Consider the following 67,445-nt stretch of genomic DNA (forward strand, 5'->3'; position numbering starts at 1 on the left):
GACCAAGTAGGAGCTAGTACCATAGGCGAGAACCTTGGTGAGGGAACTTAGCAAAAGCCAAGGTAGTGTTGGATGGATAGACGAGGTAAACTGGCAAATTGGAAAGGAAAAATTTGTGGCTTATACTCAACACATCCAGAAGCTAAACTTCATAATGCGAAGATAATGAAGAACATATCTGCATCAATCCAAAAGCTAGGCATAATGAAACTATACTCAATAAGTGATCACTAAACCGATCCTCCATGAATCCATCTATAACAAGATGTAACTCACTTCATAACAAGCACAAGAAAATCATCAATAATTGGTATATCCCAACTTAAATCCAACAAGGATTCAATCGTTCAATATCAATCACTAACTCTTCTTCTTGTAAGGCTAGCATAGTCCACAACTAAATCACTTTTCAAGGAAAAGCTCAAAACTCAACCCCTATTAAATAATCTCGTTTAGAACACAACTAACTCAACTTGCCACTTAGTTCATTTAAATGTTAACATAGTTGCTAACTAGCAAATGCACGAATGCCAATAACACAAAGCTACAACTAAATCATCAACACTATCTTCATCAAGACTAATGAAACTCAATATTAATCCTACGGAGAGACATCTCATTTCACTCAAATCTCAACATCAATAATATTAACGACAAGGTATCACTTCAATGCCATCAACACCATAACAAAGCTAGAAGAAAGCACGAGTGAATCACCACTCAAAACTCCCTAGCAACTAAGCTAACCAAGGTCAAAGATACTTTACTCAGTATCCGAGACTAATCCTCCAACAATACTCAGTTTCAGATAACACATCATCAAGGAGTGATTCACCATATCCAAGACTCTATGAAATCTAACACCACGGACTAAACGTAACCAAATGATATCAATAGAGGTAGAATCAACATGTCAACATGGAAAACTCATGTAAATTCAACAACACAATCCTCCGCAACACCATCCGGTAAAGCAAACTCAACATTGTTAAATCATCATCAAGCAAAGCAAGTGTCAAACAGTCTTCGACAAAGTCTTCAAGCAATCACTAGTTGCTTAGTAGCTAACAACCACTCTTTCAACTTGCCTTCACAAGACCCAAATACTAAACTCATGTCATCGAGTTATATACTTGTCCAACATGAACGTAATACCCTAGATACGAGATAAAGGTTCATAGACAAACACAAAACTAAATGACCACTCGAATCCAACTCAACCGCAATAAGCTCACTAACGCATTTAGCCAGTAGCTCCAAGTATCTCTTGAAGAGGCTAGCTATGCATGATCAACACTTAATTGGAAGCAAAGTGAAGACCATAAGATGGACTTATATTGGTACACAACCTCCTCATAGACAAAGCTATAGTACGGATACCAACATCTCAACTTTAAACAATTAAGTTGGACATCACCATCATCAACCAAGGTGCAAGGCCACCAAGACTAAGTCAAGATTAGTGAGAGCTCACTACTCTCATAGAGTTTAACAAAATGCAAGATGCAACCTGCCACCAAACACAATGCTATAAAAGAAAGGCATAAGGGTCACCCTTCTCAAAAAAGCGCAACCACTTTTTTACACCAACTCCAGACTCTATCCAACTCAATTGCCTTAGCCCCAAAAGCTAGCATCCCTTCCGGGCTACATCATACAAACTACTTACTAAAGTTTTAAGCTAACCAAAGTCAATTTTAACCCTTTTACTAGTTTGTACTAGCTTATGAAAATGGAATGGTTTTCGAGCAAAATGATTAATAAATCAGCCATTGGAAAAGTTTAAGAAAATTTGTGGAAAATTTTCCATCTTAGAGAAAGAATGACTCTCAGTTCAAGAATGCAAACTTTCAAGACTCAACCAACTTCCTCCTATCTACAACTTCATATAGGTTCACCTTAACACAAATTCTTGAGACCTATAGTATGCTTAAGCATCGAATATCTTGCCCATATTTCCGACATCCAACATCGACATCCCAAAAATGCAAAAATGAACATCCAAAGCTTGATCACAAAGACCATATATTTGGACATCCACATTGCACTAACACTCTTCTTCAACCATGTTCAAGATCCAATTGTGAGACACAAAATCCCTAGGCCCCAAAGTAGAGCCGGAAAGGGTGCCACGTGGTAGTGGCCGAAGCGAGAGCCAAACGAGCGTAACACGTTTGGACCAAAAGCTCCGACTTGAAAAGACAAGAGCGGGAGTGGAACTCCCAACGAAGTGCTCGAGGAACGAGCACGAAGCGAGCAAAAGGCGAGGCTCCAAAAAGGGACCCAAAAGGACCAACACATGACACGTGGGAGTCCGAAGTGGAGTCCGAGATGGACCCGAGATGGAGTCCAAGATGGAGTCCGAAGTGGAGTCCGAGGTGGACCCGAGATGGACCCGAGTTGGAGTCCGAAGTGGAGTCCGAGATGGACCCGAGATGGAGTCCGAGATGGAGTCCGAGATGGAGTCCGAGGTGGACCCGAGATGGACCCGAGTTGGAGTCCGAAGTGGAGTCCGAGATGGACCCGAGATGGAGTCCGAGATGGAGTCCGAGATGGAGTCCGAGATGGAGTCCGAGATGGATCCCGAGGTGGACCCGAGATGGACCCGAAATGGAGTCCGAGATGGACCCGAGATGGACCCGAGATGGAGTCCGAGATGGACCCGAGATGGACCCGAGATGGACCCAAGATGGAGTCCGAGATGGAGTCCGAGATGGACCCGAGATGGAGTCCGAGATGGAGTCTGAGATGGAGTCCGAGATGGAGTCCGAAGTCGAGACCGAGACCGGGACCGAGACCGAGACCGAGACCGAGACCGAGATCGGGACCGAGACCGAGACCGAGGCCGAGGCCGAGACCGAGCCCGAGCCCGAGTCCGAGTCCGAATCCGAGTCCGAGTCCGAGTCCGAGTCCGAGTCCGAGTCCGGAGCCTGAGAGGGTGAAAGCCCAAAGCATTCGTCTCCCAGACCCTGGGGGGTTTGGTGAGCTCCAAAAGTATAGTAGGGGGAGGACTGTAGTGGAGCCAGTTTGGCCAGGAAAGGCCAGTTTGGCCCAGGAAGGCCGGACCCAGTGTTGGGTGATGAGCTGCCCACTGGGAAGTCCAAGACTAGAGTGAACACGGACCAACAAGTGGGGTAGCTTGGTGAAGTGTTCAAGAGCCGGCTCTAGTTCCCCCGGGAGATCGACTGGCCGATGCTCCCAGTCCAAGTGTGGGTGGCACTACCTACTTGGATACCTGGTGTGGCTCAACGGAACCCGCTCTAAGCCCATGGCTAGAGCACCCAAGGGCAGAAGGCGAGGAGAGTACCCAGGTGGCTCGCGTAAGGCCACGGTGTTCCGAAATGTTGTCCCAAAGGCCCAGACTGTGGAAAGGAAGAGGAGCAGTCCTCTGGGGTAGTGACCAAGGACACAGTCGTGTGGTGAGGAAGTCCCAGAGGACCGTGGGACTTAGTGGTCGGGCCTGTGGGTCTCGATCCAGTGGCAGTGTTGGCAAACATGGCCAGGGGCAGAAAGGGACTTAGTGGGGACTGACAGAGGGATATTGGGGAAGGCTATTCCCCTTGTCGATGGGCATCCTAAGGATGCTAAGGAGTGGATCTGAGATGACCACTCACGGATGGTTTGCCTAGTCTTGGAGAGCCAAGACGGTGATGCAAGTGGTATTGGACTACCAGTGTGGCAAAGGTGATTGGGCATGGCCTTAGCGTAACGGGCTGCTATGTCGGTGGTACCTTTGAGTGTCGGTCATGGGATCGGACACGTGGAGCACTTGGACCAAGTGCAAATGTTGAGTGGCATGGATGCCATTCTCGGGGCTAGCAAGTCCCAAGTCCTGGATTGGACTTATGGAGGTTGTGAATGAGACTCCTCCAAGTGGTCAGAGGTGTGGTTAAGTGACTAAAGTAGAATGGAAAATTTAGTCGCTTACAATTTGGTATCGGAGCGGTCTCAGGTCCGACTCTGTTGGTTGGCTAAGGGAATCACACCACATGTTGATTGACATCTGACTGGTCCAGTTTGCTCCCGCTGGGCTCGACCCGAGGGGTAGGGTGTCAAGAGAGCAGGGCTCTCGGGAGAGCTATGGCTCTCAGCTTCCGTTCACGAGGGCGTGAACTTGCAGGGAAACGTGGTGGATTGTAAGCAACCAAAGGGAACGACTCGAGAGACGATCCATGGGGTTCAAATATAGAGGGAAAGGGCCCATGAATAAGAGTGCACCCCCTTTTCCAATCGGTTAAGGGTCTTGGGATATTTGGGGTTAAGCGTCCTTGGGTTTGAATAGTACTGGGCTGGGTGACCTCCCGGGAAGTCCAAACTAAGGAGCCTACATTTGGTATCAGAGCTGTTCCTTAGTCCAACTTTTATTGGTGCTCAAGTATATCACCACTAGTGTTGGCATCGGAAGGTCCGAGGAGTGGGCCTATCCTTGAGGAGTAGCAAGTCGGGAAGACATGGCTCTCCATTACAGTTCATGTATAAACTTGTAGACGAGGTGGTGGATAGAAAAGGGCCAATAATGGAACGACTTTGGGATCTTGGGAACAGTGCAAGGTTTTCCTCATTGAGTTGAGGATGTGATCCGGATGAGCATTTGTCTCAGCAAATTGGCTAAGGTTGTTGTGGTAAACAACTAAAGTTGGGATCACGGGAAAGATAGAGACTCCAAAACAATAAAGGAGTCACAAAATTATCCTCATATAGTTGAGGTTGGTGCTCATGAATGTGAGACCAGAGGTAATGACCGTGGGAGGTCAAATACGGAAGAGGACTCAAGTCCTTGAAATGGTAGCCAGGGCTACCTTTAATAAATGCTGGAACAACTCAAGGAGTTGGGGGGTGTACTTAGGGATGAGTTGGTGTTCTCATCACATGGACAAGTAGTCCTAAGGGGCAAAGGTTGCCCCCAGAGAACAAAATCAAGTGTCGGAGTAACACTTGTGAAAATAGTCCTTTTGAGTAGGACAGGAATGCAAGAAGTGTATTCCAGTGAGCTAGTGCCTCACAAGTAGGACCTTACGGGTCTGTGGATTAACTAAGTCCAAAACTGTTGGATGACTCAAGTAGAGTCAACGGATGGTCCTAAAAGGACTGATGGAAGCATTTGGACTGAGGTGTGTTGTACCCCACAAAGGATGGGAGGGGATCATAGGATCCAAGGATGAGAACAGAGGGTATCTCATCGATGGCAAAATGTGCCATGCTAAAGTTATGGGAAAGGTGTTCCCAGAAGAAAACAACTTTGACATAAAGTTGTGTGTGACCTCTATGGTGCAGTGCTAACGGATGGTTGGCATGAGAAAGAGCGGTGTTGGTCTTGGCAAAGACTTAAACACGAAGGGGAAATGTCATAGAGGTAGGCTCGTGGAGCCGATGGTGTGGAGACACCAAATGTGCCAAGGTGTGATACCTTGAGGCTATGTTGGTGGGTTCATGAGAACCCCTTGCCAAAGGAATCCCAATGGAAATGGGAATAGCATAGCCTAAGCTGCAGAGCATGCAGTTGGAGTGTGGTGACCCAGATAATGATGGAGGTGTGGAAGCACTAGCAATGAGTTGTAGGACTTGACAATTACAAGGCAACTAAGCAAGAGGTGCAAAATAACTGGTTAAACGGGTAGAAGGTAGCTACCCAAGACTTCTTAATAGCATAGGGAAGTTGGATATACCCTTACGAAGGATAACTTGCTTGTGTTGCGATATAGTAAGTCAATGTCATAAAAGGAAATACTCATTGTCAAGAAAGCCATCATTGGGACACCCGAACACTCTAGAACACCAGAAGGTGGTGTTTGATGTCGCGAGGGCAATGGATAAAGCCCAAGGGACTAAGTCCCTAGCGAATGATGGATAGAAGGTGCTATCCAAATGTCCAAAGTTGCGGAGACAAGAGAGGACTGTTTACCCGAGTTGGACAAAGCCAAAAATGGAATTTTGGCAAGGCTAGTGATGGGCATGTAAAGGCCCATAAGCAACAACGTAATCCCGGTGTGTGGGATTATAGGGTGAGCATACCTGGATTGAGGAACCACTCCCTAGGCTATTGGGTAGGTTCATCCCTAAGAATACTTGCTAAAGCATGATAGAAAGTGCAAAGCTATCCTCCTGGTCTGGAGGAGAATGACCAAAGGAAAAGTGTGAAGCCAAAAAGCAAGAAGTAAGGGGATAGAACCGAACCGTAGGAATCAAAGGGCATAACCAAGGTTGGTTATGCCAGCTGGGAGTGGAGAATCAAGTGGGGGCTCGAGGGTGTTGCCGCTAGCAACCGTGATGCCATGGAGAGTCTAAAATATGGAATTGTCCATGTTAGACTATGTGGCATTTGGAAGGCTTGCAAAAAGGGAGGCCTTAGCAAGCTGAGGGACAGAGTTCCTTCAAGGTTCCCAAAGACGATTCTAGGTAGCTTAGTACCTAGAAAGGCCAAGTGTAAATGGTTCATGGAACGCGCGAAATCAGAGTGGCGCAGCAGAAGCGTGGTCTTGAAACTTGCCATGAGGCAAGGCTATCAAGGTTAGGGAAGTAGTTCCTGAGTGTTCAAAGAGAGGGCTTTGAACGAAAGTCGATGGTCAAGGACTTTCACGCTTATGCAGGAACCATGTTACAGTGGTCGGAGGACTTGCCAAGCGAGATTGGCACGTCGGGGGAACAAATACCCTAGTTGAAGGTGATAACTTCAAAAAGGGTGGGCCATGGGGCCGAGCATGGAGGAGTCCATGCATGATCACAGACATGTCAAGTGAGAGGACTTGGCAGTGTGGAGGAACTAGGTTCCTAAGCTGTGATCTGTAGCGCGCTTTAAAAATAAGTTGGTGCACCGGCGTGGGGAGTCACGCCAGGCATCTTGTGTGATGCCGTCCGTAGATGCATATACGGAGGTTGGGTTCGAGTCCCGACCCTCTAGTGCTTGGGTTCGAGTCCCAAATCACTAGGGTGTGGTGATGGTTTGGAATATGAGGACACTCATATTTCGGTGGTCATGGACTCTCAGTGGGGAGACTGGTTTGGGCACACCGCCAAGCGAGGGATGCCTCGGAGTCGTGATGCACGGTTAGATTGCTTAGTGTGAAAGCTCGGCATATCTAACTTGAACGCTTTGGTGCGAGTGGCACCAAGGACGTGGTGAGTGAGATGGGGACACCTAATCTCAGTTGCTATGGACCCTTGGCCGGAAGGGCTGGCTTGGGCGCACCGCCAAGTGTGGGGGATGCCCCCGGGGTCGTAGTTAACAAATTAAAGGTCTGGAAGACCTAGTACCTATTGGCCGAGGTGAGATCACTAGGTGATCTTGTGGCTAAATAAGGACAAGGTCCTTGTTTGGGTTAAGGAATAAGGTTCCTAGTTCAAAGTGTTGATTTGAACTATTGATGATGGTGTGGCTTGGTCAAGGTGACCAAGTGGGAAAAGCACCCTAGGGAAATGAGCTATGTCATTGCGATGGCATAGTGTGTCCAAGGAAAGTAGTCTCTAAAGAGACCCATGGGAGGGTCACAAAGTTGGGCCGTGGATAGAGCCCACAGCAGAAGATGCTAAAGAGACTTACTAGGGGCGAACACCCTAGTCTTGGCAAAGCAGAGCCTTTGCTAAGGAATCACAAGAATACCTCAAGGAGGGAGGTAGAGATTCGATGTTGCTTGGTGCAACAATCAACGGATAGGAGCAAAAGATGAGTGGCCAAGATAGGGCCGTGGAATCCCTTGGAAGGAATCCAAGTGACAAAGTTAGGCGAGGAACACTAATGTGTTGGACGCTAACAAATTCCGGAAAAGGAAGTGTGTTTCCAAGGATGAATTCCGAATTGCTCTGATTTGGCGAAAGTGGAAGCTCCAAGGGAGGGAGCGGTAAGGTAGCCAAATGATAGGGCCATGGACAGCCCTAGCACAAAGTATGATAAATGGAACTTAGTGCCCAAGGTGGCACGAAATAGAAGAGAGGATGATGGTGCCCTCAAGTAATGAGCTTCCTAGGATGGGGAAGTGGAGTTGCACAATCTGTGCAATGCAAGGTGTTGGAGACACCTAGGAAATTGACTTCCAAAAGTCAAAAGAGTAAAAGTTCCAAGGTGCAAACGTTCAATAGATGGAAATTGAGACTACTTGAGAAGGAGTAGCGGGATTGACTTAGAGAAGGGTCTCTAAAAGGTTTAGCGAGAACTAAACCAATAAAAGGAGAGAACCACTACATGTGGTCCAATTAGTCTCTAAGTTGGAGAGACAACCCCTTTAAAGGATAGGTAAGGCATGGTGAGCCTTTGGTGTCAAACCATTGAGGAATATGCAAAAGGCATGGTGAGCCTTCAATGGCAAACCATTGACGAATATGGAGAAGGCATGGTGAGCCTTCAATGTCAAACCATTGACAAATATTGGCTAGGTGCCAAGGATGGAAATGGTAACACATGCGGGTGTTACTTTATAAAATGGTTTACCGTTCGATGAGGACATCGAACTTCGTCTATGGGTGGTGGAGTTGTGAGACACAAAATCCCTAGGCCCCAAAGTAGAGCCGGAAAGGGCGCCACGTGGTAGTGGCCGAAGCGAGAGCCAAACGAGCGTAACACGTTTGGACCAAAAGCTCCGACTTGAAAAGACAAGAGCGGGAGTGGAACTCCCAACGAAGTGCTCGAGGAACGAGCACGAAGCGAGCAAAAGGCGAGGCTCCAAAAAGGGACCCAAAAGGACCAACACATGACACGTGGGAGTCCGAAGTGGAGTCTGAGATGGACCCGAGATGGAGTCCGAGATGGAGTCCCAAGTGGAGTCCGAGGTGGACCCGAGATGGACCCGAGTTGGAGTCCGAAGTGGAGTCCGAGATGGACCCGAGATGGAGTCCGAGATGGAGTCCAAGATGGAGTCCGAGGTGGACCCGAGATGGACCCGAGTTGGAGTCCGAAGTGGAGTCCGAGATGGACTCGAGATGGAGTCCGAGATGGAGTCCGAGATGGAGTCCGAGGTGGACCCGAGATGGACCCGAAATGGAGTCCGAGATGGAGTCCGAGATGGACCCGAGATGGAGTCCGAGATGGAGTCCGAGATGGACCCGAGATGGACCCAAGATGGAGTCCGAGATGGAGTCCGAGATGGACCCGAGATGGAGTCCGAGATGGAGTCTGAGATGGAGTCCGAGATGGAGTCCGAAGTCGAGACCGAGACCGGGACCGAGACCGAGACCGAGACCGAGACCGAGATCGGGACCGAGACCGAGACCGAGGCCAAGGCCGAGACCGAGCCCGAGCCCGAGTCCGAGTCCGAATCCGAGTCCGAGTTCGAGTCCGAGTCCGAGTCCGAGTCCGGAGCCTGAGAGGGTGAAAGCCCAAAGCGTTCGTCTCCCAGACCCTGGGGGGTTTGGTGAGCTCCAAAAGTATAGTAGGGGGAGGACTGTAGTGGAGCCAGTTTGGCCAGGAAAGGCCAGTTTGGCCCAGGAAGGCCGGACCCAGTGTTGGGTGATGAGCTGCCCACTGGGAAGTCCAAGACTAGAGTGAACACGGACCGACAAGTGGGGTAGCTTGGTGAAGTGTTCAAGAGCCGGCTCTAGTTCCCCCGGGAGATCGACTGGCCGATGCTCCCAGTCCAAGTGTGGGTGGCACTACCTACTTGGATACCTGGTGTGGCTCAACGGAACCCGCTCTAAGCCCATGGCTAGAGCACCCAAGGGCAGAAGGCGAGGAGAGTACCCAGGTGGCTCGCGTAAGGCCACGGTGTTCCGAAATGTTGTCCCAAAGGCCCAGACTGTGGAAAGGAAGAGGAGCAGTCCTCTGGGGTAGTGACCAAGGACACAGTCGTGTGGTGAGGAAGTCCCAGAGGACCGTGGGACTTAGTGGTCGGGCCTGTGGGTCTCGATCCAGTGGCAGTGTTGGCAAACACGGCCAGGGGCAGAAAGGGACTTAGTGGGGACTGACAGAGGGATATTGGGGAAGGCTATTCCCCTTGTCGATGGGCATCCTAAGGATGCTAAGGAGTGGATCTGAGATGACCACTCACGGATGGTTTGCCTAGTCTTGGAGAGCCAAGACGGTGATGCAAGTGGTATTGGACTACCAGTGTGGCAAAGGTGATTGGGCATGGCCTTAGCGTAACGGGCTGCTATGTCGGTGGTACCTTTGAGTGTCGGTCATGGGATCGGACACGTGGAGCACTTGGACCAAGTGCAAATGTTGAGTGGCATGGATGCCATTCTCGGGGCTAGCAAGTCCCAAGTCCTGGATTGGACTTATGGAGGTTGTGAATGAGACTCCTCCAAGTGGTCAGAGGTGTGGTTAAGTGACTAAAGTAGAATGGAAAATTTAGTCGCTTACAATTTGGTATCGGAGCGGTCTCAGGTCCGACTCTGTTGGTTGGCTAAGGGAACTACACCACATGTTGATTGACATCTGACTGGTCCAGTTTGCTCCCGCTGGGCTCGACCCGAGGGGTAGGGTGTCAAGAGAGCAGGGCTCTCGGGAGAGCTATGGCTCTCAGCTTCCGTTCACGAGGGCGTGAACTTGCAGGGAAACGTGGTGGATTGTAAGCAACCAAAGGGAACGACTCGAGAGACGATCCATGGGGTTCAAATATAGAGGGAAAGGAACCAACTTAAGCTTAGCATAATGGATCACCATTGAGAATCCAGTCAAAGCTACTATAATGTTATTACTTGCAAATAGACTAGCTTCACCATCAACCACTTTGGGGTTGATCATTGTTTGACCAAGCAACTTCGTAAACACATTGTTTATTATCACATGGATATGATATAGAAATCACAATGACTTGATCATCAATTGAGCAACACCATGAGCAACTCCCACATCATTACTATAAAGGTTTACGTGACTATCAAGTGCCAACTCGATTCGACAAAATACACCATAAATGCCACACCCCACCAATAGAAATTTACAACATTTAACACCACAAATTTTTGTTCACAACACAGACAAGCTCATGCCACTCTCTTTTTGACTAACCTCAAAACTAATCCAACATTAAGCTACTTAAGGAGCAATAGCAAGGTTTCCCGAAAAAAAAGTGAGTATTGCAACCCAAGTCTTCAAAAACAAGCCTCTCCTTTACGTTCAAAGATGTTAAAACTCAGACACCCTCCAGCCGTTGTGCTTGTCCATGAACCTTTATCTCATACCTGGGGTATTACGTTTATGTTGGACAAGTATATAACTTGATGGCAAGAGTATAATGTTTGAGTCTTGTGAAGGCAAGTTGAAATAGTGATTGCTAATTGCTTGGCAACTAATAATTACTTGTAGACTTTGTCAAGGACTGTTGACACTTGCTTCACTCAATGTTGATTTAGCAGTGATGCATTTGCTTTACCAGTTAGTGTTGCAAAGGATTGTGTCATAGGCTTGCTTTCCATATTGGGATATCAACTCTACCTTTGACGATATTATTTAGTTGTGTTTAATCCATAGTGTTAGATTTTATGGAGTCTTGGATGTGGTGAATCACTCTTTGATGATGTGTTATCTGTAAGTGAGTATTGTTGAAAAATTAGTCTTAAATACTGACTAAATTATCTTCAGTTTTGGTTAGCTTGGTTGCTAAAGAATTTTGAATGGTGATTCACTTTTGTTTTCTATTAGCTTTATTATGGTGTTGATAGCATTGAAGTGATGCCTTGTCGTTGACAATATTGATATTGAGATTCAAGTGAAATGAAATGTCTCTCCTTAGAATTGATATTGAATTTCATTAGTCTTGATATAGATAGTGTTAATGATTTAGTTATAGCTTTATGTTATTAACATTCATGCATTTGTTAATTAGCAACTTGACGTTGAAACGATCTGAGTGGCAAGTGGAGTTAGTTGTGTTCTAGATGAGATTGCTTAGTCAAGGTTGAGTTTTAGCTTTTCCTTGAAAAGTGATTTAGTCATGGACTATACTAACTTTACGAGAGGAAGAATTAGTGATTGATATTAAAATGTTTGAATCTTAGTTGGATTTAATTTGGGAATATATCGATTATTGATGATTCTTCTAGTACTTGTTATGAAGTGAGTTACGTTTTATTATAGATGGATTCATGAAGGATCGATTAGTTGGTCACTTGTTGAGCATCGCTTCGTTATGCTTAACTTTTGGATTAATGCAGATATGTTCTTCATTAGCTTTAACATTATGTAGTTTAACTTGTGGATGTGTTGAAGAAGATATTATGGGTTGTACCATGATTTCTTCTTTAGCATTAATGTTAGTTCTTGCGAAACACGTGATCATTTATTAATCAATATTTAACTATAGGCTTCTTTGAGCTTTTGGTTCCTTGAATTTTGTGCTCATTGTTTCATTTGTTAGAAGTTGTTAGGGAAGGCATTTTGGCTCATTAGCTTCGATGTTAAAGTTAATATTTACATTTGGCAATCATTAATGATGATTAACTATCATCTGGGATAGTTGATTAGCATTGTCAAATATTTTACTAAATCATTGTTGGTGTTGAATGATTTACCATTCTTATGGTGGTAAATTATTTCTTTGCCAATAATTATATATTTATCTATTGATAAGATAATTGATGATCTTTCATTCTAGTTAGTTGTTCTCTTTAATAACTTTTGGTATTTTGCATTACTATAAGTTCTTTGTGGTTTGCCCTATATTAGTCTCTTGGGTTTGAGACATCGGTAGGATGTTGTTGACGCTTACTTAAGCAACTCTAGTTCCTTAGTATTATTAACCAAAATTTATTCAAATTGACTAATGTGATAGTTGGTATAAACAAGTGTTTGTTAGTCTTACTGCATTCATTCTGTTCTGTTGATTGTTGTTACAGTTAATTCTGATAGATTAGATGATATTTCCTATAGGTGATATATTCGCAAGTATTTGCTTGCCAGTCGATGATACTTTGTGTTCTTTGAGTTATCTTATGTAAATTGTTTAGCATGCTATCTAAAATATTTGATAGTTAAGTTTTATCATCAAGTATTATTCATGGTATACTTGCTATTGAATTTTGTTAGATAGTGAATCTTATTTTTTCCAATCATATCGATCTTGATGGTTTCTGTACTCTAATACTAGTTTATCAGATGATAACTTACATAGGATACTTTTATGTTCTAATATATTTAATCACTGATAATTAAGTCTCTAAAGTATCATTGTCTATGACTTTAATATTTTCCATCTATTGATCTTTGAGTTTAGGCCAATATAAGCAGACTGGCTTTGACACTTCTTTTTCGATGTTCCTTATTCGATTATAAAGGGTGTGACTTAATAATCTATCTAAACCTTACTAACGAGTTTGGTTTTTTTGCTCAGGAGGGTTAGGGCCTCTAACTTCTCTCTCTATATCCCTACGAGTAGGGGCGTATCACACTTTTGTAAGTTGGGTGACACCTAGAGTAGCAAGGGTGGTTGACTCTGTTGGTCATTTCCTTATCAATGACAGCCGGAAAGTGTCTGAGTTGGTAGCACATCCATGTTAGACAAAGAGGTTACCCTAACTCATTTAAGTTTGTGCATTTATCACATAGTATGATCACTGTGAACTTTTTCTAAAGTTGTTTCCTTGCTGGTGGTCTAGACTGAAGTATGCATTGACAAGGACGTTGATCTTCCCTAAGGGGGGGGAGAGTGTTGCGAATATGACTTCGGGTATCAAAAGTTACTTGTCGGCTGTCCTTTCAGATATTCTTTCCTTACTGCCGCGATGGAAGGAGGTCGGTATTGCTGGGACCCTTTATCAATCCCTTTTGTTCAAGTGTTAGTAAACTGGACTTTGCATATATACTTGGTTGGACAAGCATAAGGACGAATTCCTAAGTGTCTATTTAGCCAAGCATACTTGGCCCGGCTTATTAGTTTTCTTTTGCTCTGTCTTACACTAGCTTAACAAGAACCCTTGCGTATTGAAACTAATCCTTTAATATCACTGGATGATAGCTTACCGTGTTTGCCAAACACCCTTGCTATCATGCCCTTTATGTTAGTCTCATTTTGGTCCCAAATGCTATTTATGGAAAGTGTCTAGATTTACTCATTTGGCATATTTGGTCCCATGTCCAAATTCGCAATCTAAAGACATTCCATATTTAGTAAGTTTTGAGCTTGTCCCAAAGACTAACTCCTGATACTAAAGGAGGTTTGGGGTCCAAAGCGTGTGTTCCTAATGGGGGGGAGGGGCAGCCATGGGGGGTTCCAAATGTATAGTAGGGCTAGTGGGTAGGTTGGGCATGACTGACCAATCTGAAACATAATCTAGCTCCTTTTTACATGTTTTATTCTGCGTTTGGCTTAGGTCTAAGCCCAAGTTCCATTCCATGCTAGCTGGTGGAGTACCCATATCCTTACAGTAAGCCGCCAATAGGCTGAAATAGTGCCAAACTCCATTTAACTCTGTTTTGTGTGTTAGTTTTGGCATTGGGATGTTAGATACTCTAAGATTGTTCCAAATTGCTTTGCACTCCTATTCCTTTGCTCCTTAGGCTATGCACTTAAGAATCATTCTATGCTCCAATGTTATTACTCCTTAGCTCCATGCTTGGGAGTTTAGTATTGTTCCTTTATTCAATGGCCCAAAGCCCTAAAACTTGGGTTCTACAGCACTGTCCTTTGGACACATGGCATATAGAGGGTTTAGGTTCCACTTCATAGTTATCCTATGGTAAATCACCATAGGATAAAAGGTAAAAACCATGTGCACTACATTTGACATGATATTCAATGGACTGATCCTCTAGAAATTATGCATATGTAGTACTTGAAATAGTTCGTACAAAAGGATCATGAATAACTAATACCACCTACAGATCCACGAATATGCTATAATTTATAACACAGCAATTAAATATTAGTACTTCACTATTCATATCAATTAATAAGTATTAAGGTTTTAATTTCTATTCTATTAATATAAATTATTATTTATTAGCTTTAGTTATATTAAATTTACTTAAAGATCCTTAAGAAAGAATAAAATATAAACATGTTTATATTTATAAATACGAGATTAATCTGAATTATTTTCAACCATTAAATGGTAGTATACCAAGCATATTCTAGGTATATCCACTATCCCTCTACAAGTTTGCTTAAGCAACTAAAATGTTTTATACTTGTATTATAATTGATTAATGTCAATAGTTCTCCTATATAATAAACCTCATCAAACATGTTTAAATAGTATTTTATTTAGATGTAGTGCATTTTAAATTTGTTTTGATGTGGCAAACACGTGGCAAGAGCAAAACGAATGTTATTAGTACTTTTCTATTCATATCAATTAACAACTGTTAAGGTTTTAATTGCTGTGTTATAAATTATAGCATATTTATATTTTATAAACTTTAACCTCTAACTTCTTTTAGAGTTTGCTCAAGCCAATGTCCACCACATCACAAGCACCACTTAACCCTCCTTTAATTGTTCCTTGCAGAGGAGATACTTATAACCATCATGCTTCCCCTTGCCATGCCCACAATAGTGGCATTTGCATTTGCTGCAAATATCATTGCATAACTAAGGAAGAACTTGTTTCAAAACTGGTTGGATGGGCCATTGTTCCACCAATAATGTTGCTGCACTGGTGTTCTATAATTCTTGAGCCATTGAAGGCATATGTTCAAGCAATAATTGGCAAAATATCCATCATACTTCTGATGTCACTAACAAACAAGTGTGTCTCCTTCGAAGGTGATGCATGGTTTCTACCTTTGACATTGAACATGCATAGATCAGAGAAAAAGTGCAAAAGGACAATGAATATTGTACATTGTGGCCTAGCCTAGTGCATACTTTGTGGCTCATTTTGCCTCATGAATGTATAATTCTTCACAATGTCAAATGCTGTGAGCATAGAACCAATAGATGAATTACTCTTCAATTGCTTAAATTGGTTGTCTTATCATCTCGCAATATGGCACATAACTGTAAGCTGTTTCCAGAAAGCATTGACCAATTTGGTCCTAGTAGTCTTTCTAGTTTCTAGAACCATACAAGATGGATTGTGCTATGTAGGTCTACTATGGACTGTCTATGAGCGACTGATCAATGGGACAGATGGAGAAAGGTTGGTGAAGACATGTTGCAAAACAATTTAAAAGTTGTTGGTTCAATAGATGGATATTCCATCATAGAAACTAAGGATAACATGAAAAGAGTGTTTCCAAATTTCAATTATGACTTAAATGACATTCCTGAGGAAAAGGAAAATTGAGTTTTATAACTGTATTGGTATATAATGTCTTGCTTCACTTTTATAGAATAATGCTTTGTGTCTGGCTGTGGGGAATGTGGGCATTAGAAGGAAGCAGATAGTGGCCCTAATTTCCCTTCTTGCCTTCACCAATCCCACCTGCATTTCTTCAGGATGCCTCCACTTGGAAAAACTATCTATACAGCTATGCCTCGTAGAAAAGATATATGCCGTCTTTTCATTTGTTGCATGTGTTTCAAACCAAGTTATGCACAAGGACTGGAGCAGAGCCCATTCTTGCACTCGATCAAAAGAGACCCAAGAGCAGAAGCTAGCGCTCCACTTGGTCCATGAGTTGGTTCCAGAATCATAGATCCAGGTGGCTAAGCCTTTCTGCTGCCACCTAAACAAGACAAGCTAGAAGCAGCCAGGGACGCATGGATCATGAGCCACTACATACTAGATGCGAGCTAAGTATTTATTCTGGATGGGAGCATGGACTTGGGTGTAGTGCCCTGCAGGAGCTGTAGAAGCATAAGATCGGCCCATGGTGAGGGAGCACAGCACTCGAGGTTGTAGCTTGGCGGGATGCAGCCACAGCTAGAACTTGATGCTCGTAGCCGATGACTTTTGCAGGATCGCCAACCTGTGAATCTTCTTCAAATATCCAGATTGATTCTATATTTGCTTTTTGAGAGCCAAACCGTTAAATCTAATACGTCCATTCATAATCTAACGGTTGGCGATGAGAGTAGAGGACTCAAGGTTTGTGTCGCAATGAAGAGAGGGAGGGGGTCCAAGGTTTACGTAGCGTCCTCGCTGGTGAATCTGGTCGCGGTGAGAAGCTCTGGGTTACTCAGGGCCCCCGACACCTTGCTTGCAAGGGTATGAGCAATAGCAATACATCAACACCCACAACTTGTTGAAAGTCAAAGAAAGTCAAATGGAGTTCAGAACAAAAGGAGGAGAACCAGATTCTACTTTGATGGTAGCTTATGCAATGTCCATCACGGAATCTCCTCCAATTCCTTCGACTCTCCCGTTTCTCAAGAACAAATCTTTCTATGCCCAACAGATCCGGTCTTGTGCAGCATCCAAGGATCCAAGCCAGGCCAAGAGACTCCACGAGGAAATCCTTGGGACTCATCTCTGGGACAATCGCTACATCAGCAATCTCCTCATCGAGATGTATGGAAAGTGTGGAAGCGTGGACAGAGCACTTGACGTGTTTCATAGGATCCCTCTGCCAAACTCCTTCTCGTGGAACATCATGATAGCCGCATACATCCAGAACGGGCAGCTCCAAGAAGCTGAGAAGATGTTTGCAAGAATGCCGGTTAAGAACGTTGTCTCGTGGAATGCGATGGTAACGGCATATGCTCATTTTGGGCAGATGGAGCAAGCGGTTGAAACTTTTGAAAGCATGCCCGAGAAGGACACAACGTCCTACAACGCAATGCTTACGGCATTAACAGAGAGAGGCGAAATGAGAAAAGTGGAAGAGTTCTTTGAGAAAATCCCAGACAAAGATCCGGTGTCTTGGAGTATAATTGTTACTGCTTATGCCCAAGCTGGGCATATGGAAAAAGCTCTGGAGTTCCTTGAGAGAATGCCGGGGGCGTGTGTCTTTGCCTGGAACGCTCTCCTGTCGGGCTACACAATCCATGGAAGGATTGACGATGCGAAAAAATTGTTTGAGAGAATGCCACAGCGCGACTCTGTGTCATGGAACACTCTCATGTCGGCGTACGCTCAGCTTGGTCGATTTGCCGAGGCCAAGTCTCTGTTTGATCGGACTCCACAGCGCAACCTCGTCTCCTGGAACATTATGATCAATGCATACGCAGTGAATCGCCAGCCTCACGAAGCACACCGCGTTCTTGATCGAATGCCGAGAAAAGACTCTACCTCGTGGAACGCAGTGATGGGAGCCTACGCACAGAACGGCCTCCCGGAAGAAGCCAAGCTCATATTTGATAGAATGCCGTCCAAAAACTCCATCTCCTGGACGATCATGGTGGTGGCCTACGCGAAATCCGGCAACGTAGAGCTCGCGAGGAGCTTCTTCGACAAAATCTCTCACCGAAACTTGGTGTGCTGGAACACGATGATCACGGCGTACTCCCAGCACGGTCAAGCCCGGCAAGCCTTCACTCTACTGGGCTCCATGGATTTGGATGGCACCAAACCCGACAACATCACTCTTGTCGCAGTCTTGGACGCCTGTGCCAGTTCCAACGCCTTGTCGGACGGTCGGATGGTTCACGACATGGCGGCAAGCGACAAGGCTCTGCTAGATCCTGTCGTGGAGAGCGCGCTCGTCAACATGTACTCCCGCTGTGGCTGCCTGGGAGAAGCCCGACAGGTGTTTGAGAGCTCGGTGGATCGAGACGTGGTGGTGTGGACAACAATGGTGACGGCCTATGCGCAGAGCGGCCATACCAAGGAGACGATCGAGCTCTTCCTGGCGATGGTGTGTGACGGCCTTCCACCGGACCCCATAACATTCACCGCGGTCTTCTCGGCTTGTAGCCATGCCGGAAAACTCGATGTAGCATTGGAGTTCTTCGTGACAATGGTTGGAGATTTCGGTACCTCGGCTCAGAGGGATCACTACAGCATCATGGTCGATCTGCTGGGACGATCCGGGAGGACGGCAGAGGCGCGAGAGCTCATGGATTCTATGCCGTGCGAGCCTGATGATATTGCATGGACGACGCTTCTCGGGGCGTGTAAGACGCACGGAGACGCGAACCGAGGAGCCGGAGTGGTGGAGCGTCTGTATCGCAAGAGACCGGATGTGTCGTCAACTTACACTCTCGCGTCTGGATTGGTGAGAGGCGTAGCTCCGATCGATCGATGATCGTGGTGTTTGAAGAGATTCGCGAGCATCACGTATGGAGCTGAGTCTGTGGGACTCAATCCCGCCGCTCGCTGAGCAGCTCGCAAGCCGAGGTCGCGATTTTCGCTGCCACCGTCAACCCGGCATGCGCTCAGCACGCTCGTCCAAGCGGCAGCGTCTGGCTCAAAAGGCATGGATCTTATGAGCTGTTCGACGTCGCGAAGTTTTCCAGCGCGAGCGAGGACGTCGATGATGCAGCTATACATCTCCAGCGTGGGGGTGATGGAGTAATTGTGCAGCATCGCTCCAAACAGTGCGAGGCCATCGTCAAGCATCCCAGCGTGAGCGCATGCCGAGACGGCGGCCTTGAAAGTCACCTGATCTGGAGAGTTTCCTTCGAGCTCCATGGCCTGGAGATACTCCATGGCGAGATCGAGCTGCCCGTTATCAGCGTGAGCCGCGACTACGGCAGTGTAGAGAACGGTGTCTCGGGCTTCCATCCCCTGGAAGATATTCATTGCTTCGTCCAGCCCTCCACACTTCCCATAGAAGCTCACGAGCGAGCTTCCGAGTTCCGGGGAGCGGCTGATGCTGGTGAGCGAGATCTCACTGTGGATCGATCGCCCCTCGTCCAGAGCTCCCAAACCAGCGCAGGCATCGACGGCGGCAGCGTAAGTCAGCTCGTCGATCGCCACCGATTCCTCGTTCCTCATTCTCCGGAAGAGCTCCACGGCCAGTCTCATATGCCCGTTACGGGCATACGCTCCAACCATAGCGTTCCAGGTGAGAGTGTTTCGATCGGTCATGCTATCAAAGACTCTTCTCGCTTCTTCGACGCTGCCAACTTGTCCATAGCCGGTGATCATCGCATTGCACGCTGCTGGAGAGTGCCGTGGCATTCTCTCAAATACATCCCTTGCTTTGTCGAGATGACCATTCGCGGCATAGGCTCCAAGCATCGCATTCCAGGCCGCGAGATCTTTCTCAGGCATGGCATCAAAAGTCCCTCTAGCACTAGCAAGATCGCATAGCTCACCGTACATGGTGATCATAGTTGTCCACGAAACCACGTCCCTGAGAGGCATTTTAGAAAAGAGACTTTCAGCTTGGAACAAATGCCCAAGCTGGGCATATGCAGAAATGATAGAGTTCCACGATGCTGTATCCCGCATTGGCATTCTATCAAACAGTCCTCTCGCCTCGTCGATGAATCCAGCCTGAGAGAGCGCCGCTATAAGGCAATTCCACGAGATTGGATCGCGCTCCGGCATCTCCAGAAAGAGATCCATCGCCTCGTCCAGAAGCCCATTCCCGGCAAATCCCGCAACCATGGCATTCCACGACACGAGATTCCTCTGCGGCATCTTCACGAACACCTCCCTCGCATCCTCCACGAAACCTCGCTCGCAAAACCCCACCAAGAGCGCCGTCCACGACACGGAGTCGTGCTCCGGCATCGCCTCTTCGACCGTGCGCCTCGCCACGTCTAAGCTTCCGTGCTGCGAATATCCCACAACCATTGAGTTGTACGACACGAGATCCCTCTCTTGCATTGCGGAGGAGAAGAGCTTCTCGGCCTCGTCCAAGCTTTGGTTGTGTACGTACGCCGCAAGCATCGAGTTCCACGAGACGATGTCCGGCTCTGGGATGCCGTCGAAGATCCGCTTGGCATCCGCGAGATGCCCTGGCCTGTGGGTGTACGCTGCGATCATCGCGTTCCAGGTGACGTTGTTCGTCCCGGGCATCTTTTCCATGAGCGACAGTGCCTCGTCCACAAGGCCGTGGTGGGCGATTGTGCTGAGCAGCGTGTTAAACGAGATGAGATCCTTCTGGGGCATTTGTTCAAACACAGTTCTCGCCTGGGAGATCTGGTTGCTCTGCGAGAACGCACAAAGTAGAGTGTTCCACGAGACGAGATTGTGCTGTGGCATCCGATTGAAAGCCTCTGCGACGCTGGAGGTTTTTCCGGCTTGGCAGTAGGCACTCAAGAGAGTGTTCCACGACACAATGTCTCGCTCCTTCATCGCTTGAAACAACGTTTCCACTCCATGCAAATGCCCCAGCCGGGCATTTGTCGCAAGCATGATATTCCAAGTTACTGTGTCCTGCTGTGGCATTTTCTCAAACAAACTCATGGCCTCTTCCTCATGCCCAGCTTGTGTATAGGCTGATATCATTGAGTTCCATGAGACCACCACTCTTGGTTCCGGCATCAAATCAAAAAGTTGACGCGCTTCTTCAAGATGCCCTTTTTGGGCATATGCGGTGATCATGGTGTTCCACGAGACTGAGTTTCTTACGGGCATCTTGTCAAACATCTTCTTTGCCTGCTCGAGGCGATTGTTAAGGACAAAAACAGATAACATGATGTTCCAGCTGAAAACATTCGGCTGGATTGTGTGCTCGAACACCTTTTGTGCATCCGCCACGCTCCCGCATTTGCCATACATGTCTATGAGGAGGTTTGAAAGGTAGAGCTTGCCGCTGTGCTCGCCACCAGCGATGGATTCGTGGATTTGCCTTCCCTCGAAGAGATTCCTCTTTTTCCCGCATTGCCGTAGCAAATCGGCATACTCGGACACTGAACAAGACATCGGAAAAGTGTGATCTTGTCGACGCCAGGAATTCGTGAGATTCTTCTTATTACGTTACTGCTACTCCCTCTCTCTCGATCCGGCTATAAGACCTCCGGGAAATGCCACATCCTTGGTGGCAAATGGCTCGTCAGGAAATGTCTCTCGTATCCTTCCTCCGCAGCAATGGAATCACTCACGTCCTCCGGAACGACGAATCACAGGTAAAAGCCTCCTATACTTTAGAAAGGGGACAAACGTATGATACTGTATCTTCTTCTTTGTGATCTTCACTTGGAAAGGTGGAGACTAAGGTGCTCGAAGGAAAGATCGTTGGCTTGCTCTTCTCGGTGGAATCAAACAAGTCATGCAGCACCTTCGTCAACAAGCTGCTGGGTATCTACGATGAAATCCAAAAGATTTCCACCGCTGGCGCTGGTGGTGTTGGATTCGAAGTGGTGTTTGTTTCGGGTGACACGGATGAGGCGAGCTTCAAGCAATCCATGAAGAAAATGCCTTGGCTGGCACTACCGTTCGACGTCAAAGGAGCAACGACTGCGAAGCTAGCTCGACGTTTCAAAGTGGAAGTGATGCCAAGCTTGGTCCTTGTTGATTCCAATGGAACAACATTGCTATCGAGATATGGTTACAGCTTGGTCACCAGGTTTGGATCGAAGGCTTTTCCTTTCGCGCAAGAACACATCCAAGACCTGGAAAAAGTGGAGGATCAAAACGCCAGCAAGCTTCCCGTGGAACTCAAAGATGGAACGCACGAGCATGTCTTGCTGCTAGTGAAAGACCCCTATGACAACGCAATGTTTACTTGTGACAAATGCCAGGAGGATGGGTGTGGATGGTGTTACCATTGCAAGGAATGCTCCTACGATCTACACTTGGACTGCATCAAACCAGTCCCCAAAACACCTGTGAAGGAGATCAAGGATGCGAAGGACCAGATCAAGGATAAAAAGGATCAGATCAAGGATGCGAAGGACCAGATCAAGGATAAAAAGGATCAGATCAAGGATGCGAAGGGCCAGATCAAGGATAAAAAGGATCAGATCAAGGATGCGAAGGACCAGATCAAGGATAAAAAGGATCAGATCAAGGATGCAATGGATCAGATCAAGGATTCTCCATCCACGCAGATTGAAGGCAAAGCTGGTGCCATGATGGACACTTTCAAGCAAAGAAAAGGATCTACAAGCGTTGCCCTCATTAGTTTCGTTCTGATTCTTCTCGCATTGTTATGGGTTCTTGGTTTTCTTGGACGAAAGTTCTTCCTCGAGAAGAAGAATGCTGCATAAAATTCACTATAAAATTCATAACAGATAATTATTCCAATTTCAGTTTAAGATGATTTGCAAATGTTTATTGTAAGTGGTAAAAAATTGAGATTTTGCTCGCTTTATATTCACATAAAAGCATGGAAAATGCTATGCTATGCTTGTGATATACTCCGTGGTGGTATATAAGATCCCATAATAGTTTTCATACTTCAAACATGGAATCAGTTTTGTCATTCATTGCAACTGAAGAGCGTGACTATGTCATTAGAAATGACGGATCCAAGGTGAAAGAAATGGATATAATCATCTAAGTAACTATATTTCCAGGTGAGCATTCAAAGCCTCCAAGGATTCAAGTGCTATGGCTTGGCCTTCGTCGCACACTGGTATCCAACGGCTCGAGCGTTTGTGGACAAGCATCTGATCCCTCTCTACGAGCAAATCCGCGCCAGGCATGGCAAGAGATCGATCGAGATCATCTTTGTCTCGGACGACTTGAACTACATCGAGTTCATGGAGTTCTTCCAGACTATGCCTTGGCTCGCACTGCCATTCCAAGACAGGAGGACGGAATTGATTCTTAGCACCAAGCTAAACGTCCAAAGCATACCTGCGTTTGCAATCTTTGATGGCGATGGCAAGCTCTTGTTTAGAGAAGGCCGAAGCGTGATACTGCGCCATGGATTGCGAGCTTATCCCTTCACTCCACACCACGTCTCCAAGCTTGACGTGATCCAGCGAAAGCGAGCCTCCAAACTTCCAGCGGACGTGAAGCATCCACAGCACGAGCATACGCTCGATCTCGTCCGCGACTGGTATGACAACTTTGGGATGTTCGTTTGTGACGCTTGCTTGGACGAAGGAAACGGCTGGTTCTACCACTGCGAGAGGTGCTCCTGGGATTTGCATCCTGCCTGTGCAAATCCAAAGTTCGATCTACAGAAGAGCGCCAGTACTTATTTTCGATGCTACATACCAGGAGCAAACATCTTCAAGAAAATGCTAAAGTTACAGCCAAAGGAGACGTCGACATAGTTCTCGTTTCTCTAAAGGGAATTGGGAATTTTCTGTAAACAGCAATCTCCTTCTGCTCGTGTGACACCAGCTATGATAGTCTTTTGTATCTTTATGACCAAAAGAGCAGTACTTCTTGAGCTAAAGCAATGCATGGATTTGCATTTAGTAACTATAGCAAGTGATGCCAAATTTTTAGAGATCTTTTAGAAAGAACATCACGAGACTGGAGTTCTATTACTAACTCCAATGTACCTCACTCTTTTGAGTCGCAAATCGAAAAGAATTTGTACTTCTAAGCCGTCTACAGCGTCAGACAGTGCAAGACGCTGTAGACAGGCAAGGAACTGCTTTCACACTAGAAACTCTCATTCAAAGAACGAAAACAAAATTTAATTACAGATCGAGCAGAGACTCGAGTAAGAACAACGATATCATAAAGCATTAAATTACATCGAAACAAAGAGCACAGCAAGCTCACCTTGGTATGACAATTGAGCAATGACAGAGTTGTTTCTCGTAACATTATTCATGGACTTCACTGTTTCCATGAGTTTGAGACACTGAGAAAAAAAGAAACGATAGAAAACGGTCAAGTGCTTCACTAAAACTGTTTTGCTCACTGCCAAGAGTGCGCAAGACTAGAGACCAGAATTGCAAACCTAGGGCGAGATTTAGTGACAATGCTGTTATCTTACCGTGTTTTTAGTTATCAGTCTCTTCTTTTCGGATGATGTTTCAATAAAATAAAAACTAAAGAAGTTGTTTATATTATATTTGTTATATCATGTTGCAGAAATTAAACTTAACTTCTAAAAACAACGTTACTATCACTAAAACCTTAGGACTTGGGTGCTTAAGTAAACCAAAAAAATTAGATGGATCAAATTCAATTTCAATATGTTAATTAATGTATTTATACAACCATGTGGTTCTTCTTAATAGTAGTGTTTATTATTTAATAACAAATTTAATTTACTAGAAATGATAAAAATTATTTATAAATTATAAACACAAGATTAATCTTGGGTAGAAATAAATTATAAAATTTAATCTAAATGAAGAACAACTTTTAAATTGTAAAATATCCCAGAATATTTAAACATATTCTCTTAGCCACATCAAATAAGAGTATAAAACTAAGTTCACTAACTTTGTCTCAGGCGACTTAAAACTATAAAGTGCGGAGACTGCCCTCTGCTCAATGGAATCAATACCTAAACTTGGAAACATGGAAGAGAATTTTGCTAGCTCAAGCAAAGCAAGCCACTTTGGTCGCTATCCCTGGTAACAATGAAATGAAATGCTAGATATCATGGATTCACTTTAGCTCATCGAATCCTGCCAAGAGTAATAGATCCGGCACGTGAGAGCCACAGCCATGCCAACAGAACCATCCATTCGAGCAACTAGAACAATGCCTCGTTGCTGGCCCAAACTCTAAAAATGAAGGGAGAAGGTCACTATACTGATCTAGTTGCTCTGCATTCCATCCCAAACAGTGAGGTATTTGATACAGCTGCATTGCATGCTCCCCATTAGAAATCATCAAGAATGCTACTTAAAAAAAAGAATACAAAGAGCCTGCTTATAGCCCTTTGAAATGGAGATGAATCTTGAAGCTTCTGTTAAACACAGATTCACTGGAGGGAAACAAATTTTGAAATGACAAAATCTTTCCGACTTTCACGTTTTGTACATGGGACGACTTAGACTATGTCGAGTTCATGGAGTTCTTCGGTGCCTTCACTCGCACTGCCATTCCAACACAGGACGACGGAATCAGTTCTAAGCACCAAATTTTCCAAGCATTTGCAATGCGATCAGCTCTGGCCGGAGTGTGATACTGCGCCATGGATTCGCCATGGAGCTTATCCTTGCAGCCCCCGAGCAAGATCGCCATAGCCTGAGAGCTCGTGTCGATCAACACCAATCTTGACGTGATCCAGCGAAACTAAGCCTCCAAACTTCCAGCGGACGTGAGCACACGCTGGATTTCGTCCGGCATCTGGTATGAAAGCTTTGGGAGGATGCAAGCACCTCTGGCAGTGGGAGAACCAGCCATAGCGTCCAAGCAAGCGTCACAACGAAAATCCTGCCCTGTGCAAATCCAAAGTTTGATCTACACGAGAGCAAATCGAAAATGCTAAAACTTACAGCCAAAGGAGACGTCGACGTAGTTCTCGTTTCTCTACGGAGCTGGATTCGGGAATTTTCTGTGAACAGAATCTATCTCCTCCACCATTTCATCTGTTAGTGTGATAGCAGCTGCTTTTACTATGTCCATTAGCTGATAGTCCTTCGTAGCTCCAATCACAGCACTTGCAACCAGTGGATGCCTTAGTACAAAACCTGACCAAAGGAGAAGTTTTTCTTGAGCTCAAGCAATGCATGGATTTGCGTTGTAGGTACCTATAGCAAGCTCCACGGGGGTGATGCCATAGTTCTTAGAAATCTCTACGTATGCCTGAAACGAGATAGTTTGGATCTTATAATAAGAAAATCCGAAATGTACGTACCTTGACAGCCGGTAACAGATTGGGTTTTCCAAGATCATACCGGCATTCTGCCTCGGTGTAGCGTCCTGTATTATGGGTGTTTTTCTACGTTAGAGAGAGAAGATTGCGTAGTGACCTTTATAAAGATTTAAACGAGCATCAGCCGGACCTCCACCATCGTCAAGATATTTCGCAGTTAGCAAACCCATTGCCAAAGGACTGTAAGCCAGGAGGTTTATGCTGAAAGAACAAAGAAGAACACCGTTTACAGTCTACAAAGGTGATAAGCTCTTACCTTTCGTGATGGCAGCATTCGGCGAGACCATAATCAAAGGTTCGACACAGGAGGCTATATGCATTCTGTTCCAGATAGTTAGAATCCTCCACTTGGGCATATATAAACTTCTTCTTCTCCACTTACTTGGATCGAGAAAACTCGAGGCAGCCTGTTCTCGCGAGAAGCCCGGCAGAATTCCATGAGACCGTAAGGAGTTTCATTGCTAACTCCAATGTATCTTATCTGTTCAACTAGTCTGTTGAGTCGCAAATCGAAAGGGATTTGTACCTTGCCAGCGTCTACAGCGTCAGACAAAGCTTGCAGCTGCTCGTCCACAGGAACTGCTTTGATACGGCGTGAAGGATCGTAATCAACTTCTCCAAACATCGGTGTATAGCTATAGAAAACTCCCATTCTCAAGCAAAGCACACAAGCATAAAATGTTTTACTCACCGATCAGGCCAATGTATCTGATAGAGATCAATATGATCCAAGCAAAGTCGCTGCAAGCTGCACGAAGGAACAAAAACCATGCCAGTAAGAACAATGGTACGAGAAGTAAAACCTTGTGTCAATAGCCGCCTTGATATTATTCTTGTCCAAAGAGTGTGGTCCTCCACGAATCCAAGTCATTTGTCCCGAAGGCCCAGCTACCTTAAAAAAAAATATATAGAACCATGAAATGAAAGAATTTTGCTAGATCGAGCTCACCTTGGTCGCTATCACAATCTTGTCCCTGGCAATGTTACTCTCTCTGATCCATCGACCGAGGTAGACCTCACTCTTTCCATGAGTTTGAGCTCTTTGAGGCACCGGGTACCTGCGAGCAAGGAGCAAAGGAGACGATCGAAAGCGAAGAAATGCTGGTTTTTACATCTCTGCCGTGTCGAAGAAGTTGATTCCAGCTTGCGTAGCGATGCTCAAGAGCTTGGCGGATTCACTATAGCTGTTCTGCTCACCAAATGTCATGGTTCCTGCCAGGAGCGCGCGAGATACGTGAGAATCAATCCAACGGGCTCACCAACCTAGGCAGAGCTTCGACACGGAGAGATCCGGCGCGAGAACCACAGCCATGCTAACACGAAAACCCTAATGGGATAGAGATAGGCAAAATGCCCAGGCTGGGCATCTAGACATTCTTGTTTGGCACCAGTATGATCACCGAAGAGCTGGCTAAATGCCCGACGCAGTGGCTGATCTTGCCACTCGCCTCCGATGTTGCTCCTGCATTGTGGCCGGAGAGCAAATCCACAGGGAGATCAAAGCATCCGCTCTCGAGCACAACAGGTACCTTGCAAACTTGCTCGTCCAAATGTATGGCAAGCTTGATAGATTGGGCGAAGCACGCGCTGTCTTTGATAGCATCCACGCTCCCGATGCCTTCTCTTGGAGTATTATGATCGCGTGCTACACGAAAAGCGGCCAGATCGAAGCTGCGAGGCGCCTTTTTGATGCTGCTGGGGCTGATCCGGGGGTCGTGTCATGGAACACCATGATCACGGCATATGCCCGAATTGGGGATCTCAGCGAGGCCAAGAAGCTTTTCCAGCAAATGCCGAATCCCAATGCTGTTACGTGGACGGCGATCCTCACAGCCGTTGCGGAGAACAGCTCGCTCCAGGAAACGCGAGAACTGTTTGATGCAATGCCAGAGAGAAATCTTTCATCGTGGAACGTAATGCTTAATGCATATGCCCGAACTGGGCACTTGGGCGAATCCGAAAACTTGTTCTGCTCTTGCCCTGAGAGAAACATTCGGACTTGGAACGCTTTACTGCATGCATGGGTCCAAAACGGAAATGTTCTTGATGCCCAAGACGTGTTCTCACGGATGCCCGAGAGAGATGCTGTGTCGTGGACGGATATGCTCACGGCGTATGCCACCTTTGGGCATACTGAAGATGCCAAGAATCTGTTTAGACAGATGCCAGAGAAAAACACTGTCGCGTGGAACATTATGATAAACGCATTATCTCAAGTTGGTAGTTCGAACGAGGCTAAGGAATATTTCGACAAGGCTCCGAATCCAAATGTAGTGACCTGGAACTCTATGATCCTTGCGTATATCCGTTCTGGATATACAGCGGAGGCGAGGCGGCTCTTTGATTCGATGCCAATGCGAGATTTGATAACTTGGAACTCAATGATCCAAGCATATGCCGATGCCTTAGATTCCCACAATGCCGATGCTCTCTTTGATCGATCCCCACAACACAATGTGGTGTCGCGGACCACAATGTTGGTCATGTATGCCGAGGTGGGGCATCTGGACGATGCCAAACGAATCTTTGACACGATGCCAAGCAAGAACATTGTGTCATGGACAGCGCTGCTGCAGGCATATGCCGAGGCTGGGAATCTCGAAGATGCCGAGGGGATATTTCACCGGATGCCCGAGTGGAATAGCGTGACGTGGAATGCGATGGTTGGTGGATATGGCGCTGCTGGAAATGTAGAGAAAGCGGAATCCATGTTCAGCGGGATGCCGGAGAGTGACGTGTCGTCGTGGAACGTTATGCTGGAGGTATATACCGCCAATGGGCATCTTGGGGACGCAAAGGCACTGTTTGATAGAATGCCGTGTTGGACTCAAACATCTTGGAATATTCTTCTAGCGGCGTACGCGGAGGGTTCTTTGGTAGAGGAGATGCTTTGGTTTCTCGACTCCATGCCTGGAAGAAACGTTGCCAGCTGGACGATTGCGATGGCGACACTTGGCGCGAATGGGCATCTTGATGAGGCGGAGAGAATCTTCGGTTTGATGCCAGAGCACGACCTCGTGTGCTGTACGGTGATGCTCACGGTATTGGTACACCACAGGAAGTGTTACAAAGCAAAGCTCTTTTTTGAAAAGATTCCAGAGCGCAGCCAGGTATCTTGGAACACGATGCTGGAAGCATATGCCCTGTCGCGGGATATCCATGGCGCGAGAATCTTTTTCGAGCGCATGGAGGCGCGGGAGCCGGTGGCGTGGGGCAGTGTGATTGGATCTTACGCAAACGCTGGCCTCATGGAATCCGCCATGGCACTCTTCCGTACCATGGCCATGGAGGCTCTAGCTCCCGACGAGATTATCTTCCTCAGCGTTCTCTCGGCTTGCAATCATGCCGGATCGCTGGAACAGGGCTTGCGCTGCTTCATGTCGATGATTGCAGACTATGGATCGGCGCCGCGGAGAGAGCACTACACTTGCTTGATCGATCTTCTCGGCCGGGCGGGGGAATTACTCGATGCGGAGGAGATCATTAGCAAGATGCCATTCAAGCCGGATGCCACGTCCTGGGGGTCGCTGCTGAGCTCCTGCGCAGGGGTGAGAGAGATCGATCGAGGGACGAGGAGAGCCAGGGCGGCATTCCAATCCAGTGATAGCTCCAGCCCCTATATTTCCCTCGCTAATATGCGCTCCAGAAATTAGGGTTTTTCGGGGATGGAGGTGGAGGTGAGGCGCGTTGCCAGCAGCGATGTCGGCTTCGTTGCGCTCCCGATGCATGTAATTTACCTTCTCCAGCAAGGCGACGCGCATTTCACTTCCCTCCTGGTGCTGGAATTGAAGATTTCGCGTCCAGCGGCAGGCGATGGAGCCGCATTGGTTCCCTGGTTCGTGGCTTGGAGCGGCGCCACCTCCAATTCCATTTTCATCGAGGTATGTTCGTGGAGTTCCTGGGGGTGATCTTTCTTTCTTAGCACAAGCTTTGATGAAGGAAGGTTGCGGAGAGTCTAGCGCAATGCCTGGGGCTACCTGATCGAGCGAAGGTCACAGTTCGTGTTCGTATCGATTTACCACAAGCACAGACTGTTCTAGTGGAGCCAGCGACGGAGGACGATTCGGAGATTTTGGAGCTCCACGCTGACTACCTTGAGACTCATATCTTAAACGAGGTATCCAGTTCGAACATATAGTCTTCTCGGTCTATTTTTTTGTCCTTCTATGTTGCTTCTAAGTTTTCTTATTCCAGGTTGGAGTGCTACAGGAGGGACGCCAGTTTCCTGTGTCAGTTCCAGGACAAGGGGTACTTGTGTTGCTTGCAAAATCCATCACTCCAAGGTCAGTGGTGAGTGTGTAGATTTATTCTGGTGTGAACCATAGACTCGTCCTCATGGCAATCCTTTTCAGGTAAGACTCACGCGAGGGACGGAACTAGTTGTGTCTATCAAGAAGCGCCAACAGAACATCAAGCAAGGCCCGCAATTTGGAAAAAGTATCTGGCTGCGAATCCAGGATATTGACGAGTCACTACATCAAGTTTGCAATATCGGAGGCAAAGAGCTCGCAGTTATTCCTACCGCTGCGGTTTACGTAAATTCAAGTACAGCGGAACGAGTCACCGTGGCAAATGGACAGTGGGTGCTGGTGAGAACAAGCCAGTCCTTTCCGAATGAAGAAACGACTGATGAGCAGAAAAAGGTAACTAGATCGGCAGCTGTTCGTGTGATTTATTGGAGCGGAGCCACCGATGGCCATGCTGTGGTCTCAGCGCCTTTGCGGCAGTATTTGGGTGTTCAGCTCCACGGAGGTATAGCTTTTATATTCAATTTCAGCTTTTATATTCGCTTTTTTTTCTGCAGGGTTGTGTCTTCAATCCTTTCACCAAACTAATCTGCTGCAAGCAACGAGTGTTCGCGTAACTCCGGTTATGTTTCACTCAGAAGAAAATCAAACAGATGGGAAGCAGCTCAAGCAAGTGATTTCTTCCGAGACAGTGGACGATAAGCTTACCTTGATTAGAGCTTGGATAAAAGCCCAACGAAGGACGTTGCACAACGCTTTCGGCGGTAATGATGGTACTTCCTGGCCGGCAACATCCTTGATAGCGCTTTCGGAAGCGCCTGCCAACAGACAGAAAAAAGAATCGATTTTTTTGTTGAGCCTACAGTGCGGAGGGCAGATGGACAACAATATGCTTGTACTCGACGCCCGCATACTAGACGACGAGAAGCCTGTCTTGGATTTACGGATTGAGCGTCTCCAGTATTTGTTCACGATTAGTAAGGAGGACCGTGACGTCGATATGCCTTCTTTCAAATCAGTCTGGGTTAAAGGAAGCGCTGACGAAGCTTTACAGCGTACGTGTTCCTGTTCTTGCTTGATTGTTTTTCTTACAATTTTTTTTTCAGGACTTACCCTCCTGTTAACTCCAACTAGTCTGCAAAAGCTACGAGACATGGAAGTTGCGGTACCTGTTGGTATTCTTCTGTATGGACCAGCAGTAAGGAGACAGAAATATTACCCTTTGTGGAATGACGCCGTTGTGTTTGCAGGCGTGTGGAAAAACTCAGCTAGCTTTGTCTCTGGCACGGGAGCTCGGTGAAAACAAACAAATACAAGCGCATCGGTTTGTTATTATGTCTTTCCCCATTACGTGTTTTCTAACGCAATGGATTTGCTTGACATAGGGTGATTCTGAAATGTGCTGAGCTTGTTGGTGAAGCAGAAAGTCCAACAAAACGCCGTCTGAAGGAAGCAGTTCTGGGAGCCATTCAGCATGCGCCTTCTTTGGTGGTGCTCGATGACCTGGACGCTCTTTTCTCGATTCATGAAGAAGGAGGAGTTGATATGTCAGCCACTTCTCTCGCGGAGTACCTTTCAGATGTGATGGACAATGCTCAGGTGAAAGGTTCAGGCAACTTTAAAGTTTTACGTGCTCTTTTTTCTGTTCCACAGAGAACGGCTTCTGTCGCGTTTCTTGCAACTGCAAGTGGACCAAAATCTCTTCCACTTTCTCTGCGCTCGTCAGGTATTCTACCTTCCAAGGCTAAACACGTTCACTTTGGACACTGATAATGCAGGACGATTTGATTTTAGCGTTGAGCTAGAACCCCCTGGTATTCGTGAGCGAGAAGGCATTCTCGAGCAAATTATCGCAAGCCGAGGTTTTGAGTGTCCAAAAACTATAACGAGTAGAGTGGCTGCCAAATGTGATGGATACGATGCAAATGATCTGGTAATGTGGTTTAGCTCATACTGTACTAGGTGCTGATTACTCATGGAATCAGGAAATTATGGTGGACAGAGCTTTGCATGCTTCATCTGCCCGATATCTCGCAAAAAAGGCGGAGACGGAAACGGGCCGCAATTTTCACTTGACAGACAGCGACCTGAACGACGCACTTCAAGGCCTTGTTCCGGCAGCACTCAAAGGAGTTGCCAAGGCGGGGAAAACTGGACCGATACTGGGATGGGATGATGTAGGTGGCCTGCAAGAAGTTTGCCGTGTGATTAGAGAGGTACTATTAACGTTGATTTGGATATCATCTGCCTCACTAGACTCGTATATTTGCAGCTGTTGGAACTACCTGTGAGGTACCCAAAGCTTTTTGCTAGTGCACCTTTGCGGTTGCGTACTGGCGTTCTTCTATACGGTCCTCCTGGATGCGGAAAAACGCATGTTGTTGCGGCAGCTGCTGCGGCGTGCTCCCTCCGTTTTATTCCAGTGAAAGGTCCAGAGCTTCTTGACAAATACATTGGTGCTTCTGAAAAGGCGGTATGCTCTTTGAAAATATTTTGGGCTAGACCTTTGTTCCTTGTCCATCCAGGTTCGTGACGTTTTCGCGAGAGCAGCTGCGGCTGCTCCTTGCATCCTGTTCTTTGACGAGTTCGACGCTATTGCTCCCAAGCGTGGTCACGACAATACCGGTGTTACAGATCGGGTTGTGAACCAGGTACACGAACTTTTAAGCCATTGCATTAATAACTGTAGCATGCAGCTTCTAGCTGAGCTTGACGGGGTCTCAGCTTTAACGGGTGTTTTTACGTTCGCTGCTACCAAGTCAGTCAGCCTCTTATGAGAGTTGTTTGTGTAGCACTAATCGTTCTTTCTCTTGTAGCCGTCCTGATCTGATTGATGCGGCGCTGCTTCGACCTGGGCGACTCGACCATCTTTTGTTTTGCGATTTTCCTTCACAGGCCGAGAGGCTTGACATCCTACGTGTACTCTCCCGACATGTACGTACGCTTTCTTTTTGTTTTCTTTCTCTTGGCAGGCTTAACTTGATTTCCTTTTAAACAGCTTTCAATGGAAGATGACATTGACCTGCAGTACTTATCGCGTTTCTCAGAGGGTTTCAGTGGAGCAGATCTGAAAGCTGTTCTCTCAGACGCAGAACTAGAAGCAGTCCATTCGGCAATTGAAAGGCCAAGAGAAAAACACAACCAGCGCCCTGTAATAACGATGGAAATGCTCAAGTCAGCACTTGCGCGGGCCATCCCGCTACAGGAGGCAGAAAGGAAGCGATTCGCCAGCATATACAGTACATTTACAAGCGGCAGATCGTCATCTAAGGTCCGTTGCTCTTACGTGTTTTGTTTTTCATCGTCTTGACGTTCTGGTTGATAGGATTCCAAGGGAAAGAAAGCAACGCTGGCCTAGGAAAGAGAGAAGCAGACAAGCACTCGGGTGAATGTATCTATCTTCGTGGACAGTAACATCAGGGCTTTTGCTAGAGGTATGTGAGGGTCGTGTTCCTTGCAAAAATGATTCGTCAACTGTAACACCTGATCTGCAGGCCTACTTTGGGCTTCCTGATCATGCGAAAGTGGCTTGTACTGACGTGCCACCTCTACGAGTTTCCTGCCAAGGTTTGTAGGTAGCTAGCTTATATAAAAGCATTTCGCGTCACAAACTTAAGCTCAAAGCTCTCTTGTGCTGTGACAAAGTGATGGCCTGTTCCCAGGCCATAGCACAAGCGAGTGATAGTGTGAAGGTCTCTAAAAGCTGTGGCTTGTCTCCCTTCTGCGTGCTGACGTAGAAAAATTCACTGCAAGAATCCTCTCAAGGCCGTACGAGCTCTCCTGGTACGTGCTGGTTGTTTTCATTGTGATTGCCTGCCGAGAGCTGTGTGTGTATGTTCTCTATAATGGTCTTGTGTCGTCTTGTGCGATCTAAGGCTGCCTGGCTGGTTGGCGTCCTTCGCGTGAGCGTCTTGTATTCTCTTTTCTGTCCTTTTGGCTATGGCCACTATTAGAATGATAGCGTGGTTTAATTTGTCTCTAACGCCATGCTTGTTACGTCCTTACAGGTTTGTTGTGGAGAGCAATGTCTCTTTCTCCATTCGGGTCCACGAAGTTATGGGACATGCATGCCGGCTTCTTGCTGCTGGCATTTCCCCAGGGAAGGAAAAGCGACATACAGAAGTAAGTGGAGCTATACTCATTTAAGCATTGCGCAGCCGGAGAGACTTTGCCAACTGTTAAAGGGAAAGCAATGCTTTGCTTGAAGCAACAAACAGGTAACAAGATCCATTTCTAAATTATGATCGTCACACTGAGCATTCCCGTCCAGCTCCCGGCTTTGGAGCGTTTGGAGCGGTTCTCACTGTTTTATTCCACTGAAGTTACTACTTTGCTAAGCTAGCTGCAACAGTAGATCGAGTGCTAAGCAGCAGAGATAGTGCTCTCTGGTCCCCCAAGAGACGCGGGCCACAAGGAGAAGCTTTTCATGATACCCGGTAAAAGGTTCGTCCTGCAAAAGCAACCACCAATGCGTGGCTTGAAACTTGGGGCGGTGTCGGCTCCAGAGAACTTGCGGTGTGCATTGCGCCAGTTCACTCTCAGTTCCGAGGGAGAGTGGCAGACGCATTTTTCCACCGCCAGCTGCTGATCAAAATCTCACTGTCAGTGTGACTCCACCCTGCAAAAACTGGGAGAAACTCGACTCCGAATTAAGAGAACAAATGGTGGAGGATTGCAGATCCGAGCTCCAACAAGCTCCCGAAAGGCAAAGGACAAGAGAATTCACGAGCGAGCAGGCAGAGTTAGACGTTTTCGAGAGAGAGAAGGAAGAAGACACGACACGATCAGTAGCAGCAGCAGCAGCACCGGCCTTGAATTTGGAAACAAGGGAACCTAGGATCACATTTCTTCCGGCGGTGCAAGCAAGTGATAATTACACTGCTCGAGCTCAGCGGAGCATATCACCACCCAGGAAGTTCGCAAACCCGGCCCTCCTAGGTTCCTTTATTCCCAAACACAAGACAGAAGCCAGAGGTCCGTGTCTGGATGGATGGATCAAACCAAGAACGGAGTTCTTACAAGTCAAGGCGGCCCCCAACGAGAACAAGTGCTCAAGCGAAAGAAGTCTGATCGAGAAGAACCATAGTTCGCAGATCCAGAAGAAGAACAGAAGAAGAAGAAGAAGAAGAAGAAGGAGAAGGAGAAGAAGAAGAAGAAGATCTTCGTTTCGACAAGAGGGAAGAAGAAGCAGATCTTCGTTTCAATCAACAAGAAGGAAGAAGAACACCAAACAAGAAAGAAGAAAACAAGCAGCAAATAGCTAAACACACGATTCAACAGACACTGAGGCGACGGATCCTTGCACGCGAACTATTTATCCTCCGGCGAAGATGCTGGCGGTGCAAAGCAGGGGAGGCTCCATCTCCGGCTCTCTGTCTCTCTTTCACACACAGGGAGAGAAAAGAAAAACTTTCCATATTCATTAAAAAATTGAAGCTCTTACCGTTTCGAGAAAGCCCCTGTTTACGCGACCCGCGCATCGAAGCCGTCCATTCTCAGAGAGCTTTCCATTTATATCCATGTCACGTCGCTATCGCCACCATTAAAACCAGCTTCCCGGAGCGCATTACGCTACACTAGCACCAAAGATTTCCATTTCCTCGCATTGCAATTTTTGAGAGTCAGTGCCACGGCTTCTAGGGTTTTTGTATCCAACGGCAAGCATCACGCCACGTGGAGCGGCATGAAGGCGCCAGTTAATCTTGTTAACTTTTTGCTTAATCCATTAACCATGGGTTAGTCAGCCTTTTATTTCGCGGATTTATTAATATAAACACCCTGGAAAACATTTCCCAGGGCCGTGAAATGCAACGAGACGAGAGAGTGACGAGAGAGACGCTCGTTCTTTTTGTTCTTCCTTCTTCCTGTTGCTGCTTTTTCGTGGCTCCCCGGAGTGATCTTGCTCACTTCTTGGAGCGGCGGGGCCGCTTGGATCCCCACACCTCGAATCTGGCGGCGGGGCAGCCACACCGAGCTCGAAAAACCAGCACCGCCCGCCCGTTTGGAGGAGCCATCCTCTTGAGCTCCGCCTCCAGCTCCTTTTGATCCTGCGCCAGCTGCAGCCCCTTGTCCAGCAGCACAGCGTTGGTCGGCGGCGAGCTCTTGACGCACTCCTCCGTCTCGAGCTGGATGTCGCACTCCATGGCGTTTTTCAGCCCCTTGCACGACGGGTTGCCGCACTTCCTCGACTTAAACTGGTACAGCTCCCACATCCCGATCACCGACGCCGAGGTGAGCACCGCCGCCAGCGCGTAGGCGACGGGAGCCTCGTACACGACCTCGCCGATGAAGAGGAACGTTGCCGGGAGGATCTCGATGATCTCGTTGCACACCAGCTTGAAGTATGGCGTGAAGAGGAAGGCGCAGGCGGCGAGAGCCACCAAGAGGATGAGGATGTCGATGGCGGCGGTGGAGCAGCGGTCGCAAGGTGGCGATGATTGGTGGTGGTGGCTGTTTACGCCGCCGCCGCCACCATTTGCTTGCTTCTTTGATCTAACTGGTTTGTACCTGGTTGTGCTGCTGCTACTGCTGGTGCTGCTCGAGGAGCCGAAGGTCAGACGGTCCGAGAGCATGACGGACTTCACCATTCCACACTGCCGCTTGATGATTCTGCAAGCTCTTGACAGGCTCCGGCAGACCATCCCCGCGTGCCAAGGCTAGGGCTGGAAAACACGAAAAGAGAAACTTAGTTTGGTCCCTTCTCCTCAAGGCACAGCACAAGAAAACCGCTAGAACAGAGTCCAAACAATCTAAGATTGACAAAAGGAGAGAATCTGAGCTGGAAAACACAGAGAAACTTAGTTTGAAAGAAAGCTCTCAAGGCATTTTAGAGGTGTAACGACAACCAGCAAGAAAACCACGAGAACAAAGTATCGAAAAAACTCTAGATTGACAAGATGTGATCTCAAATCCCAGAAACCACAGTGCTCACAGAAAGAGTTGAAAAAAGAAAAGAAAGACACGAGAGTAAAATCAAGGACAAAAGAAAAGACCACACAAACGATGAACGTTCCCAGAAAGAGTCAATCGGCAATGGATTCCGCGAGACGCAAGCTCACAAAGAAAGAGTTGCCCTAAAAATCGAGATCTCAATTTCGCCATGCAATCCGGCTGCTCCGGCAGTGACACATACCTAGAAATGCGATCTGATCGCGCAAGATCCACGCAACAAAACCCTCGCCCTCGCGATCGCGCGACCCCGAATTCCGCCTCCGGCCGAAAGATTTGTGGCCAATTGGCGATGAGCCGATGAGCCTGGAAGAACCGCGGCTATGGCGCGCGGCTCGCCATCGGCATCGGCATCGCTAGCGCCATCGCAGCAGCACAGCCTCGGAAAGAATGTAAACCAGGAGAAAACGGACAAAGCAAAGACGAAAGAAAGAGATGAGGGCAAATGGAAGGAGAAAGTAAACGCGATTAATGACCTTTAGGGCTTTTTGCTGACGTATGCCCTAAAAGTCCCGTTTAAATCGCTTGCTCTAGGTTTAAGGGTCTTCGAGCAATGGTGTTTGCTAGAGCTACACACGAGCTCCCATTTCGTGGATCGATCGAGAGGATGTTCTTGGCGATATCTCGACCAACATTTAGATTCGAGCTTCTCTCGCAAGATGCGAGGAGTGATCCACAAACCACAACGTCGGCGATGAATGGCATGTTGTCTATCAAATCTCTCGCCTCTCCAAGCTTGCCGGATCTCCCGAGAGCGTCAACCAGGCTGCAATAGTGTTCTTTGGACGCCACCATTTCATAGTTCTCGCCCATGGAGGAAAAGTAGGACAAGCTCTCGGATACGAGGCCGGCATGGCTGCATCCGGCGAGAATCTTTGAAAATGCCGCGGGATTCAGCTCGATTCCCTCCATTTCCATGCTCCTGAAGGCCTGGGTGGCAATGGATCTCCCCGCGAATCTGGAATATGCCGCGACCATGGTACACCACGACGTGGCGTCCCGCCTTGGCATCCTCTCAAAAGTGAGCTTTGCCGCGAGGAGATGCCCGTTCTGGGCATATGCCGCGACCATGGTGTTCCACGTCACCATGTCCCGCCATGGTAGCACCGCAAAGGTCGCCTCGGCTTGTTTGAGGTGAAGATTCTGTGAATATGCTGCTATGATCGCGTTCCAGGCCACCACGTCGCGCTCGCGGATGCCGTCGAAAGCTTCCTTCGCGCGGTCCAGATGCCCCCCGTGGCCGTAGGACGCAACCATAGCCGTGCACGTGGCGGCATTTTGTAAGGGCATGCGTCCAAACACCTGCTCGGATTCGTGCACGTGTCCTTGGAGTCCGTACGCTGCGATGAGGGACGTACACGACACGATGTCGTGCTCGGGCATGGAATCGAACACCAGCCTGGCCTGCTCCAGTTGACCCTTCTCGGAATATGCGGTGACCAGCGTCGTCCAAGATGCGAGATTCCACTCCGGCATCAAGTCAAACCGCGACTTGGCATCTTCCAGATGGCCGCCCTGGGCAAATGCCGTCAAGAGCGCATTCCAGGAAAGAATATCTCTTTCGTTCATCGAGTCGAAAAGTCGTGATGCCGCGTTGGTCTCTCCGTACCGTCCGTACGCGCCAATCATGGTGTTCCCGCTGACCACATTGAATTCCGGCATGGCGTCCAGCGTGGCCCTAGCGGCGTCAATGACACCATCGCCGGCATATGCGCCCAGCATCAAGCTCCACGAGGCAATGTCGCGCATGGGCATTTGCCGGAATAGGCTCTCCGATTCCCGCATATGCCCGGCTTGGGCATATGCCATTAGCATCGCGTTCCACGAGAAAACGTCGTGCGTGGCCATTTCGTCAAACAGACGCTTCGCCTCATTCACGTTACCATGCTGTGCATGCATTGTAAGTACCGCATTGTACGACACTATGGTAAACTCGGGAGATTCGTCAAAGATTCTCAACGCCTCGCTAATATGCCCTGCCTGGGCATATGCCGAGACCATGGCCGTCCAGGTCACCACGTCGCGGTCGGGCATTCTATCAAAAACTACTTTTGCCTCGTCAAGATGCCCGCTTAAGGCATATGCCGAGAGCATCGACGTCCACGCACGCAAATCTCTCTGTGGCATTCTATCGAAATAATCCTTTGCTTCGCTGACTAAACCATTTGTTCCAAATGCCTGGATGATTGTGTTCCAAGCAATTGGATCTGGATCTACGAGCCCATCAAATAAGAGCTTTGCTTTCGTGAGATCTCCTTTTTGGGCATAGAGGGATATCAAAGTCGTCCATGATACCATGCCCTTGACGGGCATTTGATCGAACAATCTCTGCGTTTCCTCGATAGATCCAAGACGAGCATACGCGGCGATCATCGAATTCCAGCACACCGAATTCTTCCAAGGGATTCGATCGAAGAAGTTTCTGGCCTGATCGAGGCTGCCGCTATCAACGTAGGCGGACAGCATGATACCCCACGAGAAGGAATTGGGGCGGCGAATGGAATCAAACACCGATCGAGCTTCATCGATCGCTCCACACTTTCCATACAATTCGACGATGAGATTGGAGAGATACCTGTTCTGCGAATGCTGGCTCGCAGCGACGCGAGAGTGAGCGTCCCGGGCTCTCGACACATCACAAAGAACTCCACAGGATCTAATCAAGGTCGCGAGCTCGTCAACCTCGCAAAGCTCTTGAGATTTGGACTTTACGAGAGGTTTCATGATCACACAACTTCATGAGATATTTGCGTGTATAAAAAAAAATCGAAGCACTCGTATCAATCTCTAGGCCTACGAGTTGATCGCGCGGCAATTCGATCGAACCTGCGTGGCTTCCGAGTTGACGACGCTGGTGAGCTTGACAAACGCTCGCGAGAATGTGTCGAAGAACAATCCCTGGTTCTGAGCAAACTTGGAAGTGTAGATCGAGGTCCTGGGATCGCTCTGGACAGCGGCATCAAGCGCGAAGAGCACCCGCCGCGAGGCAGCGTCCTTGAAGAACATGTTGTCGAATCTAAACATGGTTGAATCGTTTGGGATGGCCGTGATGTTGAGGTAGAACTTTGGACTCGGGCACAACACTCGCAACGCCATCGAGTACATGAGATCCATCTTGGTATCAACGCTTGGATAGAGCCGGTTGACAACGCTCAAGCAGTGCCCAACTCCAAGAGTGTGAGCTCCTGGAACCAAGTATATCACCAAGTATATCAGCCAAAGAGAAGGAAGAGCCGCTCGATCGATCGAAAGAAACTAGAGACTAAGACCAAGGAAACTATGGGAGAACACACTCACCGAGAAGAGACACAGCCTCTTGCGGGTTAATTCCCATGGACGCGAAGTCTTGGAGAATTTCCTCCACGGAAGAAGTGGCAGTGGCAAGCTTGCGATTAGCGGTAGCGAGGTCCGCTCTCGTGCTATCTTTGCGACCCGTTAGAACAGGAATGTTTGGTCCTCCAGCCTGCAAATTCTCGCTAAGGCAAACAAAGAAAAGAGAGGAAAGGAAAGATCTTCTTACCAGCAAGATGGAGTCTCGAGCAGCTAGAGCGATGATGTCAGCGCAAGAGACAGTGCGCGGGCAGCTCCCCTCCAACGACGCCTTGATCCTATCGATGAAATCCACGCGACGAATGCCAAAGTTCTTGGGAGATTCCAGCTCGCTCTGAAACTGTGCAGTGGAATCCAAGATGATCGATGCATCGCAGCCCTGGAAAGCACAGAAGAATCGTCTAGATGATCCAAGAACACCTGTAAGGAAAGAATCCATACCATGACATCGCAATCGTGGAAGGCGAGGCGAAGCAATGCCGCTCCAGCGGTGGGATCTTGCATGAGGAGCGTCATGAGCGTCTGGCGCACGATGGTCTCGGCATTGGGGCAGCTGGATCCGTAGTATCCCAATCGCAGTGAGGTGGAAGTGGAATTTCCCAGAGCTTGCGCCCGCGGTGACGACTCCTGATCCACTGCGCGGCAAGAGATTGCGAGGAGGAGGAGGAGAAGCAACGCGAAAGACGCCATTGCCATCGATCGCTCCCGATCGAATGTACGAAGAGAAGGTTGCCGCCCTCCTGCTCAGCGGTGGCGCCCAGCGCGCGATTATGAATCCATGGCGCAGCCAAATCCATTACGCTAGCAGTTGGATGGAGGCAGGGCGCGCTCGGCTGACTTCACGCAACGGGCAGTTCGTCCGTGAAGCGCCACCGTCTGGAATCTTTTCTATGAATTTTAGGGTTCCTCCTTTTGCGTTTGAGAGTGGATTCTCATGCCTTGTTCCAGAGCTTTGATGAATCTCTTCTTCTCTGGCCGCTAGAGCGGAGCAAGCCTTGAGGAATCCTGGATTTGCCAACTGGTCTGAAGAAGCTATGTCAGTCTTCTCAGCCTGATATCTTTCCTTCGTTTTGATACTAAAACCGATGGAGCCGCTCCGACGAAAACATGAACTTGCGCAGACCAATGATCCGCTCGCTGAGCGTGGCACCTCTACGCTTTGGGAGGAGCATTTGATACTTGTATAGTACAGTAACTAGGGATTTCATTGGTACACTTGGCCTCATGAAGGAAATTCGGGCTCCAAAAGCTTGACAATCTGAAAGCACATGTTCTTGTTTATTTTGCCGACATTTTCTTTCTTATGGTGAGGGATGTTCAATGTGTTTCTTTTTCCTGGTGAGATACTAGTTTTCTTGGCTCAGTGTAGGGGTGTCAGCACAAGAACTTTACAAGAAAAGGATTTCGCACTGTACTTGCAGCTGTGCAGGAAGCATGCAATCCCCGTACAAGACGAAATAGCAAGATACGCTACTGTCAATGATTTCCAAGGTGAAATGGGAAGGTCTTGGAAGGTCCTCATCCACTTTTTCTATACCAGTTAGATGAGGGTAATGGCAGTGAGTAATGGTTGAGATAGGATTTTTAAAACATCCAAGCATGGACAAAGAGTTCAAGTGATCTGTGATGGTAAGCTAATAGAGTAGTTCATAATCCATGAGGGGTCTTAGAAATAGAAGCAATGACCAATGCAGGGCAAAAAAAAAACAATAATTTAGATGGTTTTTAAGGGTAGTGTTCATTATTTTGAGGTGATTGTGACACCAAGTTGGTTTTCTATATAACATCATCCATGGAATAAAAGTTGTCTTATGACATGTTTTCACCAACTTTTGAGTAAGAATATTGGTTTTGGACTAACCTTTTCAACATTTGAATGATAGACTGATATCATTAAAATGCAAACACACTTTAAACTTGCTTACATGGAATGTTGAATAAAATTTTAAACTAGCTAACAAGTCTAAAGTGTAAATAAAATCCCTTAAAAATTGTCTAAAGCCCACAACACTATAGGGACAATTAACAATTTAATAATATTAATTTGCCAATTGTCTCATTCTTGAGTTTGTCTTATGTTCAACTTTGCCAAATTCAAACAATCACATATGTACTCTTGAACAACCAATTAAGTATCACTCAAACCTAAGAATGTTTAACTTTAAGTATTTTAAGATAATTGGAATAAAAAAGCACTTTTATTGATGTCTTTTCCCTCTATATCATAGAATTAATTTTTCACCACTTTATAGTAATTAAGGTGGACAACCAAACTTCACATCTAGATTCATATTTGAAAGTGAATAAATTAACCTCTAAAATTCCTTATGTGTTCGGTGGGATTAAGATCTATTGTTTCTTGTTTTAAAATAATGAATATAATATATTAAATATAAATTTTTAAATTTAAACTTTCAAAAAATTCACCCAACTCAATATTATATAAACTCAAAGATGTTTAATTAAGATTTTTAACTAATTGAAAAAAAAGTGTAATCCTTTCCTTTTATATTGCCTAAAAGATCATCTTTTGAGTCATTATTTTTTACTACTTATAAAATAACAACATATTTCAATGTGTTCCAGCCATGCCATAAAAAGAAATTAGATATATTTACCGCAGGTACGAGCTCCAAAGGTAAATAACTCTCCTTAAATTGTTTGACAAACTGTTTAGCCAAAGAGCCTTGGTTTATGGAGAAAGAGGCCACTTGTTTCCTCCCATTTTCTCCTTGGCCTTGTTCCGGTTGAAGGCCCAGAATTGGACCAGGTCCATGGCACCCATCCTCGTTAGCACAGTAGAACCCACGCACAAAAACATAATCTCATGATACTTCTCACGCCCCATATATCTTCCAGGAATGCACGTTTGTGCCAGTCATCAGTAAGCTCACTGGAAGGCTACAAGCAGCACTACGAGACACTTGCGGACGTACCACTGCCTGTTTCACACTACCCTTGTAAAACCTTAGAAGACTCTTTAGTATACAGAAATCGAGATCTTTGGCAGTGTCCTGGACTAGACCGAACTTTCATGGATGTTTTTCTTGCAAGTTTCACGTAGATTGGGATGGCAGTGTGGAAATGCAAGATCTTAAAACCCAATACACCTTATATAAAAAACTGAAAGGAAAAACTATTGACCAAGCACAAAGATGCTTTACATCACCAACAACCTCATCTCTATGTACACTCATGCGGCAATGGCTGGAGGCCACCTAGCAGACAGTCTCATCAGGCATCATTGTCCCATGATCCCTGCAAGACAACAGCCATCTGGCGTCAAGAACAGCGAGAGCAGAATACAATTGGAGGAATCGCGAGCTGCAATTCAGCGTCTCCTACAGGATCTAGAACGGCTCACAGGTAACCTCGAGGAAAGACAAGGAAAGAAATCACTGACAAAAGAGACTGCGGAAGCTGCTCCTAAAGAGGAAGATGCTGCAGACGAAGAGAACGAGGACGATCTTCTGGGATTAAGGAGAGAGCAGCTGCTACGATGCCTGAGCTTGCAAACGTGGTGGCGCCAGTAGGAACCCGTACTGCGATCAAATTTTGGTACGCGGACCGCCTCAACTACTCGCTTGACAATTTGCCGTCCAAGGAGCAGGTTCTGCTCGTGCATTGCGATGGATGATCCTGCTGAAGAGCTGCCTTTTGAGATCAACTGGACGCCGAGGTACTACAGGTGTGAAAGGTTGGAATGAAATGCCCTTTATAAGGCAATACGCTTCTGCTTTTGATGCATTGAACCATGGGCATAATAGCTTGACAAGATTTCTCTGCGTCTGGAAGGCATGAGTTTCTTAGTTTCAAGCCGGAGAGAATTCTCGGAAAGAGAAGAAAACGTGAACACCTGTACCATGACATCGCAATCGTGGAACAGCTGGAGCCAATCGCAGCGGTTCTTACCAAGAGACTGCGAGGGCCGAGGAGGGAAAGCAGAGATCGCTCCTGATTTCCCAGCCAAAATAGTTAGTATCGCTCCTGATTAGCCAGTATAGCCTTCTAGTTTCGACACTCAGATAGTTGAGCTCCGAGCAGGGAAGGACGTTTTGCAGCGTGGAGCAGCAGCGATGAACTTCGTAGTTTTGTACAAGCAGCAGCAGTGGAACTCTTCTCGTCATCTTCGCGGGTTACTACTGCCTTAGAAGACGCCACATTTAAAACAAGACAAAGAAAAACAACATGAGAATCTCGAATGCAGCAGCTGCAGCACAAAATGTTCGAGATCCACCTTGTCGAACAGCGATCCCAATTTAAAAGCTGGAAGGAGCGGCTGACTGATAACAATGATGAACAAGTTTTCACGAGAAGAGTTCCCTAACTTGGCACATAGAAAGGACCGCTAAAACCGTGCGCAATACAAACTGCCCATCATCCCTTATGCGGCACCTTCCCTCTTCATCTTCCTCGTCGTCCTCGTCGTCCTCCTCGTCCTCCTCGTCATCTTGTGGTGCCTAAAAGAAAACAAAGAGTCTGTAGAACGCACTTTTCGAGAGTAACTTACCTCCTCCTCCCACGGTAGATGCACCTGGCTCTTCCTGATCTTGGCATACGCAGTTTCACCATGATCATCGTCCTCGACGAACAAAAAGTTCTGGATGAGCTGCAGGATGTTGAGACACTCGTCGAAGCTCTGGTATGGAGCGCTGAGCTTGTCGACCACCATGCGAAACAGCCAGTTCTCACCGCAGTTGAGCCTCTCCAGGACGATCCTCTTGACAGCGGGCGAGTACGCAATGGCCAGCTCGATCCAGGGCTCTGGAATCTGGAGACGTCGCAGCCAGTTCTTGGGGATCTCCCCCATCTACACAATGACACGACAACAAACAATGGAGGCTTCCAAAGTGAATCCAAAAAAGCTTACCTTCCAGGTACCCGAGTTTAGAACATGGCAGGAGCTGACCGAGAAAGTCCCGGCATCCAAGTCGATGATGTAGACGTACTCCATCATGAGATCAAGCTCCGGCTGCTCCATCACGGGCTCTCGATTTGACACGAACACGCCGAGCTCGAGCAAGCGAAACCAGAGTCGCTCGTGGGACTCGATGTTCCGGCACAGGAACGCCCATCCGTTTCCTCCTCCCAGTTTCTTCTCGGCCTCGTTCCGGATGAAGGCCCGGAACTGGACCGGGTCGTCAAGAATGGCAGCCATGGTCGCTATCACAGCATCACCCACGCTCCTGATGGAGTGATACTGCATCCGCCCCATATCTTCCAGGTATTCTCGTTTGCGCCGGTCATCACCACCAAGCGTGTAGTCGCGGACAGCGTCGATGATCGCGTCCGAGGGTTGATGCTCGCTTCTCTCTTTACCTCCGCACTGTCGAGCAAGAGTTAGACGGGAAGCAGAAAAGATGAAAGCTTGAGCCTGATCAGAGAGAGGAAGAAAGATGAGAGCTTGAGCCTGATCAAAGAGAGGAAGAAAGATGAGAGCTTGAGCCTGATCAGAGAGAGGAAGAAAGTTGAGAGAGGGGAGAGAGATCACCTGGATGAAGACGGCCTTGTCGAGCAGGCGCCTCCACTCTTCCGGGTCCGGATGATCCGCGAGCAGCGCTACGAGACGCTCGCCGACGTACTCGAGCTGCCCCCACTGCTTGTAGAGAAGATAGTAGACGCCTTTGTAACGGTACGAGATCCACGCTCGCATCCCCATGGCCAGACACCCTTCTAACTTCTAAGACCCTAGAAGTATACCATCTCGTACTTGATCAAGCAACTACAATCACACTTCGATCTTTTTTTTTAGGCACCAGCAGGAAAATGGCAAGCTCGGATTTGGACGGGGAATAAAGATCTCGAACTTTCACTAAGTTCTCGGTCTAAGTTCGTAAGATTTTTCTCTTTCTCGACGAGAGGTACTCAGGAGATGAAAAACACTATGAATTGATCATGAGCACGCCCCTGTAAATTCACAAACGTAGGCACAAAACTTTAGAACAGGCAGAAAACCTTAGAACACAAAGTTTAGAACTCGCACAGAGGAAAATGGAAAAAGCTTCGAACCTCCTTAGTGAAGCAACAAATTTCTCATATGCTTCCTCTCATCCAGCTCCTACTCCACAGCCTTCAACACAACCGGAAGAACTGTGAGCTCACAAAGCGAAAAGCTGTCACATTATAATTATAGTGTGACAACACAAACAGCTGCTGCTGCTGTTAAACGTTGTGGTGGCTTACCCGCCATCACTCTGGTTGCGGTTCTCCAGGCGCTCGCTTGACCGCCATTCCAAAGGCAAGGCTCGAAGCGAAGTTCCCAGTCACCACCTCCAGCTCCTTGGATGAATACTTTTGAGCCGAGCCTTTCAGTGCCAGAGCGAAAGCACGCTCAACTTTGTCAAGCCTGTGCTTCCAGATCATCAGCATGACCAAGCCGAGCGAATGCTCTGCGACCACCCTGACCAGAGTGGAGAGACATGACCCTGTACAGCAACATCAACCTGACAACGCCGCTGAAGCTCTGGTGGCTGCTGCTTACTCCCGCAGGCCACCAGCGCGGATATGACTTGCTCGGAACCTGCCTTGGAAATAGTCACGGATTTAAATCGGCACTTGAAAGAAGGCATAGCCCTTACTTCGTTGATATCTTGAGCCTTCGGCTATTGTATCCAGGCCTTGATCCTAACCACAAATTCACTGTTAGACAATAGAAAAGAATAAAAGCAAAGTGTCAGTCAACTTTACCTGTCTAGCTGAGTAGTAAAAGCTGAGTCCAGCTGATCCAGCTATGCTCAATCGGGATAAGCAGAAGCTGACAAAAAATACCTCAGTGAAAAGCAATGCTAATGAGTTACTTGTCACCATTGACAAGCTGGGACAGCTGAAACCTGGAGTATCAGCATAGCCCCTCTAAATGGCAGATGCAAGAGACAAACGTGCCGCATCGTGTGTTGTCCGGATCCAGTTCAATACGACACCTCATTTACGCGAATGACTTCATCGTCAACTTCGTCTAGTGCCTGTACACGCGACAATTGAAGTTAGTATCAGGTTCCGACTCCACTTGGTCTGATGTTTTATCTTCGAGGAGATGAAGCCCCATACCAGTCTCTACACTGCATATGTATGGTTTATATCCCCACTCAGATATCTTTCACCTGAAAACTAAAAATGAACCTTCTATCAGCTTTGCAGAAACGAAAAGAAAGAAATAAACGGGTACCTCCTGAGTAACAAGACCCGCCTTGTTGAGCACCACTGCGAGAGGTATTCCAGTCGATTCGGCTTCACTAAGAACCTATTCAGTATCACAGGATCCAAGCGCGGCCTATTGAGTGAGAGTTCCCGAGATTAAAACACTATCAGACTCTTCTCCTGATCTTCTTGAGAAGTGCTCTCACCACGCAAAGAAGCTTAATCCCTGTTCTAAATCCCTGCGCCGACGTTGCCTGCCCGACTGCTCGATCCTCAGTTGAAAGATTGTCGAATCGCTGCACATCGGGCAATGTCGTTACATCACGCACCTAGACACTTGCTTGGAATCACCCCGCCGCAGCCGATCGTGGAGCTGCTTCCTGGCTGGGCCGTGCGCATTCCTCCTGCCTCATGGCACCATCGGCAGCCGCGTGTCACGAAGCCCAACGAACACCAAGAACCCTAAAAACTATTTTCGCGGGATTGGTGCCCTAAAAATCAAAGTTTTAGGGTTTTGGAGGGAGAGAAATATGAAATGAGTTGTCATCGAGGCTCAGGTGAGTTCTTCGATTCCAATCGAGCAATCGATCGATTGACAATCGGCGCAGCACGTAGAATCTCTGGATGTGCTGCTGTAAGGCCTGTGGGAGGGACAGCGCGAGGGTCTCAAAACCCACGAAATATGCCTCAAGAGTAATCCGATTTCCTTTCTTTCGCGGATTTTAGAGCTTTGGAATCTCTTGAAACAGGCACCGTGGCTTCGGAGCTCAATCTACTGTGTGATCTCTCCAAGTGACCTCACATTTGGTATGTTGTTCTTTCTCCGTGCAAGAAGTAAGAAGTAGACGTTACTCATTCTCAGTTTCTTTGTTTTCTTCCTTCCTCGAGGACTATGAAGCACATAGGAGGAGCAATGAGAGGCACTGGTGCCGAGCAGCTGCCCGCCTTGGTACGCAACATTGTGGAGTCCAAGATGAGCAACAATGCTCTTCGTTTCTTCTACGCCGTCGGCTACAAGATGGACTACGAGCTTCTCCGCGATGGTTTTGCGTACCACTTCCAGAGAGCCTTTCCGATCACGGTCACAGTAACTTCAGTGTGTAGGCTTCCCAAGCAGCACTCGATCGACGAAGCGACACCAGTCACGCCAAACATTCAGCTTGTCGAGGTTACGGCTCCCACCACCGCTGACAACTTTAGCGATGTTGTCCTGGCAATCTCCCGTAAGCTTTCATTTCTTCGTTTCCTTTTCCTTTTTTTTTGGTTTTGTCATCGCTGACGAACTTATCCAGGCTTGTAAATTTGTCCAAGGCTTGAGCATCGCGTTTGAATCATTGCAAAGATATTTGGTTATTATAACGCACTTTTAACTTTCCTCTTAGAACAGGGCATACATACATACACACATACACCTAGCTATTTAAGTAAGGCATCCGAGCGTCGCAAGGTAATTTGTGGTGTTCTTTCCCTTCTTTATGCAACAGGATCGGTTTGTTTTTATGATGGAACAGGTAGCTCTTGAGAGAAATTCGATGTTCTAAATTCTTGCCTTTTTGGTTCCCATTTTCAATCAAGGTGAGTCTTGAATTTCTCTCAGTTCAATAACTGATATGTAAAATACAGGGAAAGCGTTTTTACCCTTTGAGACGATTGCTTGTTACACTTCGTACAGGTCTTGAACGATCGTCTTCATCTTTTTGCTGCCCCGGGGCCTCTCGATCGGCTTGTCCATCTTCTTGTCATACTGGGCACGAAACTCGTTATTCGAGCTCCACCTGAACGAAGAATGGTAAGAAAACAAAAGAAACGAAAAGGAGAAACGGAGAAACTTACGGTGTGTCCCATCGGCTTGTGTCCTCGTTGACGAGATGCGTCCACTTGACGCGGCCACGCCGGCCAAAACCCTTGACCTGCATCACCTTGGGCAGTAACTTCTTGTCCAGCTTGTCCTCACCAGTCGGCTCTGAAAAGTCCCTCTTGTAGATGGGCTCATTGTCCGACTGGAAGAAAGGTCCCTTCTTGTAGTCCCTTTGCAAAAACTTCCTCTTTGGAGCCGCCACCTCCCTTGCGCTATCGTCTTCTTTCTTGCGCTCTTCCATCTTTCTTCTCCCACAAAACCCTAAGGTGTACCCTTAACGGAATATACTTATTCAAATTAGCAGCGCGACATCCTCAAGAATCCTCATTGTCCAGTCGATCGTGCAGAAGACCGGACTCAAGAGCACAGACATTGTCCTGGCGATTGGGCCGGGAACTGGAAATCTCACCGTCAAGCTGCTCGAGGTCGCCAAGAGGTGCTGCAGAGGCGCGTCCAAGGCACTTCCAAGCAAATCGTGTGTCAAATCGATTTTATGAGTGATTTTTCTTCTATGCTTGTAGATCATCCAGGGAGATGTTCTAAAGACCGAGCTTCACAGTCCCTGAATTTGAGCGTGGACGAGCAAGCATTGCGGCACAAAATCGTTCTAGAGCAGAATGGGCAAGAGCATTGTTGCCTCTCACAACGCTTGTGCTCCTAATCTTCCCTTTGTGATCCCAAGCGAGGGGATAGTCATCCTTGGACAACCACCACAGATCTTAATCTCCACAAATTGACCAAAACACTACATTTACCCAAGTGGAATACAGCCCACAACTTTTGTTGCCCTCCCTGCCAAGAAAACCATGGCTTCCAGCAAGGTCCATGTCTTGGCGTTTCCAGCGCCCGCGCAAGGCCATATCTCCCCAATGATCCATCTCTGCAAGTTAATCGCTCAAGACCCAAGCTTCACAATCTCCTGGGTCAATATCGACAGCCTCCACGACGAATTCATGAAGCACTGGGTGGCGCCGGCGGGGCTGGAAGATCTGCGCCTCCATTCCATCCCATTCTCGTGGAAGCTCCCGCAAGGAATCGACGCCCATGCTTTGGGAAATATTGCGGACTGGTCCACGGCAGCTGCGCGAGAGCTCCCCGGAGGCCTCGAGGATTTGATCCGCAAGCTCGGCGAGGAGGGCGATCCGGTCAGTTGTATCGTCTCGGATTACGGTTGCGTTTGGACCCAGGACGTGGCAGATGTATTTGGAATCCCCAGTGTCACTCTTTGGTCGGGCAACGCGGCATGGACGAGCTTGGAGTATCACATTCCACAGCTTCTGGAGAAAGATCACATTTTTCCTAGCAGAGGTATGAATCTCCGTTCTTCCCCTGTTCTTCCCTTGGACTTCCAAATTTCCCCTGTTCTTCCCTTTGGAATTAACATTTCCTCTGTTCTTTCCTTTCCTATGTTCAAATTTCTGAGATTCGCACGCAGGGAGAGCTTCTGCGGACGAGGCCAATTCCGTGATCATCGATTACGTCCGAGGAGTCAAGCCTCTCCGCCTGGCCGATGTGCCTGATTACCTGCTGGCCTCTGAGGGCCAGGAGGCGTGGAAGGAGATTTGCATCAAGCGCTCTCCAGCCGTGAAGCGCGCGCGATGGGTCCTCGTCAATTCCTTCTACGACCTCGAGGCGCACACCTTCGATTTCATGGCCAGCGAGCTCGGGCCTCGATTCATCCCCGCGGGGCCACTGTTCTTGCTCGACGATTCCAGGAAGAATGTGGTGCTTCGCCCCGAGAACGAGGATTGCCTTCGCTGGATGGATACGCAGGAGCCTGGATCGGTGCTCTACATCTCGTTTGGCAGCATCGCGGTGCTGAGCGTGGAGCAATTCGAGGAGCTCGTGGGAGCTCTCGAGGCATCAAAGAAGCCATTCTTGTGGGTGATTCGATCCGAGCTCGTGGTCGGCGGACTCTCCACCGAATCTTACAATGGATTTTACGAGAGGACCAAGAACCAGGGATTCATCGTTTCCTGGGCGCCACAGCTGAGAGTTCTCGCCCATCCCTCCATGGGAGCGTTTCTCACTCACTGCGGATGGAATTCTGTCCAGGAGAGCATAGCGAATGGCATTCCAATGCTGGGGTGGCCTTGCGGGGGCGACCAAATCACCAACTCTAAGTTCATCGTGGAGGACTGGAAGATCGGGGTTAGATTCTCCAAGACAGTGGTGCAGGGATTGATCGGGCGAGAAGAGATCGAAGATGGCATAAAAAAGGTGATGGATAGCGACGAGGGGAAGAAGATGAAGGAGAGAGTGGAGAACTTGAAGATCCTTGCAAGAAAAGCTATGGACAAAGAGCATGGGAAATCGTTTCGTGGCCTCCAAGCATTCTTGGAAGATCTCAAAGCTTTGAGCTAAAGCAGTGAAATCCAGTTTCTAGCATGGAGTGCTAGAGATCTACATGCCCATTAGCCCAGACAGGATTGGAAAAGATTTGGGCTCGTTTGCTACGTGGATGCGCCACTCTTAACGGATCTACTCGCGGATGATGCAGGCTTATGGCGAGATTGGCGATCTAGAACTCTCCCTGTTTCGGAAGATGCCACAGTGGAACCTCTTGTGGAATACCATGCTCACGGCCTATGCGGAGAATGGTCGCGTGGAGGACGCGAAACGAATGTTTTACGCTGTTCCTGTGGAGAACACAGTCTCGTGGAACTCCATGCTCCAAGCTTACTTTCTTGCTGGTTCCACAAGATGCCTTGCAAAGACGTGATCTCCTGGAACGTTAACACGCTATGCGTGGCCGCAAGCAGAGAGAGCAACCACGAAAGCTATGGCATCGAAAGCTATGGCATCAGCTGAGATGACGATGTTCCATGATATCTCGCCATCTTGTCAAACACTTCCAAAGCTTGAACCATTGAGAATGCTCTGGTGAGGAATCTAGTGGAAGATTGACGTTGCCTCTTTCAGCTGGCTGATCTGGATGTAAGATGCGAGCATCATCGACCACGTCACAGCATTTGGTTCTGGATGTTTGCTCCAATCTCTTTCCATCTTCAAGGAATCCTTTGTGACTAAATCTTTGGACCACCGATGTTAAGCACCAGGTCAGGATAATAAGATAAAGAAAGGGCTTTACAATTAAGTGATCACCCCTTTAGTTAGTTGGCCTAGGGTGTAAGGGATAGGATCCTAACATTGGTATCGGAGCCTAGTTCAATTCTTGTGGCTGATGAGTGGGGCAGAATATTCTGAAGGAATATTTAACATGGTGGATCTAGAGGGAGAACCAAGGTTTGGTAGACCCTAAAAGAAGGACCATGGTGATCAGATGGTGGCCTAAGTATGATCGCGGACGATCATTCCCTGACAAGGGGGAAGATTGTTAGGCACCAGATCAGGATAATAGGATAAAGAAAGGGCCCTACAATTAAGTAGACCCTAAGAGAAGGACCATGGTGACCGGATGGTGGCCTAAGTATGATCGCGGACGATCATTCCCTGACAAGGGGGAAGATTGTTAGGCACCAGATCAGGATAATAGGATAAAGAAAGGGCCCTACAATTAAGTAAACCCTAAGAGAAGGACCATAGTGACTGGATGGTGGCCTAAGTATGATCGCGGACAATCATTCCCTGACGAGGGGGAAGATTGTTAAGCACCAGATCAGGATAATAGGATAAGGAAAGGGCCCTACAAGTAAGTGATCACCCCTTTAGCCAGTTGGCTTAGGGTGTAAGGGATAGGATCCTAACAACCGAGTTCCAGCTTGTCACATTTTCTGAAAAACCATTCTTGTGCATATTCCATTGTGGTGTTTTGAAAAAAATATTGTTTAAGATGTGCTTAATATAGATTTTGAATATCCACATCCATAAAGTGGAAAGAGGTATCCATTTATGTGAAAGTATGGAATACAAGGCACATAACTTCTAGAAAATTGACTTTCTAGAGATTTTCATAATATTAAACGTTAATATGTATTTTGCTAAAATTTTTGAGGCTCTTTATATCAAAACACCCCATTATTTTTGGCCAAAACTCTATCTATCTATCTATCCATCTATATATATAAATAAAGCTAAACATTTTTGGGCTGTCAGTTCTAGCCAATTCAGCATATTGCAAGCTTGTATTATATGGATTCTACATTCACACTTTAATATGTGGGGCAACTCATGATATAGTCACTTGTGAGCTGTCAACCATGAAATAAACACATGCAATTTTCAACACATATGCATAGGCTGTACGCAGATTTGGGTGGCCTAAATGCATTAGGAGTGACAATGCTCCTGAACATAATGTAGTAGAGGACAATATGGAACATTGTCGGGGTCCTTAGGACAGGAGTTTTATTAGTGGGACGTCAACAAGAAACCAGGCTTGCCTCTAATATTTTCTTGCACATGTTCATCACTATTAACCTCCCTGCCTTGCAACACATCAAACACTTGTGGCATGGATTATACAAGTGCAAGATGTGGTTCTACAAACACCTATTTGAGTATATGGAGGATATTGGCATCTTGGTGTTCCCAATACATGGCACAAGTAGAGTTTGTGATGTGTTTTTGTGCTGTATCTTGCCAAAGACATATCTCACTAGGCTGCTACATGGAATTTACACAAGGTACATTCATATTGGTGTGGTAAGTTCTTCAGGCCATCTCATGTACTAACAAACTAGTTTTAGCCTTTGGAGCACAAGCTTGGGTAAGCCTTCCTTTTGGAGATGATATGCATAAACATTCACACCACTTCTAGAATTGTTCAGCCACTGTCTTCAAGGGATATAAAAGATATGCTAGGTTCAATGTTTATGAATGTTGAAGGTGCAACACTCCCTCAAGTATTAATTCCCTTTTTTCTATCAACCAAAGCATGCTTAATGTTTTAGGAACTTGTTGTTGTGAGGAATTGGTCTTTTCTAATGTATCAACAAAACCTTAATCTTGATTAGTAATATCTCATTCACTTGGATTTGTCTATAAAATATGCAATAGCTAATGTTGAAGGTGTGGCTCTTCTAGTTTATATTGACATTGCTCTTCCTTTTGAAACACTAGTCAAGAGGTGAGTGCTCAAGAAATTGCAACTATTGTTGTTTTAAGCTAACTAACAGTTGGCTAACTCTTTTTATTAATAAAAGTTCTTTGTTCCCTTGTTGTCTACCACATGGCCCTTGTCCTGGGTTTACCAATCAAATTGAATTTGCACCAGTAACAATTTAATACATCTTGAAATTGTGATTGATTGCGGCAATTATTAGGATATGGTTAAAAATGTTCATGTTTTTCTAGGGTTTGAACTATCATGTGTTTGTTTCATTTTTGTGGAGGAAGTAGAGCTTTGATCTTTCATATTTTACTTGTAAGCCAACCTATGGGAAGTGTAACCGAACTTTAAGTTCAATCTAATCCGGGGAGGGGGATTGGGAGAGAATTTGGGAATCTGTTAATGGATGGTTAACACTTTATTGCTTGTGCAACGAATTATTGAAACTAAGTAAGACCAAGTAGGAGCTAGTGCAATAAGCGGGAACATTAGCAAAGGAACTTAACTAAGGTCAAGGCCGTGATGGTCAAATAAACATGATAAGGAAAAATTGGAAAGGAAAAATTTGTCAAGCAACCAAGCACACTAAGTTCCTAACATCCCTTGGTATAACAAGATTTGATTATGGGACCCTCTAAATCCCAAGCTTTGGGTGCAACACTTGCTTTGGGACATCGAGGGGGAAACATCGTGGTTTAATGGTCCGGTATGGGTACCCTTACTCCCCCACTTCCATCCCGAGGGAAAGGCCTAATCCCTTAGGAAGGGCGAGGACTAATGAGCCGTAATATACTCAAGTGGGGTAAAACTCCACATGAGCCGGGAGCACTGCAGTTGATTTCCCTTCCGAGAGTGGGAGTTGCTTTTGAGCACTTCCTTAAATGGCCCCTTTGGTACCACCTGAGTCCATGCTCACTCCCACCCAAGGCCCCTAAGCCTTAGCCTCAACCCCAAGCCAGTTTGGAAGCACCACTGTTTAAGACTGGTTCCTAGACCTCACTATCCCTACTATACTTTTGGACCCCCTGCAGCCCCCCTCTCCCCCTGGGAGACACATGCTTTGGGCTTTCATCTCATGACCTGTATTAGTATTTGGATTTGGTCTCAGATTCGATCTTGGACTCGATCTTGAACTCGACCTTAGACCCGGTCTCAAACTCGATCTCAGACTGAATCTTGGACTTGGTCTTAGACTAGAGCTTGGACTCGATCTCATATCCGACCTTGGACTCTGTTTCGGACTTGATCTCAGACTCGGTCTCAGACCCAATCTCAGATCTTGGACTCGGTCTCGAACTCGGTCTTGAACTCAATCTCAGACTCGATCTTGAACTCGGTCTCAAACTTGGTCTTAGAGTCGGTCTCGGACTCGATCTCAAACTTGGTCTCATCCGATGAACTCTTTATCATTTCTGTCATGCTTTTGGGGATCCTTTAGCTTACAACACCTCAGGGAGTTGATTCTTTACAACTTCACCACCTATAAAAGAAGTTTGATGCCCACATCAAATGTCTCTTTTTAATCTTACGACTTGTTGACCATATCTTTAGAGGCATCCCCCTACTTAGTAGTGTGTCTAAATTAGCCTCCCCGGCCAAGAGCCCATGACAATGGAGTATAAGTGTCCATATACCCCTCCCCTTACCAAGCTCTAGTATGGGGTTGGGGCTTGAACCTAGCCTTGCTTTACTAGAAGGTTGGGACTTGAACCCAACTCTGTAGAATATATTTACATATTTAACATCCATATGGGGAGTTGGGCGTAGTTCCCTATGCTTAGTTGACTTAAATAACCCATGTTAATTAGCTTACTGTCGGTGCACCTTTGGGTCCCAACATATGATATTGCTCAATTTCTCAATTAGATTATTGAATTTTGCATAAGTACATAGAGTTTTACTTTGCAAAAATTCCTCCACTAAATCTTGCGCGTTCACTAGTTTCTCCTCCGGTTCCTATGTTGTTTCGTAGTGTGGAAATTCTGTCCACTTCACATGAAACTCTCTCACCTTGCGTCCTTGTCATTTGCTCTGTGCGCATTGAGGATGGCCTTGACTTCGTATTCCCCTTTCCTTTGGATAACCTTAGGTAAAAGTCTTATTTGGTCCTTGCGAAGCTGAAGTAGTTTCTATGGTTATATCCTTTTAAAATGAAATTAAGAATATCAAGAGAGAGGTAGGTTATGTGACTAGTTGACAGTAACTATCCCATAACTAAAGATTTCATCATGCATATAAACTACCAAAACCAATCTACGTATACTACCCCAGACCCAAAGACTAATATAAGCTCATGAATTTGGATTTCTTGAGAGGTCATCCAACCTAGTACTAGGACACTTAACCCCAAATATCCCAAAACCCTTAACTGATTAAAAGAAAAGATGCACTTTTGTTCATGGGCTTTTCCCCATTATATTTAAATCCTGCCTCTTGAGTTGTTTTCTAGATTGTTTCTTGAGTTGTTCTCTTTGGTTACTTACAATCCACCACACTTATCTAGGAAGTCACCCAACCTAGTACTATTCAAACCTAAAGACACTTAACCCCAAATATCCCAAAAATTTTAAACAATTAAAGGGTGCACTTTTGGGCATTTTCCCACTATATTTGAATCCCTATGGATCATCTCTCGAGTTGTTTTCTTTGGTTGTTTACAATCCATTACACTTCCTTACAAATTCATGCTTTTATGAATGGAAATTGAGAGCCACAGCTCTTTCTCAAGCCTACTCTTACAAATTGAACATATAGTGGGATTCCCTTAACCAACCAATAAAGTCCGATTCAAAACCATTTTTATACCAAATGTAAGCTTTTAAATATAAACTTCTCGAGAGGTCATCCAGCCCAGTATTATTCAAACCCAAGGATTCTTAACCCCAAGTACCCCAAAATCCTTAACTGATTGAAAAAAAGAGTGCACTCTTGTTTATGTATCATTTCCCTTTATATTTTAACCTTAATAGATTATTATTTTTTAAGTTGTTCTTTTTGGTTGCTTACAACAAAGAAATGGATAATACCACAATCATAAACAAAGATATCTTAAAGATAACAGAGTATTAGTAAATAAATCTTAAATTAGAACACAAAAGTATTCCAATTAAATTATCATCTGATAAACTAAGATTATGGGATAAGAACCACCAAGATCATCATAGTTTAAAGGCATAGGATTAAGTATTTCAAATTCAATAATAAAACTTAACTACCAAAGATTCCAAATATCATGCTAAACAACTTATGAAAGATAACTCAAAAAACACAAAATATTAACTATAAAACAAGTAAAATTCTCATGAATGTATCATCTAAAGGAAATAACATCCCAACCTATCAAAAATAACTTTAGCAACAATTAACATATCAAAATGAATATTGCAAAAGTAGGTAAACACCTGTTCATGCAAAGTATTGCACCAGCTAATCTGAATAGATCCCAATCAACAATATGAAAGAATTAGAGTTGCTTAAGTAAGCATCAGAAACATTTTATTGATATCTTAAACCTAAAAGATCAATCCAAAGTAAACCACAAAGAATATATAGTAATGCAAAAAGCAAAAAAATATCAAAATAATAATTAATCATCATGAAAGATAAGATGCACAATTATCATTAAATAGCAATTTATGATCCTGAAAAATAGCAAATCATTCAACTTCAATAATAATCAAGGAAAACCTCTAATAAGAAAAATCAACTATCCTAAATGACAGTCGATCATCACCAATGATTGTTAAATGTGAGAACTAACTTAAATATTAGAACTAATGAGCCAAAATGCCTCCCCTAATAACTGCAAATAAATTGAAAAATGAGTATGGAAACTCAAAAAACCAAATGCTCACAAAAGTTTATAATTGAGTCTTAAATAACCATGACTACATATCTTACATAACTAATTTCAATATCAAAGAAGAAATCATTGTATGACTGACAATATCCTTTGACACATCTATAAGCCAAACTTCATATCACTTATGAATATAACTTTGATATGCTTGGCTTTTGGTTTGATGCACATATGCTCTTTATTAGTTTTACATTACCCCTGCACTCTTCTTACTATACTTTTGGAACCACCTTGCATTCTTATCACATGGACAAATAGTCCAAAGGGGCAAAGGTTGCCCATATAGAACAAAGAATAATCAAGTGTCGAAGTAACACTTGCAAGAATAGTCCTTATAGGTAAGACATGAATACAAGTTGTATTCTGACGAACTGGCACCTCAAAAATGGAACCTTATAAGTTGTTGGATTAGTGAAGTCTAAAAAGCTAAATGACTCAAGTGGAGTTAAAGAATGATCTTAAAGGACTGGTAGAAGCATTTGAACTGAGGTGTGTCGTACCCCATGAAAGATAGGGAGGATCATAAGATCCAAATATGATAACAGTGGGTATCTCATTGATGCTATACTAAAGTTGTGGGAAAAGTGTTTCTAAAAGAAAATAACTTTGGCACAAAGTTGTGTATGAATACTATAGTGCAATGCTAATTGATAGTTGGCATGAAAAATGACTGCTTTAGTCTTGGCAAAGACTCAAACATGAATGGTAAGTGTTGTAAGGGTAGGCTTGTAAAGCCAATGGTGTGGAGACACCGAATGTGCCAAGGTGTGATGCCTTGAGGTCAAATTAACGGGTTCATGAGAACCTTCTCCCAAAGGAATTCTAATAGAAATGGGAATGGCATAACCTAAGCAAGAAAGCATATGGTTGGAGTGTGGTGACTCAAATAATGATGGAGGTGTGAAAGCACTAGCAATGAGTTGTAGAACTTGACAACTATGAGGCAACTAAGCAAAATGTGCAAAATAATTGATTAAGTTGGTAGAAGGTAATTACTTAAAACTTTTTATTGGGATAAGGAAGTTGGACATACTTTTATGGGGGATAAATTGCTTATGTTGCAATATAATAAGTCAATGTCGAAAAAAGGAATGCTTATTGTCAAATAAAGCCATAATTGGGACACCCAAACACTCTAAAACACCAGAAAGTGGTGTTTGATGTCGTGAGGGCATTAGATAAGGCCTAAGGGACTGCTGTGAGACACAAAGTCCCTAGGCCCCAGAGTGGAGCTGGAGGGGTGCCACGTGGTAGTGGCCGAAGCGAAAGCCAAACGAGCGTAAAACGTTTGGACTAAAAGCTTCGACTTGAAAGGTTGAGAGCGGGAGTGGAACTCCCAACAAAGTGTTCAAGGAACGAGCACGAAGCGAGCAATAAGCGAGGCTCCAAAAAGGGACCCAAAGAGACCAACACATGACACGTGGAAGTGTCTGAGATGGACCCGAGTTGGAGTCCGAAGTGGAGTCCGAGATGGAGTCCGAGATGGAGTCCGAGGTGGAGTCCGAGGTGGAGTCCGAGGCGGACCCGAGATGGACCCGAGATGGAGTCCGAGGTGGAGTCCGAGGTGGACCCGAGATGGACCCGAAATGGAGTCCGAGATGGAGTCCGAGATGGAGTCCGAGATGGACCCGAGATGGACCCGAGATGGACCCGAGATGGGACCCGAGATGGACCCGAGACGGAGTCCGAGGCGGACCCGAGACGGAGTTCGAGGTGGAGTCCGAGATGGAGTCCGAGATGGACCCGAGATGGAGTCCGAGATAGAGTCCGAGTTGGAGTCCGAGATGGACCCGAGATGGAGTCCAAAGTCGAGACCGGGACCAAGACCGAGACCGGGACCGAGACCGAGACCGAGACTGAGATCGGGACCGAGACCGAGACTGAGACCGAGATCGGGACCGAGACCGAGACCGAGGCCGAGCCCAAGTCCAAGTCCGAGTCCGAGTCCGAGTCCGAGTCCAAGTCCGAGTCCGAGTCCGAGTTCGAGTCCGAGTCCGGAGCCTGAGAGGGTGAAAGCCCAAAGCGTTCGTCTCCCAGACCCTGGGGGGTTTGGTGAGCTCCAAAAGTATAGTAGGGGGAGGACTGCAGTGGAGCTAGTTTGGCCAGGAAAGGTCAGTTTGGCCCAGGAAGGCCGGACCCAGTGTTGGGTGATGAGCTGCCCATTGGGAAGTCCAAAACTAGAGTGAACATGGACTGACAAGCGGGGTAGCTTGGTGAAGTGTTCAAGAGCCGGCTCTAGTTCCCCCGGGAGATCGACTGGCCGATGCTCCCAGTCCAAGTGTGGGTGGCACTACCTACTTGGATACCAGGTGTGGCTCAACGGAACCTCGCTCTAAGCCCATGGTTAGAGCACCTAAAGGCGAGAGGTGGGGAGAGTACCTAGGTGGCTCGCATAAGGCCACGGTGTTCCGAAATGGTGTCCCAAAGTCCCAGACTGTGGAAAGGAAGAGGGGTAGCCCTTTGGTGGGGTGACCAAGGACACAGTCACACAGTGAGGAAGTCCTCGAGGATAGTGGGACTTAGTGGTCGGGCCGGTGGGCCTTGATCCAGTGGCAGTGTTGGCGAACACAGCCAAGGACAGAAAGGGACTTGGTGGGGACCAGAACAGAGATATTGGGGAAGGCTATTCCCCATGTCTGTAGGCATCCTAAGGAGGTTAAGGAGTGGATCTGGGATGATCCCTCATGGACGGATGACCCAGTCTTTGAGAGACGGGATTGGAATGCAGGTGGTGTTGGACCACCAGTGTGACCAAGGTAATTGGGCATGGCCTTAGCGTAACGGGCCGATACGTCGGTGGTACCTTGGGGTGTCGATCATGGGATCGGACACGTGGAGCACTTGGACCAAGTGCTAAGGTTGAGTGGCATGGATGCCATTCTCGGGGCTAGCAAGCCCCAAGTCCTGAGTTGGACTTATGGAGGTTGTGAATGAGACTCCTCCAAGTGGTCGGGGGTGTGGTTAAGTGACTAAAATAGAATGGAAAAATTAGTCGCTTACAACTTGGTATCGGAGCCGTTCCTTAGTCCGACTTTTATTGGTGCTAAAGTATATCACCATTGATGTTGGCATCGAAAGGTCCTAGGAGTGGGCCTATCCTTGAGGAGTAGCAGGTCGGGAAGACATGGCTCTCCATTACAGTTCCTGTGTGAACTTGTAGGTGAGGTGGTGGATAGAAAAGGGCCAATAATGGAACGACTTTGGGATCTTGGGAACAGTATAAGGGTTTCCTCAGAGAGCTGAGGATGTGATCCAGATGAGCGTTTGATGCAGCAAACGAGCTAATGTAGTTGTGGTAAACAACTATAGTTGGGATCACGAGAAAGATGCAGACTCCAAAACAATAAAGGAGTCACAAGATTACCCTTATATGGTTGAGGCTGGTACTCATAAATTTGAGTCCGGAATTGTTGACCGTGGGAGGTCAAATACAAAAGAGGACACTAGTCCTTGAAATGGTAAGCAGGGCTACCTTTAATAAATGCTGGAACAACCCAAGGAGTTGGGGGGTGTACTTAGAGATGAGTTGGTATTCTCATCGCATGGACAAGTAGTCATAAGGGGCAAAGGTTGCCCCCAGAGAACAAAATCAAGTGTCAGAGTAACACTTGTGAAAATAGTCCTTTTGAGTAGGACAGGAATGCAAGAAGTGTATTCCAGTGAGTTAGTGCCTCACAAGTAGGACCTTACGGGTCTGTGGATTAACCAAGTCCAAAACTGCTGGATGACTCAAGTAGAGTCAAGAGATGGTCCTAAAAGGACCGATGGAAGCATTTGGACTGAGGTGTGTTGTACCCCACAAAAGATGGGGGGGGATCATAAGATCCAAGGATGAGAGCAAAGGGTATCTTATCGATGGCAAAATGTGCCATGTTAAAGTCGTGGGAAAGGTGTTCCCAAAAAGAAAACAACTTTGACACAAAGTTGTGTGTGACCTCTATGATGCAGTGTTAACGGATGGTTGGCATGAGAAAGCGTGGTATTGGTCTTGGCAAAGACTTAGACACAAAGAAGAAGTGTCATAGAGGTAGGCTCGTGGAGCCGATGGTGTGGAGACACCAAATGTGCCAAGGTGTGATACCTTGAGGCTATGTTGGTGGGTTCATGAGAACCCCTTGCCAAAGGAATCCCAATAGAAATGGGAATGACATAGCCTAAGCTGCAGAGCATGCAGTTGAAGTGTGGTGACCCAGATAATGATGGAGGTGTGGAAGTACCAGCAATGAGTTGTAGGACTTGACAACTACGAGGCAACTAAGCAAGAGGTGCCAAATAATTGGTTAAACGGGTAGAAGGTAGCTACCCAAGCCTTCTTAATGGCATAGGAAAGTTGGATATACCCTTATGGGGGATGAGTTGCTTATGTTGCGATATAGTAAGTCAATGTCATAAAAGGAAATACTCATTGTCAAGGAAGCCGTCATTGGGACACTCGAACACTCTAGAACACCAAGAGGTGGTGTTTGATGTCGTGAGGGCAGTAGATAAGGCCCAAGAGACTAAGTCCCTAGCGAACGATGGATAGTAGGTGCTATCCAAATGTCCAAGGTGGCGAGACAGGAGAAGACTGTCTACTCGAATTGGACAAAGCCAAAAATGGAATTTTGGCAAGGCTAGTGATAGGCATGCAAAGGCCCGTAAGCAACAACGTAATCCCGGTGTGTGGGATTATAGGGTGAGCATACCTGGGTTGAGGAACCACTCCCTAGGCTATCGGGTAGGTTCATCCCTAAGAATACTTGCTAAGGCATGATAGAAAGTGCAAAGCTATCCTCATGGTTTGGAGGAGAATGACCGAAGGAAAGGTGTGAAGCCAAAAGCAAGAAGTAAGGGGATAGAACCGAACCATAGGAATTGAAGGGCATAACCAAGGTTGGTTATGCTAGCTGGGAGTGGAGAATCATGTGGGGGCTCGAGGGTGTTACTGCTAGCAACCGTGATGCCATGGAGAGTCTAAAATATGGAATTGTCCATGTTAGACTATATGGTAATTGGAAAGCTTGCAAAAAGGGGGGCCTTAGCAAGCTAAGGGACAGAGTTCCTTCAAAGTTTCCAAAGAGGATTCTAGGTAGCGTAGTACCTAGAAAGGCCAAGCGTAAATGGTTCAAGGAACGCGCGAAATCAGAGTGGCGCAGCAAAAGCGTGGTCTTGAAGCTTGCCATGAGGCAAGGCTATCAAGGTTAGGGAAGTAGTTCCCGAGTGTTCAAAGAGAAGGCTTTGAACGAAAGTCGATGATTAAGGGCTTTCACGCTTGTAGGAACCATGTTACAGTGGTCGGAGGACTTGCCAAAGCGAGATTGGCAAGTCAAGGGAACAAATACCCTAGTTGAAGGTGATAACTTCAAAAAAGGGTGGGCCATGGGGCCAAGCATGGAGGAGTCAATGCATGATCACAGGCTTGTCAAGTGAGAAGACTTGGCAGTGGGGAGGAACTAGGTTCCTAAGCTGTGATCTATAGCGCGCTTTAAATATAAGTTGGTGCACCGGCGTGGGGAGTCACGCCAGGCATCCGGTGTGATGCCGTCTGTAGATGCATATACGAAGGTTGGGTTCGAGTCCCGACCCTTTAGTGTTTGGGTTCGAGTCCCAAATCACTAGGGCGTGTGGAGAAGGGAGAAAAAGACAAACTCGAGGATTCAAGCTTAGGAAAGTAAACTTGAGAGGTTCAAGGTTAGGACTGTATTCCTAACCTTGATGTGAGCAGTAGCGACTATAAAAGTAGGACTTAGAATGTTTTTAGATGGATCCCTAATACAAAATATATTGCAATACATTGTCATTCTGCCTATCTCTTTGGCTTTTCACAGCAATGTCTTACTTACCCACCGCCTTCAAGGGATCAAAGGTGTGGGACTAGCACCTTCAAGCACTTGTTCACAGTCTCTACTTGGCTTGGCACAAGCAGATAAGTGCACTCATTTCGTAGTGTAATTTTAGTTTTAGGGACTAAATTAGATTTGAAACTCCTAGGAAGATCTCGTGTGGACGTTTCCTCCCAGTTTAGAGATTTCAGGAGTTTTCACTGGCGACCACGGTGGGATAGGCGAAGTGAAGAGCACCCAAAGAATGAAGATTGGCAGCCTTGGCTACAACTAGAAGACGAAGCTGAAGTCAAGAATCAAGGGAAAAATCGAAAAGAAACAAAAAGAAGAAAACAAAACGAAAAAGAAGAAAATCGACAAAATCCTAGAGCAAGAAGCATGGAAATCATGCTAGAGACCAAACGTTTGAAGGCTACGATCATCTAGAGATCGCCCACTTCTCGAAAAGTCCAAGAATCTTCCATAACCGCCTCTTGGTGAGAGGTCAAAGACGAAGAATATTCTATGCATCAGAATATTTGAAGAATCTCCGACAAAAAAATCAGAGCAAACAAGTGCTAACAAGCATGAAAACATGAAGAATGAAAAAGCACGACTGCCCATTTGGAGACACAAGCTGTACAAGATACGAAGACTGCCTTTTGTGTGGTTTCAGAAATTGTGCAAAACCGTACAAGCAATGCTATCCAAAATGGCGATGTGACACTTGCAAGCAAGCAAAAGCAAGACTCCGAATCAAGGATGAAAATGCCACAGCGGAGGAGAGTAGGAAACGAGAAGAAATAGCCCAAGAAAACGACACCAAAAAGAGAAACGATAGTTTAGAACAAGCAGCGAAACAAAGCTTTAGTTGCTTACAAAAACTTCAAGAAACAATTCTGCGACTCTTCTACAAATTGTCTAGCAAATAGGAAGGATGCAAAAATGAGGAAATGTTGAAAGAAAAATATGTTTACTTCGATTTCTTTGCAACTCGAAGAACCCTGACTTAGGTGTATCGCGGACACCTCTTTCAACAAACGATTGTTGAATTTCTAGGCATACACAAACATGAAACTTTTCAACCATTAACGCTTGCTTTCAATACTGATTTGACGAGAGTCATAGCAGCAACAGAGTGTGGAATTTTTGAACCACAAGTTCGTTGGTTTGTGGACACTCTTAAATTTAGAGATTTCGAAGAGAACGCGGAATTACTTTATCGGCTTCTTCAAAGTCCTCTCCGTGTAACGCTACCAACAAACACTCTTATCGAATTATATGCTATAGCATATTGGCACCGTTTAGGACAGACGAGAATAGCTGGAGAATTAAAGGACGCCCTGGATGACCTCAAGGACGACAAGATGCCAGGGGAGGACGGCATGCCACCAGCCTTCTACAAACAAAACTGGGATTGGATCGGACCAGAAGTTCTCAAGATGTGGCAAGAAACCATGCGAGCTGGAAAGTGGCCAGAAGGAGCTACGGATGGGATCATTGCGCTGATACCAAAAAAAGGAGATATGTCCCACCTCAAGAACTGGAGGCCCATCTCTATGCTGAACACCATGTACAAGATCGTAGCAAAAGCCTTGGCATCACGCCTCAAGCCTCTACTCCCAGAAACGATCAAGGAGACGCAGAACGGGTTCGTGGAGGGTAGGCAAATCGTGGACAATCTCCTAACAGTGCTGCTGGCGCAAGAACACACCAAAGACATGGCAGAGCAGATTACAATCATTCTCCTGGACTTTGAAAAAGCTTACGACCGGGTGGATTGGAAAGTTCTCCAGGCCATAATGATCAAGCAAGGAGTTCCTCTGCAGTTTGTGGAATGGACAGCATCCCTGTACCACTCGGCATCGAGCAGGGTTACGATCAATGGAACCATGGGACAGTCCTTCAAACTTGAAAGATCAGTCCGCCAAGGATGCCCCCTCGCACCATACCTGTTCCTGTTTGTTGCAGATGCTCTGGCCTACTACCTCGCCCGACCACAGGGTCCAAAAGGTATGCCCCTTCCAGGCTGCGGCGCCGCGCTTCAGGACATGAACCAAGCCTCAAAGGAGGACCTCCTATCCTCAGCCTTTGCAGACGACACAAGCCTGATCGTGGAGGGATCACCGGAGAACCTCTCAAGCGTCAAAAGGGACCTGGACTTTTTCAATGAGGCCATGGGATCGAGAATAAACTGGCACAAATCGGTAGGACTATGGCTCCCCCCCAGCAGACCTCCAACATGGGGCACGGAGCTGGGCTTCAAATGGCTGGACACGGAGGAGACCACCCGCTACCTTGGATTCCAAGTGGGACGCCAGTATGATCCAGAACCCCAGAACCAAAAAGCAGTAACAAAACTAAGGGATCAACTCAAGTTCTGGGCGAGCAGAAAACTATCGTTCTCAGCACGCTGCGTGGTGGCTAACAGCATCCTACTTGGAGCGATCTGGTTCCTGGCAGCATGCTGGAACATGGACAAGCGAACGATCCAGGAAATGAACCAACTCATTCGAACCTATGTCTGGAAAGGCTCCTCCTGCGTGTCGCGTGGTGGAGCAAAGGTCAACTGGCGGTCAGTAACACTTCCGAAGCACGAAGGTGGCCTCAATATTATTGACATCGAAGAACAATGCAAGGCTCTTCTCTTCAAAATTTTCACAAGGATGCTCATGCCTGGCCACCAACCATGGAGAATACTGCTGCGAGCACAATTTTTGAAAGTCCTCCCGGACAGGAACGAGCACACCAGACAAAACTGGGCGCCAGACGAACAATGGCTCTTCTCAGACACCAAACTCAAAATGACAAAGGCTCACACGTTCTCAGGAAAGCTGTTCAAGCTCTGGAGGCAATTCAAGTGCA

The 67,445-nt window shown here is 46.6% G+C and overlaps 11 protein-coding genes and 1 pseudogene across 13 annotated transcripts; 6 read left to right on the forward strand and 6 right to left on the reverse strand.

Annotated features, from left to right (window-relative positions):
* The first annotated feature begins 16,911 nt into the window (after positions 1-16,911).
* LOC112343064 (pentatricopeptide repeat-containing protein At4g02750-like) lies at positions 16,912-18,834 on the forward strand. Its single transcript, XM_024665930.1, has 3 exons — positions 16,912-17,019; positions 17,210-18,607; positions 18,667-18,834. Exons 1-3 carry the CDS (start codon positions 16,912-16,914, stop codon positions 18,832-18,834), a joined length of 1,674 nt encoding a protein of 557 aa, XP_024521698.1.
* Positions 18,835-18,838: 4 nt separating this feature from the next.
* On the reverse strand, positions 18,839-21,640 carry LOC112343068 (pentatricopeptide repeat-containing protein At4g02750-like). The gene has a single exon (XM_024665938.1). It carries the CDS (start codon positions 21,568-21,570, stop codon positions 18,946-18,948), a length of 2,625 nt encoding a protein of 874 aa, XP_024521706.1. The 5' UTR covers positions 21,571-21,640; the 3' UTR covers positions 18,839-18,945.
* LOC112343069 (probable nucleoredoxin 1) lies at positions 21,570-22,887 on the forward strand. The gene is made up of 2 exons (XM_024665939.1): positions 21,570-21,773; positions 21,852-22,887. Exons 1-2 carry the CDS (start codon positions 21,672-21,674, stop codon positions 22,854-22,856), a joined length of 1,107 nt encoding a protein of 368 aa, XP_024521707.1. The 5' UTR covers positions 21,570-21,671; the 3' UTR covers positions 22,857-22,887.
* A 3,015-nt stretch (positions 22,888-25,902) lies between these two features.
* On the reverse strand, positions 25,903-27,721 carry LOC9651405 (protein tas). The gene is made up of 13 exons (XM_002992205.2): positions 27,653-27,721; positions 27,502-27,601; positions 27,339-27,447; positions 27,193-27,281; positions 27,081-27,137; positions 26,916-27,024; positions 26,772-26,870; positions 26,646-26,710; positions 26,487-26,590; positions 26,372-26,436; positions 26,265-26,319; positions 26,010-26,204; positions 25,903-25,952 (listed from the first exon to the last, which is right to left on the reverse strand). The coding sequence occupies exons 1-12, from the start codon at positions 27,699-27,701 to the stop codon at positions 26,044-26,046; spliced, it is 1,062 nt and encodes a 353-aa protein (XP_002992251.1). The 5' UTR covers positions 27,702-27,721; the 3' UTR covers positions 25,903-25,952; positions 26,010-26,043.
* An 83-nt stretch (positions 27,722-27,804) lies between these two features.
* Positions 27,805-30,042, forward strand: LOC112343065 (pentatricopeptide repeat-containing protein At2g35030, mitochondrial-like). Its single transcript, XM_024665931.1, has one exon. The coding sequence runs from the start codon at positions 27,805-27,807 to the stop codon at positions 30,040-30,042; it is 2,238 nt and encodes a 745-aa protein (XP_024521699.1).
* Positions 29,954-36,083, forward strand: LOC9651769 (peroxisome biogenesis protein 1). Of its 2 annotated transcripts, none has more exons than XM_024665900.1 (20): positions 29,954-30,270; positions 30,333-30,506; positions 30,584-30,679; positions 30,742-31,141; positions 31,194-31,691; positions 31,743-31,834; positions 31,887-31,960; positions 32,022-32,235; positions 32,290-32,362; positions 32,415-32,569; positions 32,622-32,852; positions 32,909-33,109; positions 33,162-33,287; positions 33,333-33,394; positions 33,453-33,570; positions 33,635-33,907; positions 33,962-34,070; positions 34,131-34,419; positions 34,644-34,853; positions 34,907-36,083. In XM_024665900.1, the coding sequence occupies exons 1-17, from the start codon at positions 30,055-30,057 to the stop codon at positions 33,992-33,994; spliced, it is 3,036 nt and encodes a 1,011-aa protein (XP_024521668.1). In that variant the 5' UTR covers positions 29,954-30,054; the 3' UTR covers positions 33,995-34,070; positions 34,131-34,419; positions 34,644-34,853; positions 34,907-36,083. The 2 variants fall into 2 exon arrangements, with proteins under 2 accessions (XP_024521668.1, XP_024521669.1); XM_024665901.1 differs by having other exon boundaries at positions 34,131-34,203.
* Positions 36,084-36,368: 285 nt separating this feature from the next.
* LOC9651406 (uncharacterized protein At5g19025) lies at positions 36,369-37,666 on the reverse strand. The gene is made up of 2 exons (XM_002992206.2): positions 37,629-37,666; positions 36,369-37,298 (listed from the first exon to the last, which is right to left on the reverse strand). Exon 2 carries the CDS (start codon positions 37,275-37,277, stop codon positions 36,540-36,542), a length of 738 nt encoding a protein of 245 aa, XP_002992252.2. The 5' UTR covers positions 37,278-37,298; positions 37,629-37,666; the 3' UTR covers positions 36,369-36,539.
* LOC112343066 (pentatricopeptide repeat-containing protein At4g02750-like) lies at positions 37,626-40,308 on the reverse strand. Its single transcript, XM_024665932.1, has 2 exons — positions 37,769-40,308; positions 37,626-37,709 (listed from the first exon to the last, which is right to left on the reverse strand). The coding sequence occupies exon 1, from the start codon at positions 40,306-40,308 to the stop codon at positions 38,101-38,103; it is 2,208 nt and encodes a 735-aa protein (XP_024521700.1). The 3' UTR covers positions 37,626-37,709; positions 37,769-38,100.
* A 69-nt stretch (positions 40,309-40,377) lies between these two features.
* On the reverse strand, positions 40,378-41,604 carry LOC9651771 (peroxidase 29). The gene is made up of 3 exons (XM_024665933.1): positions 41,356-41,604; positions 40,882-41,293; positions 40,378-40,769 (listed from the first exon to the last, which is right to left on the reverse strand). Exons 1-3 carry the CDS (start codon positions 41,602-41,604, stop codon positions 40,378-40,380), a joined length of 1,053 nt encoding a protein of 350 aa, XP_024521701.1.
* Positions 41,605-45,106: 3,502 nt separating this feature from the next.
* Positions 45,107-47,422, reverse strand: LOC9651772. Of its 2 annotated transcripts, XM_024665902.1 has the most exons (6): positions 47,098-47,422; positions 46,924-46,984; positions 46,406-46,821; positions 45,785-46,240; positions 45,425-45,724; positions 45,107-45,374 (listed from the first exon to the last, which is right to left on the reverse strand). In XM_024665902.1, the coding sequence occupies exons 3-6, from the start codon at positions 46,571-46,573 to the stop codon at positions 45,222-45,224; spliced, it is 1,077 nt and encodes a 358-aa protein (XP_024521670.1). In that variant the 5' UTR covers positions 46,574-46,821; positions 46,924-46,984; positions 47,098-47,422; the 3' UTR covers positions 45,107-45,221. The 2 variants fall into 2 exon arrangements, with proteins under 2 accessions (XP_024521670.1, XP_024521672.1); XM_024665904.1 differs by having other exon boundaries at positions 46,924-47,422.
* Positions 47,423-48,462: 1,040 nt separating this feature from the next.
* Positions 48,463-49,730, forward strand: LOC9651774 (annotated as a pseudogene).
* A 973-nt stretch (positions 49,731-50,703) lies between these two features.
* LOC9651775 (anthocyanidin 3-O-glucosyltransferase 7) lies at positions 50,704-52,365 on the forward strand. The gene is made up of 2 exons (XM_024665888.1): positions 50,704-51,217; positions 51,345-52,365. Exons 1-2 carry the CDS (start codon positions 50,716-50,718, stop codon positions 52,271-52,273), a joined length of 1,431 nt encoding a protein of 476 aa, XP_024521656.1. The 5' UTR covers positions 50,704-50,715; the 3' UTR covers positions 52,274-52,365.
* Positions 52,366-67,445: the final 15,080 nt, after the last annotated feature.

Source organism: Selaginella moellendorffii, unplaced genomic scaffold, assembly GCF_000143415.4.
Source record: "Selaginella moellendorffii unplaced genomic scaffold, v1.0 SELMOscaffold_130, whole genome shotgun sequence".
Classification (NCBI taxonomy): Eukaryota; Viridiplantae; Streptophyta; class Lycopodiopsida; order Selaginellales; family Selaginellaceae; genus Selaginella; species Selaginella moellendorffii.

Coding starts and splice junctions, on each gene's coding strand:
- LOC112343068 (XM_024665938.1), bottom strand. CDS start 21,570: ATGTCTTGTTCAGTGTCCGAGTATGCCGATTTGCTACGGCAATGCGGG.
- LOC112343064 (XM_024665930.1), top strand. CDS start 16,912: ATGAAGAGAGGGAGGGGGTCCAAGGTTTACGTAGCGTCCTCGCTGGTG. Junction 17,020..17,209: donor CCGACACCTTGCTTGCAAGG/GTATGAGCAATA, acceptor TATGCCCAACAG/ATCCGGTCTTGTGCAGCATC. Junction 18,608..18,666: donor TCGAGCTCTTCCTGGCGATG/GTGTGTGACGGC, acceptor CTCGGCTTGTAG/CCATGCCGGAAAACTCGATG.
- LOC9651769 (XM_024665900.1), top strand. CDS start 30,055: ATGGAGGTGGAGGTGAGGCGCGTTGCCAGCAGCGATGTCGGCTTCGTT. Junction 32,236..32,289: donor ATGTGATGGACAATGCTCAG/GTGAAAGGTTCA, acceptor TCTGTTCCACAG/AGAACGGCTTCTGTCGCGTT. Junction 32,570..32,621: donor GATACGATGCAAATGATCTG/GTAATGTGGTTT, acceptor TCATGGAATCAG/GAAATTATGGTGGACAGAGC.
- LOC112343066 (XM_024665932.1), bottom strand. CDS start 40,308: ATGAAACCTCTCGTAAAGTCCAAATCTCAAGAGCTTTGCGAGGTTGAC.
- LOC112343065 (XM_024665931.1), top strand. CDS start 27,805: ATGCCCGACGCAGTGGCTGATCTTGCCACTCGCCTCCGATGTTGCTCC.
- LOC9651406 (XM_002992206.2), bottom strand. CDS start 37,277: ATGGTCTGCCGGAGCCTGTCAAGAGCTTGCAGAATCATCAAGCGGCAG.
- LOC9651775 (XM_024665888.1), top strand. CDS start 50,716: ATGGCTTCCAGCAAGGTCCATGTCTTGGCGTTTCCAGCGCCCGCGCAA. Junction 51,218..51,344: donor TCACATTTTTCCTAGCAGAG/GTATGAATCTCC, acceptor ATTCGCACGCAG/GGAGAGCTTCTGCGGACGAG.
- LOC9651405 (XM_002992205.2), bottom strand. CDS start 27,701: ATGGCTGTGGTTCTCGCGCCGGATCTCTCCGTGTCGAAGCTCTGCCTA. Junction 26,437..26,486: donor TCGTTTAAATCTTTATAAAG/GTCACTACGCAA, acceptor CCCATAATACAG/GACGCTACACCGAGGCAGAA. Junction 26,205..26,264: donor CCCCGTGGAGCTTGCTATAG/GTACCTACAACG, acceptor TCCTTTGGTCAG/GTTTTGTACTAAGGCATCCA.
- LOC9651771 (XM_024665933.1), bottom strand. CDS start 41,604: ATGGCGTCTTTCGCGTTGCTTCTCCTCCTCCTCCTCGCAATCTCTTGC. Junction 41,294..41,355: donor TCCACGATTGCGATGTCATG/GTATGGATTCTT, acceptor TGTGCTTTCCAG/GGCTGCGATGCATCGATCAT. Junction 40,770..40,881: donor AGAGGCTGTGTCTCTTCTCG/GTGAGTGTGTTC, acceptor ACTTGGTTCCAG/GAGCTCACACTCTTGGAGTT.
- LOC9651772 (XM_024665902.1), bottom strand. CDS start 46,573: ATGGGGATGCGAGCGTGGATCTCGTACCGTTACAAAGGCGTCTACTAT. Junction 46,241..46,405: donor ACAAGGCCGTCTTCATCCAG/GTGATCTCTCTC, acceptor CTTGCTCGACAG/TGCGGAGGTAAAGAGAGAAG. Junction 45,375..45,424: donor ATCTACCGTGGGAGGAGGAG/GTAAGTTACTCT, acceptor GTTTTCTTTTAG/GCACCACAAGATGACGAGGA.
- LOC112343069 (XM_024665939.1), top strand. CDS start 21,672: ATGCCACATCCTTGGTGGCAAATGGCTCGTCAGGAAATGTCTCTCGTA. Junction 21,774..21,851: donor TCCGGAACGACGAATCACAG/GTAAAAGCCTCC, acceptor TCACTTGGAAAG/GTGGAGACTAAGGTGCTCGA.